This window comes from Watersipora subatra, chromosome 1, assembly GCF_963576615.1.
Source record: "Watersipora subatra chromosome 1, tzWatSuba1.1, whole genome shotgun sequence".
NCBI classification, from domain to species: domain Eukaryota; kingdom Metazoa; phylum Bryozoa; class Gymnolaemata; order Cheilostomatida; family Watersiporidae; genus Watersipora; species Watersipora subatra.
Window position 1 is genome coordinate 20462036 of NC_088708.1, and position 61856 is coordinate 20523891.

The following is a 61856-nucleotide window of genomic DNA, read 5'->3' on the forward strand; positions in this document are numbered from 1 at the left end:
ATCAATATTTACTTAATCAACTACAACATAGCCTAAGTGAAGCTGAGGAAAGAGAAATGCTCTGAATGGTTTATATAAGGCTGATCACCTGTTGAAGGTCAGGTTCATGAGAAGCGATTAGATAGTTCCTAATGAAATAATTCATTTCATATTAAATATAATGAATGCTTTTGTCAAAAACAACATTCTTCTTGGCAACAAGTATAATGTAGAATTTTACGTATAGTAGTAAATCCAGGTGCTCTTGTTGAAGACTTTGGAGTACTGTACTTCCTAAGGGTGACAGCTCGAGTATTGGTGAAAAGGTATGCATAGTTATGTTGGCTAACTGACAAAATACTCATCTATAGATTTTCAATTTTGTAACATTGCAGATAATATTGATGTTTTGTAATCAGCAGTTTGATATTATTGTACTTACAACTACAGAGTACAAATACACTATAAATATAATCGACTACCTCCTTCACCGATTTAAAAACAGAATCCTGCTAAATATTCTGTTTTAATGCTGTCATGAAGTTGAGTAATAAAAATCTGAGGCTACGTAGGTTCACAGAAGGACCATAGGCTAAGTTCCGACTCTAGGGCCTCAATAATAAGCTTTACATACACCCTTGAGATTTGGAGCTAAAATTAATCTCTATTCAACACCATGTTTGCACATATTAATTATTTTCACTTGAGAGAAAAGACAGCTCAATGACACGCGAGATCACATTATGCCTGAGAAACGGCCGCATACTGGAAGATAGCTGTTGTAGTCAACCCTCAAAGTGTGATCAGTTCAGCTTATGAATATCGTGAAAGGATATGTAAAATTTAGGCCAAGTACTTGCTGCAACATTTTTGGAAATTCGTAAAACAAGGCAAATTGTAAATCGGTACACGTGTATGCAGTTTTCCTTTACATTCCTTGGTTTGAAGAAGTTTAAACAGTGTCAAGCAGTGCTACATACCGTCCTTTGTCGGTTTTAACATTATGGTCACCGAGAAAGCTAGTATGAGCAGAAACAATAGTGAAAAAAAGCTGTGCTTCTAACACTTAAAGGAAATAATACAAAAAACATCTTCGGATCAATTCTTTGAAGACTCTCTGAAGTCTAGTACTGATCATAATGAAGAATACATAAAAGTGGTGCATAAAAGCGAAAGACTAAAGCTGGGAAAAATAAAAAGGTTGGCTGTAATATTTAAAGATATGCAAAAAATGTCTACATTCAAAACAACATAAAACAAAAATAAGTTTTTTCAGCTTAAAGCTCACCCAGTCTATATTAGACTAGGTGAGTGTCTCTATACCTCGACCTGCATAACATCCATCTCAAGTATTGTGAATACTGCATCTCAACTCAAGTGTCTTTAATTTTAAGGTAAAGTAAAAATAAAAACCTTTTTTTAATTTTTTACAAAATATAATTTAAGTTTTCACATTTAGTTTTTTTACAAAGTTATATAACATATTTGCTTTAATGCCACAAATAATTACTGGAAATAATTATGGTTAAATTTTGAGCTGTTAAATGATTTAAACACAATATAATGTAATAGATATCATATGAAAATTTGCTCTAACGTGTGAGAATTTTAACATCCGATTTTGAGTACCGGAATAGATCAACTTCAAATATCCAGTTTAGACTGTACTTGTCTCGAATGCATGTTTATTAAGATGTGTCCACTAAGAGTTTAGTATTCCATATTGCAGACAGCATCAAACTGCTTAGAAAGCATTCATTAAAAAATAAAATCAACTTTTTTACAGTAGGTCTGTAATTTTAATCTCATTGATTGCGTAAGCAATGAGCTGAACAGTATTTTTCAAATACAAATGACAAGGTGTTAAAATTGTTATCCGCATGCTTTGCGTACATAAGTTAAGCGGCAGCGAATTTCAAGTCTCTAAAGAGCAGCAGAACCTAAAGAAATGAGACTAGTAGGTACTGACAAGTAAGGTAAGAGTTACGAAACTGAATGATTCGTCGAGCTGAGTTATGCACAACGGGCTTGTTGATAAGATAGCTTGATGTATGCGCTTGATTCTGTCTCATCTTAGATTGGTTCTTATGCTATAAGGTTAAATATGTATGTAGCGACCTCTTGTTAACCTTGTATCCCTTTGGAGGCTACTGTATCTCACACCTACAGTTACTGTATCTCACACATACAGTTACTGTATCTCACACATACAGTTACTGTATCTCATACCTACAGTTACTGTATCTCACACCTATACAGCTACTGTATCTCCCACCTACAGTTACTGTATTCTACAGCCTCGCACTTACAGCAGCTGTATCTCACTCATACAGTTACTGTATCTCATACCTACAGTTACTGTATCTCATATCTACAGTTACTGTCTCTCACACATACAGTTACTGTATCTCACACATACAGTTACTGTATCTCACACCTACAGTTACTGTATCTCACACCTACAGTTACTGTATCTCACACATACAGTTACTGTATCTCACACCTACAGTTACTGTATCTCATACCTACAGTTACTGTATCTCATACCTACAGTTACTGTATTCTACGGCCTCGCACTTACAGCAGCTGTATTTCTCAAGTAAATTATTTTTACACTATGAGCATTTCTGCAGCTGTCCGCAGAGGACTGCATCAATTTCTTACAGTTTAAAATTCTAGAGATCAAAGGGGTAAAACGAGAAAGATTTGTATCTCTGTCACTATGGGATTTCTCAGAAAGGTCCGATTGGGTTGCGTTCAGCTAGGATGTTGATTGTTTGAATACTATGCAAACCCTATATTATGTTACTAATCTCTAAACAGGTTATACACTGTTACGCAGCCATTTATAGCCTCTGTCCTTCTTTTGTTTTATTTGATTTTGACAGCGTGCAGTGGCTTATCTCTATAGGACTGTGACTATGCAGCATTTTTACAATCTAATAATAAAAACAAATACAAACAAAAACCTGAATGATCAGCACAGTGTAGGGAATTCTGTACAAGTGCAAACAATTCTTTCAACACTAATTTTCTATCATTACATATAATATTTATTTTACATGAAATTTTATGCATTTATATTCCTCAAGCCTATGCAGCAGTAATTGACACCACTGACTAAGCGGTAGATATAATTGTTATTATTGCTACCTATTACTGTAAGTATTTAACTCTATGGTTGAATGTTCATTTAAACTTAAAAGAAAAAACTTTCAAGTGCTGAGCCAGAAGCATTAATATTGGTGTTGATTTTCATGCAGTTTAAATGTGCCTAACAATAGCATTTTATAATTCCTCACCTTTAACGCTTAGTATATTCCTATAAATAATTACGGCTATGAAACCCGAAATCTTCCTCACCTTCACCCAGTTGTCTTTCCTACCACATAGGGAATACAATTCCCAAGTGCTTAATTAATGCAAGCAAACGTTGCTTCGCCTTTTCATTGAATTTCTCTTTCCAGCCTTTTCTGTAACATATTTTCTTCCATGGAAATGTTCTAAAATGTTTCTACCTCCTTAATCTGTTCTAGAATAATCTACACCGCTATAACACAAAGCATACCGCTAACTTCTGTGAGTTTTCAGAGTTGATGTTTCACTAGACATCAAACTACCAATAGAGTTGGTAAACTTATTGCTGAGTAAAAATAGAGTTACTCACCGTCTATATTAGTATTAATGTATTGAACAGAAGTATTGCTGAGCAAAGAGCTAAGTTGACGAAACTGCAGGTCCTGGGAGCAGAGGCTCTTCAATCTTTGGCTCAAAACGTTGAAATCTGATGACGCTAACGACTCCGTGTGTTCAACACTGATGACAATCAGAAAGAATACACAGAGTGAGCGAGCATATTTTTGAAAACGCATTTTTCTTTTACGATGAAAAATCTTGTTCTCGCATCACTGTCAAGTGGTTATCGAATGCTTGGATCAGGTACTGCCAGTTAATATTTTGGGAGTGGATACATTATGGGTTTTTTTAGCTCAGCTGACGTAACCAGCGTCAAACAAACACTGCAATTAATTCGATAGTGGTTACACCACTGTCTTCGAACAAGCATTTGTTGGTTGTTAGAAGAGAAGATTGTAAAATATATGTGGCTGTTTGGCCTGAGATTAGCTGCTTAGTTAATGATTTGTTTGTCTCTACCAAGCACTGCGAGTCATTAAATGAACAAACAATTGAATTTATGTTCTATAATAGCAAAAACCTCTACTGATACTCACATCAGAACATTGATTTCTGTTTGTCCTTGGCATAATGGTTGCTTATTTGATTATGAGCTGCATACGTAATAGCCTGTTATAAGAGTCCAGTGCTCGGCATAGCTTGCCTTTTGATTCAAAGGTCTATTTACTCTTGTGTCGCTTAGATCAGCCGCTCAGCTATCCATTTTAAGTACTCGAGAAATAAACTTGGCACAACACTGATCGATTTGGAATTAGAATTGTACAGCGCAAGACAGAAAACATTGTCATAGTTTCAAACAAATTGATTTTTTTGACAGCGCTGGTTGTAAAGAAAATTAAACTACAGACAATAATTTAAAAAAATCATTGTTTCTACCTCTTATGGAACCTGTGTAGCACCTGTATAGCACTCGTATAGCACCTGTATAACACCTGCATAGCACCTGTGTAGCACCCGTATAGCACCTGTATAGCACCTGTATAGCACCTGTGTAGCACCTGTGTAGCACCTGTATAGCACCCGTATAGCACCTGTACCATTGGTCTGCTTGTATTAATAAACTGGGTTCCAACAAAGTACATAGAGGAAATCTCAGAGCTGAGTTTTTTAAGAGATTTGCAGAATTAATATCGGTCCAATTTCGTGACATTCAATTAAGGTCATCATTTTTTACCCTCGTTAAGCATTTGCTGCAGAATATTTCACTATGCCCACATTCCAACCGAACTCCATAGCCAATACCCTACGATGATAATCAAGTTTTTTGACATCCATTGATGAAAACTGGAGTGTTGGATCAGTAGAGGTCACTATCTTATTATGATGTTTATGTACAGGTATTTGAGTGCAATTGTGCAGAAAAGTTGAGCCTAATATAATTGCTAAAGAAACCTAGTCGGTCAGAGCACGAACTCTGGACGGGCAGTCACTGCCACATTTAGTTGCACTAAGTACCCATTCTTTTTGCTAGTTGATCTATATCAATGAGCTCTCTGTTAAGTTATGTCAATGAACAATCCACTTGTGTTGTAGACTGCTGACAATTTTGGCTGACTGCACAAAGGCCACTTCTAACAATGAAGTAAAACCTGCTGCTCCAAAAAAAACTTAAAACTCATGGTTAAAAGATTGTAAATTTCATATTATTCCGACATTTTACAAACGTTCATTCTGTGAATGGATAAATAAGATGAAGGTCAGCTAAACTGAAAACATAACTTGAATGTAAATCCATCAAGTCAGTTTGAGCTGATGAAGAGTGACATGATTTGCTCCATGCTAGATAACAGCTCTATGGAAATAGACAAGATTCATTCTGATGCAACGAGTATCTCTCTGAAAAAGAAAAGTGGAGAGGAATTTAATACTATTAGCTGCAAGCCCGATAGCAGCCATAGAGACAGGCCTGTCATTGACCCTTGTGGCAAAGTTGATGTGCTGCCTACCATTGTGATTATTGATGACACGGAATGCATAGTTACAGCAGCAGCTAATATTGAAGGCGGCAGCCACACTGACAGCCACAGGACTGTTGAGAGCTCAGTCAATAACCAGCTGATGATGAACAGAGACCAGACAGCGCCGCATGCGAACTGTTCTGCTTTTGTTGCTCATCAGAAGTCTCCGCCTAACAAGCTAGACCTCCCGTCACCTCCATATAAGATTCACACACTACCAGGCTCAGCTCTACAACCTTCAGAAACAGGAAGAGACGATCGGGTGAAAGTGTTTACAGCAAATAGGGAGGATATTGCTGATAACCATAGAAAAAGAAAACGATCAAGAGCTAAAAAGATGGACTACTTTCACCGAAGATCACATTCACACCCGGAGCAGTTGAATCTAATGTCGGAGGAAGAGGAAGTGAACTCCTGGAGAGATTTTGGAAACTGGGACACACCCAACCCGGCACTGCTTCGTAAACACAGCCTGCCGCATGACAACCTCCACTTTAGTAACGTAGGCAGTTCTTCAGAAGAGAAAACCAAGTTTTGTGCTGACGCTGATTTGAACAAAGATGATCCGACTGGGACAGACAGCGGATTTGCAGATCCGCTGAGTGACACAGAAAAGGATGAAGAAGAGAACCTATGGAATAGGCCGTCAGAGTTTAAACTTCGGGACCAGTTTTATTCTTTCTTCCAAGCATCGGACAATAAACTCGCTATGAAACTATTTGGTAGCAGAAATGCTTTGTTGAAAGAGAAGAAAAGGCAGATGGAGGCTCGAACGTGGATAATACATCCGTGTAGCAACTTCAGGTAAACAACATTCGACTTTCTCTCGTCTTGATATTTTCTCAAATTCAATGCTTTCTAAACAATATGGCTGAAAGATGACATCATATCCTGTTTAAAATGCAAAAGCAAACATTTCCACAGATTATATTTTTCCGTAAAACAGGAGTGGTCCACACGGCCCCAGTTACCCCTACACATTGTTTATCGAAATTTAAAAATTGGGAACAGTTGAACAATAGCATTTTCGCTATTCCTTACAATTCAAAATCGGGATAAAGTTGCTCAAATAATATAAATGAGTACAGGTGAAGAATTCATTAACATTAATAGCGCTAAGCCCATAGTCTACATTCTTTAGCTATGGCTCAGACTAAGTAATATTAAATAGTATTAAGAAAGAGAGTTTGCGAAGTCGAGGAGGAAAAAGCGGAGGAAAAATTGGAATGGTTAGATATGATAAAGGGATCAATGGTCTTTGGGAACAGGGTACAAAAATTTAAAAATGCGTAAAAAGAAGTAAAAAGAAAAGATATGAATATATAAAATAAAGACGGTAAAAGAGTTTTAAGAAATAGCATGAGTAATGATTCTACCTAGTACATGTACTGCATCAGTATGTGTAAATGCTCGTTAATTATTGATTCCCTGTAGATGCGCTTAGAAATTCAATGTAAGCTGGAACTCTGCTGAAGACGGACTAGAAAACTTAAGATGTACTTTTGTAACCAACAGAGCAATAAATCTCTTTACTCTCCGGGCTCATTTAAAGGGTTACGGTAAAACCTGCGCACAGATCAGACACGCTTCACTTTGGCAGGATGCAACCTTCCGGGAAATATTACCTTCTATTTGCTGTATTCAGATACAACTAACAATATCAGCTTTCATATACCACTCTCCAGTAATAATGGATAGATGTCATGGCTGCCGAATGTTCCAAATACCGGCAGCTTTCTGTTGGCCAGCCTCTGGTAAATACTAATTAACTTTGAAGCTATCATTTGAAATTCATTCTTGTTTAAAACTCTCTTTTGTCTAAAACTTTCTTGTTTAAATTCTCTTTAAAATCTCAACACACACTCTGGACCTTTGGACATATGATTTTACATATAACATTTCATTTAACATGGTCAGAATTGATGTGGAGTTTTTGTTAAAAAGTGATCATAGATTCCAGCTACTCGGGTTGTGCAGCATATAGAAGCATGGGCTTAACAGAGATCTGACATGACAATATCTATTTACAAGTAATGAGCATAGGTTAAGCAGACAGAAAACCAGACATAGACTCTATTTACAAGTGTCATATAGTCACAACCCATTAGGGGGAGGCTAATAGCGTTCCCAACATAAACTCTAGTAAGTAGTGACTGGTATATCCAAACTTCTAACAGCTATCCATGTTCAACAAGATGAATGTTGTAATGTGTTTATCTATGTTACATCTTAGCTAATGGAAAACAATTGTTTTATTCTTCCGTCTGGAAAAATCTAAGCGCTCTGTCAGTCAGTTGCTAGGCAGAGCGGGTCAAGTGCCACCTGACAAAGTGGTGAGTTCTTTTTGTAAAAAAAGATAGAACAAGTTTGTAGCATATGATATTATACAGCCAACTCTCCTTAGTCTCGACACTGTAGGGTTTTAGTAAAGGTAATATATATTATAATATATTATTATGTTAGAGCCTTTAATATAATAAGAGCAGTGTCTGTCTGTCTGTGCGTTTATTCAAAGTCATGCTAAAAGCGATAGGAAAAAACATTGCTCTGCTTGGGAATCGAACTCGGGTATCAAATTAAAAAGCAAGTGCACTACACCACTTCGCAGCCTTTCTGCTTCATGGGATGGTTTTTCATATATGTACTGTCTCATGATGATATCTCATGATGCACGGAACTGGCAAGTGTACCAGTTACTATACTAGTTATAATAATCTTTACTATAATAAGAGCCATGTCTGTTTGTCCAAAGTCCCGCTTGGAGTGTTAGAGAACAAAATGCTTCGCACGGGTATTTAATTCAAGTATCAGAGTTTTGCAGTCAAGTGCATTACCAACTGCGGATCTCTCACTGGTCGTTGGACTCCCATCGTACTAGTGTACTATTATAATATAATATACTATCATATTATCATATCAACAATTATAATAATAATTGTTATAACGTATTATAGAGGATGCTAAGACAACTAGTCTTAGCTCAGTGATCATATAGAAAGGCTGGAGTGGGTAAACTGTAAAACCTGCATATAAAGGTTTATTATCATTGCAGATTGTACTGGGACCTACTTATGCTTATATTTCTAATCACCAACCTCATCGTTCTGCCTGTATCTATTGCTTTTTTCTACGATGACGTTGGACTTCATTGGATCGTATTCAACATCACCTGCGATACCATGTTTATACTAGACATACTCATCAACTTTCGTACAGGTAGATTAATAAGTTTATATTGTAATTCATTCTTATCTTTCACTCCAACAACCTACATTTCTTAACCAATAGTATGTCGCAAAATACCCTGCAGGTAAAACACCCATCTCTTAGCCAATAGTATGCCACAAAATACTCTTCAGGTAAAACACATAGTTTAGTCAATAGTATGTCGCAAAACACTCCGCAGGTAAAACACATGTTTGTGTTATAGGTCTTATAGACCCGGAATCACATGGTCATGTCATCCTTGACCCTAAAGTCATTGCGCTTCGATATGTAAAGACATGGTTTGTGGTTGACTTTATTAGTAGTCTTCCACTGGACTATGTATTCCTTGGTTTGGATGACCAGCCGTACTCAGCTGGTAGAGCCCTCAGAATTCTTCGGCTTGCAAAGCTTCTACAGCTCCTTCGTCTGCTACGCATTTCGAGGCTTGTACGCTATGTGAGACTCTGGAAAGAGGTAAGAATTAAATAACATTCGAAACCTAGTGCCATAATGAGAATTTTATTCAAAAAAGAGTTTTCTTTTTACCTGCAACATATGTTATATTGAGGAGTATGTGTCGTCAATCACTTCACCATCTGTGGAATACAAGGAAGTCTATGGCCAGGTCTGTGAGGAAAGAAAACTCTGATGTTGCTGGTGGCATTTGTTCTATTAATTTCACAACTTTGTTACCACAAGGACATAAAAAAGTCTATTCAGCACGAGTAAAAATAAACCTTACAACATCAGTTTAATCTAATACAGGAGTAGAATTACAACATTTGTTGATAAGGCTGATGAACTTGGTGTTATGGATGAAGGGGTCTTTAATGATGCCAAGTCGACTTTTTCCAGTATTCCTTTCTCTCTGGTGAGTCAAGGAAATGTTGCCGGAAGATTAAGACAACTTTATAAATAAGGCATCGTGTGAAAGCTTTGCCCCTAGTCCAGCAGTATGTATGGAGAAAAGTACACATCGCGCCTAGACGTACCTGCACGTACCTACGCAGCCAATTTAATGTGTAGCAGCTTATATAACTGTGTCTATGTATATGCCAACAGCAGACATGTAAAACTTTGTCAAGTCTGTGACGCCTATAATAGATAATACATGCACCTAAGCATTTAAGCTTGTTTGTACAAGTTTAACTTTCAAATAAGTTTGTGTTGATTTATATGAGGCTTAGCACACTTACACACGTGTTCTGCATATATTTATAACGGGTTATAGTTGTACATTCAAGTCAAAGGTGTCCATATCTACTCCATGTGATTATATGTTTTACTCATCTGTTTCATTTTTTAGCAATCCAAGAATGGCATTTGGTTGGAATTTGGTGACAAGAACTTATAAGCAAACTTGTATATATTCTGTAGTTCTTCAGCCTGGCAAGTATCGTAGTGAAGTTGTTCAACTTGATATGCGTGATGGTACTGATGGGCCACTGGAGTGGGTGTATCCAGTTCTTTGTGCCTGTCATTCAAGGTCTCCCCGAAGACTCTTGGATTGTCTTAAATGGCCTTCAGGTATTTAAACACACTCCAAGATATATTTTACTTGTGTGGAACGCGGGTAAGCTGTTTGCCTACTGTTAATCATTGCATACATCAAAGATACATTTATGAATCAGTCTATGGAAAAGAATAAATGTCAGTTTTTAAAATGGACTAGCCAGAGTACAGAAACAGGGTAGCTCCATTACCTTCTATTACAATGAAAGCTCAATTACAATGCAAGCTCAGACTGAGCCAACGAGAGGATTCCTGGCTGAACAACTAGTTATGAACATCTTGTAAAAAGCAAGAGCAACTGATAAATTTTTAGTGAGCCGTGGGAAGGACAGAGTTATTCACGTTGTGAATATTAGACGCTGTGGGTAAATATAACTTAGCTTGTTTTTTTTCCCGAACAGAGTAGCGCCGACATTTTTCAATTTTATTTTCCTACTAATAATTTTTTTCTTCTGACCATGATGAGAAACAGTAAGGGCATACAGTCATTGACAAAACTGCCTGATGACTGCTTTTTTTCTACAAACAACAGCATATTAGCACTGTACCCGCTTGGCGATGAACCAGACGTGGCTCACTCCAGGAATACTTGGGAAAAATTGTTCGTCTGTTCCGACAGACTTGGTGGCTAGTAGGGAATGAGCTCGCTGCCGAGTGAGCCATGTGCCAATGGAATATCTTAGAGGTGCAACACTCGAGCTACTGTACAACGCATCGCTCTTACGATCAATCATCAGGTTGTAATAAAGTATCTATTCACTAGAAAATCGATCTATGTTGGGTTGGTCCTTGCATTTTCACTGCTTGACTCTGCAAAAGACTTTAGGTCAAAAGAAATCCAGTAATTTTACAGCAGAGATCCTCCGAGTCGATGGCATACAACAGTTAATGTTACCTATAATCATAAGGCAATTCATTGACTCTGTAACCAGCTTCCATATATGGCTTCATCAGCGAACGTAGGCGGACTTCCAAACTTGCTTTACCTTGAAGGGAGTTGTCACAGCAATCAGGAACAACAAGTGCTTAGCTAAGAAACAAATTATTCTATGATGAAAATAAACACTGCTACAAAGACAAGACCTTTTTTAAAGAATATTATAGTGAAAAAACGGTCATTTTCGGCACTGATATATACTTTCATGAAATCCCAATTCTAATGAAAAGTATAAATTTTTGAAATGATTTCCTGGAGCAAAAATAATCGTATGCAAACCATTTTTCATCTTTGAAGCATTCGCATGTTTAACGTATTCGATAATGCTTCAATACCCTCTTCCTTAATACTTGACTCGTTTCACGGCGTGAATGCTTGTCCAAGCTCTAACATATTGACTCGGCGTTTGTCAATAGAGTTTAATAATGGTTTTTCATGAGCACTGTATTCTATGAGTATTGATCAGCTTTAGAAACTGAAGCATGACAAGAAAAGCGCTGGAACTCTTGATGAACGGATGACCGCAAATTCATTTATATTTCTGTTAGCGCTAGAGACAAAGTTACATGTCATTCTCATCTCGGATATTGGCAAATCAAGCTTACATCATAAAGAGAACAGTGCGTGCTTATTGGACATACGTCCCTTGTGATGTCTAAAGCAATTTCTAACTGGTTTATTCTAAAAGGCACAATTCTCCTCTATCGTCTATCGTCCGAGTCATGTAGCATGTAGAGAGCAGTCATGGTCTAGTGGGTCAGGATTTCTGACCAGCAGACGACACCCTGGGGCTGAATTCCCAAAAAAGGCCTCTGGTGGTGACAGGAATGACATGCAACCTTTAAATTACTCTCTGCAACTGGGCATGTCTCCAGTTGTCAAACACACGGACATATGCAGCTAAGATCACAGAGCCATTGTTTGCATAAAAATACTCTTCAAAAACACTCACAGCCTCCATTTGCAGTCAGCTAAACAGACATCATACTCGATCGCTGCTGGATTGCTCACATACGCAGCGCAACCAGTATCCAGATCCTTGTCTACGTGCTTCACTAGGTAGTATTGTAAATTTTAAAATGCTGCCTTCATTAATTACTTGTCAACTTTTGGTCGTTTCAGACAGCCACATGGTGGGAGCAGTACAGCAAGGCATTGTTCAAGGCTCTTTCCCACATGTTGTGTATTGGCTATGGTGAATTTCCGCCTCGAAACATGACTGACACTTGGTTGACGATAGCGAGCATGTTGGCCGGTGCTACCTGCTACGCTCTTTTCATTGGACACGCCACAACTCTCATTCAGTCCTTTGATACGTCTAGCAGGCAGTTCAGAGACCATGTAAGTAAATGATCGGGTTCATATATTCCATAACTTGATATACTTACAAACAATGTCAAGTCCACATTAGATGTTCTGATAACATGCGCAAGTGGATCACATGACTTGTAAGTCACATGGGTGAGACTAGCTCAGACAACATGTAGGTGTGACAGCAGAATAAGATGACCAACTCAACTAGTGTTATGCATTCACAGCTGTAAATTCATGTATTTGAGATGTCAATAATAGAACGTGTCAAAGAGAGGGCTGATCACCTAAATCCTTAGCATCAGGATCCAATCACGCTTCGGCGAGTTGGCCAAATCAATGTTCTCTAGACAGTCACAGTATTATGAGAAAAATGTGTGAATCGTTTTGTTATGGTATGTTTAACTTTTAAATAATTTTCATGTGAGGGAATTACATCTTTTGTATTCTCTTTAGAATGAGCCACAAAATCCTGCAGATATTTAACAGCTCACTTCGCTTCTACGATAAAACTTTGTTTTGCATGATTTTTTATTTAGAACACCGTATTAATAAACACCGTATTAATATTAATAAACACCGTATTAATAAACACCGTATTAATATTAATAAACACCGTCTTAATAAACACCGTATTAATATTAATAAACACCGTATTAATATTAATAAACACTGTATTAATATTAATAAACACCGTATTAATAAACACCGTATTAATAAACACCGTATTAATAAACACCGTATTAATAAACACCGTGTTAATAAACACCGTATTAACAAACACCGTATTAATAAAAACAGCAAAACATGTTTAATAATTGTTGGTGAAAACTTCCAAACATTAAAAAATGGTTCCATGGCATGTGTTCATATACAAAAACCAAAATACATACCCTAGTACACAAACATAAAGCTTGCTATTTATCACGAGCCAGTTAAAAACTGTCTGTTATAAAACTCACATTTATCTACAAACGTGTACATGTTCAAGAACTTCAATGATATTTGACTTATTGAAGTACTGAATAACAAGTTTAAAATAGTATCTTGCAAGTCGGGCCAACTGAATAGATAAATGGACATTTCTGCACTGTGCTGCGTTTTGTACATGAGGGATAAAGTTAGTTACTACGTCACTAGACAGCTCTTGTCTGTTCCTTATAGGCTGTTAGACAAACCAACTTGCATTCTATTGTCAAAGTATTGCGTAAGTTGCTCTGTTCTGGTGCTGAGTATATATTGGCTTTTTCAGCCTTGAAGCTCCGACAACCTTGACAGCTCCCAGGAGTGCAGTTAGGATATTATTTGTCGAATCATTTTTATTACTTGCTCGTGATATTGGATGAGATTGTTCAATTTATTGAAAGCACTCGCCTACAACTAACTAGCCTGTGGGTGAAACACTCCAATTATAGTTCAAATAGTGCCTTTACTTCACTTACTCAAGGGAGCACAACTCCTAAACATAACACATTCGCGCTTGTAGTTGCAGCAAGTGAATGAGTATATGATATATAGAAAACTGCCAGGTGAGTTGAGACGAAGGATTACTGACTACTACGAGCATAGATTTGGTGGAAAACTCTTTAATGAGGCTGCAATTCTGTCAGAGATTTCTGACTGCCTCCGCAAGGTTGGTAGGCTTGTAGGCCCTTACATTTGACACTGAAATGAAAAACGGATTGAAACATAATATATTGATTTCTTTTGTTGAAAAATTATGAGGTATTGAATTTCATACATAAATAGACTCAGGTTGTTCTGGTTTGAGTTATGATTGCATGGGCTCAACTGCTGGTGAAATACTCTCTGTGGCTAGTTAGGTCATTATGTAGGGCATGCCATCTCTTTACATTCAGTAATTTTTTATTTGCTCATGCGTAGTTTATTCCTCCCTTTGAAACAGTTGTTAATTTTCATCGAGCCAAAGTTGCCAACTCTTTAACGTGGTAAATACATACTTTAAAAATAGGCTGAATATTCACAGCGCCAAATTGAGAGAAGAGCAATTTGGGAATGGCTATCACTGAACATACAAAAGGGCCTGAGATAATATTGATAAAACATTGAGCTGTGATGAGCAGGTTCAAACCCTGATGACTCCGCCCATTAAAAAACTCACTCTCACAAGCGACTCTTATTCACCCAGAAATTGTTGAAGTGAAAGTTTTATAAGTTACACGTACTATTAATGCAAGTAGTAGTTTTATCAGTTACACGTACTATTACATGCAAGTAGTAGTTTTATCAGTTACACATACTATTACATGCAAGTAGTAGGTTTATCAGTTACACGTACTATTACGTGCAAGTAGTAGTTTTATCAGTTACACGTACTATTATATGCAAGTAGTAGTTTTATCAGTTACATGCAAGTAGTACAAAAATTCCAAATCAGATAAAATTTATTTCAACTTTCAGGTTGGCAGGTTTCAGCTACAATATTTTAAGTTTTTGTATTAGCTTGGATTTGATAATATACCCAAAACTGCATGGTATTTCCTAAGACTTTTACATTCAGGAGCAATATATGATGGGTACAATGATATGACAACATGACAAAATGGTGGAGATAACTGAATTGTTGTAATGTTACATGAGATTAGACAGAAATTGCTTATTTAGTTTCCGACAATCACAAGTCATGATGGTGTCACATACCCATCTTCATGCAAGGTTCAACTGACCTACAAAGATGACTAAGGAAAATGTTCTTTTAACACCATGATAATCAAACATTTAAAATAAACACTGTCTAGTAGTAACACTAGTACAATACTAACTGTTGCTAACTACACGTCAACTACAAGTTTATTTGTTTTATCTGCAACTATTACTTCACCAATTGTATATTTGAATATAAATATATGTACATATATATATATATATATATATATATATATATATATATATATATATATATATATATATATATATATATATATATATATATTCAAATATTGTTGTATATATATTCAAATATATATATAAATATGTACAGTTTTGAATATATATTCAAGTATATATATAAATATATACAGATTTGAATATATATTTACTAAAAACAATTCAATATATTCAGTGAGAATATTTCAATGTATTCAGTGAAAATATTGAAATATATTCAGTGAATATATTGAAATATTCCCTGTACATGTATTTTACATGATACATGTATTTTAATATGAGTTTCGTGGATTATTTTTTACGATTTAATAACTAAGATGAGTAGTTGACTATGTTTACATCTATGTTTGATAACACAAAGACTGATCTCAGTTTGCAAAAGTTCAAGGTTGATTTTCTTTTAGCAATGTTATGCATTTCTTAACACCATTTGACTTTGTTGTCCAAATTCAGTGTTTCATATTTACTTCATCAGATCTGTTGCTTTATCATTCTAGAACAGCTGCACAGCATTTTGCTCTTGTGTTATGCGGAGGCAGCTGTACACATGCATAGACCTATATTATCAAACTGTGATAGCACAAAAACAAATAGGTTTTTTAACGGCACTGGTTGTAAAGGAAATTACATCTAGAAAATGATTTATAAAATTGTTGTTTTTACCTTTTATACCAACTGTATAGCACCTGTACCACTTGTCTGCTTATGTTGGTAGACTGGGTTCCAACAATGTACATGTAGGAAACATAAGAATTGAGTTTTCTTAAGAGATTTGCTGAACTAATTAATATCAGTATCGTTCCCCTCTGGTGGCATTCAATTGAGGTCATCGTTTTCTCAGTCTGCCAATTAACGGCAATCAATCGCCAATGTACTTGAGATGAGAAACTGAATATTTTACAGGATGTTATACAACACAACTGCAAGGAACTAGTGAGAAGCGTACCCTTTTTCCTCAAAGCCGACGAGAGCTTTGTTACCGACGTAATAACTAAACTGCAGTTTGAAATGTTTCAACCTTCTGATATCATAATCAAAGAAGGAACAAAAGGTGACCGAATGTTCTTCATACAAGAAGGTAAGACAACTGCCTTGTAAGAAGGTAAGAGCACCAGCTTGAACGTGCCTCCGTCAACTGGCTAACTATTTCACCTTGTCATACAGGACTAATCGAGATTCTGACCGATGAAGGCAAAATCGTGACGCGATTGGGAGATGGCTCGTACTTCGGAGGTAACTAGTTACTTGATTATAATAATTACCCATCTAAAAATAAACACTCAACTTTACAATACAACTATTTACAAGATCTAATCTGCAATATTTTTAAACTATGTCGTTCGTGTAACAAGGCAGGTGGGCTGGTAATCGCTATTCTTCATAGCTACAGCATAATTGAGCTAACCATGATTGGTTTTCATTGAAAGTTTTATCATAAGATTTACAGAATGATTGCAACCACTACACCATAACTGTACATCCAGGTCTAACATGCATATAGCACAACAAGAAACATCAATTATTTTGGTGAATTTTGGAGAGAGGCCCATGCAAGCTCACTTCACTACATTCTGGTAAATTCACAAACTTGCCATACACAAAGTACTAGATGTGGTATTCATATGTACATTATAATATTAATACAGAGATATGTTTGCTGACCAAGAAATGTAGAACGGCGACAGTAAGAGCTGCGAGCTATTGCAATCTCTTTTCCCTATCTAAAGAGCATTTTGATAAAATCTTGGAAAACTACCCACTGATGAGGCGGACATTGGAAACGATTGCAGCCAAGAGATTGCATAAGTTGGGAAAGGACCCAAATCTTGTGACATCACGAGAAAGTCTGCTTGATGACATTAACGGAATACAGAAAGTGTTTGAGGTGAGGCGTGTGTGCTCTATTTTAGAGTAAAGGTGATATCCTATGAATGTCCTATCATCTCTAATCAACCCACTCTGTTTATGCCAAAATAGTTTAATCTTTCAATCTTCGTGGAGTCAAAATGGCGTAAGCCTTTATTCGTTATAACACCAAATTGTTGTAACTTTGAAGAGTCACATGGCAATCTTTCAACAAAGCTTCCGACATCCCAAGCTTTAATCTGGTAGAAGCTGATATAGCTTAAAAACTTACAACGAAATGTTGAAATGTTCAATTATTTTGGCCAGGCACTTGGCAAAACTCGCGTTTGATTAGATAAAATTATTTCTTCACAAACAATCAATTTAATATTGATTTAGGGCATACCATATAGAACTGTGCAAACTGAAACAGAAAATAGCTGACATGACGTTAGTTCTTTTAGTTCGGCTCCGATCTGCGCGGCTGTCCTTTAACACTTTTCCTGCTTTGCCTGAGAAGCTTACTTAAGAAGCTTTGAAAAGATAGCTTTAGTGATTGTATGGCATAATAATACGCCTGACAACTACAACAAGTATGTGTTCTTTATCAATCAGGGCAGCGACGATGATTCATGTGATGACAGCGAGCAAGGATCGTCTCCAACTCTCTCCAGAGAATCTAACAGTCAGTTTCTCACGGTAGTTCGAAGCTTCTTCACAAAAGATTCTGAAGAGTTTTCGCCATCCAGTCGCGCACCATCTATGAAGAGTGGCATTTCTCCCAGCCAAGCCTTACCCCGCTGCAAGAGCGCCCTCAACAACACCCTCAACCACTTGATAATGGTCCCACAAAGCCAATCAAAGACGAAACTAGGCAGAGCCAAAAGTGCTGCTGATGTGGCTGACAATAGCACCTTCCTTTCACAACGGCTGTTTGCTCCGGGTGATGAAACACGTTCCTCTTGTTCTCCAGGTAAAAAAAGGCGAGCGAAGGATGAAAAACTAGGCACACACAACTCGAGTACCATAAGGAATAAAGTCAAGAAAGGACACAGTCAACCTGGCAGTCCTCGCGCAGTCATTAGTGAACGAGCAGGACTTACGGCGAGTGCAAACAATGTCTGCAAGTATCCAGTGATGACCCCTCAGCTGTTGCTGACTGCCCAGAGCAACTCTACAATCGCGATGCCAGAGGAAGAGTTCGAAGAGCGAGTAAAGTTTGTGTTGAGCGAAGAAGTGTGAGATGAGAAACTCAGAGTAAAGTGACAACAGCAGTTTCTAAATAAAGGGCGCTATACTAACTGCATAAATTGAAAATGTTGCTAAATGGGTCTACCACACGCATTTTGGGTAGGCAAACTTAAACAGAATCTCTGGATGGATAAATGAATCTCATTGTGATGCCAAAAGTTTTGTAATGCGCTTTATATTACAAATATTTACTGACAAGCTTCATCAATTTTATGTATTAAACTTGAAACTTTTAAAATCATGCCTTTTATAATATGAAAGACATTGTAATAAGGGTGTTTTACTATCGATGTTATATCAGGGAACACAGGCTTATCTACAGTTGCTCACAAGATCCCCTATTATAAATTTATTGTTCTGCGTAGCTCATGAAGCTACAAAATACATTGAGTGCCAAATCTAAGATTTTACTGGTTAACTAGTGATAACCAACCACTAGTTACTAATAGTAGTTAACTTACTTTAAAACTGTTAATTGCTAAATGCTAAAAGGATTGGCTTATCTTGCAACAAACACCTGCTGAAATTTGACATAATTGTCGTGCTGGTCAAATAAAGTAGGAAGGCAGAAGTTGAAGATGCAAAATAAAGATAGATAATTTATGTTCATGGCTAGAGAAACTTGATAGAGGTAAAAATTTACCTTGTGATAAGTAATACCTTGTGCTGGTCAAGCAGATTGGACTGAAGAGCTGCACAGAGAATAAGTGGTTGCTAATAACAAGAAATCTGATTTACCAACTATGAGCTGTATATTGTCTTTGAAATGCACCAGTTAACAGTAAAATTCCTGCATATCAGGTATTTTCTGTGAACACCATTTTAAGAAGCAGTCTTAAAGAGAGATTGGAGTCTAACACATCTTAGCAGCTATGAATAAAAGCTTGAGAGTTTCTTAAGGACAAAACAAGTAAATGTTCTCATAGCATCTGTTACACACCGTCAAAAGTGAAAACCTTCCGAAGCTTTCTCCGTTTGAAAGAGATGTGCTTAAAATCTCTGGAAGCACTAAACATTCAATTAAAAAATTTGGGGTGGTTTCAAGCCCATCCCCTACCAAAGTCTTGTCATGAGGCCTGGTTAAAGTTAGAACTAAAATATGGAGTAGCGTCGCTCTCTAGTATTGTGTGACACACATCGCACACTCGTGTCGGTCGAGCATTGGGTCCCGCATTGACAAGTTTGGAGGTGCATTCCTGGCAGTGTATCTTCCCGCAGTGCATGCAATGGTGCTACAATGAAATATCAACTGTCAATGATGCCAATTGCTCTTGTTACCCACAACACCTCTAAGCCTATAAGAAAAGCTGATTTACCTTATCTCTATTGGAAGAAAACTCTACATTGCAGCTGTTGCACTGCGACACGTCTGCTTCATATTCCCATCTCACTTCTGTCTCAGCCTGTCTAATCTTCTCAAGTTGAACCTATAGTTGTACAAAAACATCTTTATGCTTGAAAATCTGTCCAAGACGAGCTATAAATAACTAGTTTCAAGCTACACCATTTGTAAACAGAACAGGTCAGCTGATAACCACTAAAGATACAGTAAGATTGAGCCAACCATGAAAAGGTTTTCATTGGAACTTTTATCTTAAGATCTACCGAATAATTGCGGCCACTACACTATAACTGTACATCCAAGTCCAACACGCATATATAGTAAACCAAATAATGTCAATTATTTTGACGAGCAGCAGACGCAGGCAGTAAAAGAGGCCCACCTGAAGTTGTTGAGAAAGCTTTACGAAATCCTTTTGCACTGACTCACTATTGGTTAGTTCGGCTTGTAGAGTTCTCAACTTGTTAGCTAGCGCTTGATTTTCAGTCTTTGCACTATTCTAGAATATCAGCAATGAAGGTAAGGAGTAAGTGTCTATCGTAACAGATAACTCCAATAAACAGATAACACCAATAAACAGATAACTTCAATAAACAGATAACTCCAATAAACAGATAACTCCAATAAACAGATAACTCCAATAAACAGATAACTTCAATAAACAGATAACTCCAATAAACAGATAACTCCAATAAACAGATAACTCCAATAAACAGATAACTCCAATAAACAGATAACTCCAATAAACAGATAACTCCAATAAACAGATAACTCCAATAAACAGATAACTCCAATAAACAGATAACTCCAATAAACAAATAACTCCAATAAACAGATAACTCCAATAAACAGATAACTACAATAAACAGATAACTCCAATAAACAGATAACTCCAATAAACAGATAACTCCAATAAACAGATAACTCCAATAAACAGATAACTCCAATAAATTACTCATCAACATAATGAAAAGACGCAAGCTGTACAGTCAAACCTCAACTTGCGATCATCTCTACATATGAATTATTTAATATACAAAGTCAAGATTCATGTATTATATAATTTTGAACAAATGACATCCGCTCACTGCGTTTCCATGACGCGCATAATTCGCAAATTTGAGCCAATTCGCAAGTTATCCGCGTGATGGAAACAGCATAAATCCGCAAGCTAGGCGAGTTTTGCGATCCGCAAAACTTTACCAAATCCATCCTGCTTGCGAATCATGGAAACGGCACTTGCGAATCATGCAGATTAGATTATCGCGGCTATTCCATTATAAACATTTTCACACTTCAGTCATTTTTATTTCGATTTCAGTGGTTTCAATGCGCCAACATTCCGAATGATTGCTGCTAAGCTTAGCGTGACAAGACTGCATAGCTATTTATAGAGTCAATAATTAGGCTAATACATGACCTATGGGGTCAAGCGCTGGCTTTAAATCTGCATCAGCAGGTGTTCATTGAAACGCTTGATTGCAAAGTAACTCAACTTGCGAATCATTCGAATTATTCCAATCATGCGAATTATGTGAGTCATGGAAACATAGTGAATGTTTGTTAAAACCTTGCAGTTCTGCTAATCAGTACATAAGGATGCAGCTCTGGAGTAATCTTAAACATTATTTCATACCGTCTCTTTTAGTGTAAAATCGCTGATTCCGACATGACTAGTATGAGTGGTTGTTTTTGTGAAAGCAAAAGAAGAGTGTCTTTCTTAAAATGAAAACAAGAAATATTAGGAAAACATGATCAGACATCTTCAGATGAAGCTATCAAGAAATCTATCAAGTTGTCTAATAATTACTGAGGGACAGAATGTGAGAGTAAAGAAGGCAAAAAGTGTGCGATAATTAGAGATATACTTAAAAACTATCTAAGAATAAAAACACAACATATGTTAAAATTATGCTAATTTATGAAGGCAGCTCAAGTTAGACTAGCTTCATATATTCAATCATTTATTGTCACCTATACCTACAACTATACCTACACCTATACCTACACCTACAACTATACCTATACCTACAACTATACCTACACCAATACCTACAACTATACCTACACCTATACCTACACACTGTCCATTGTGTGTAATGTTAAATGATAAAAACCTCATTTTATTGGTTTGTACTTTATTACTAAACTTTGTATATATAATTTAGTTTTGCACAGCTCTGGTCTTTATATAGTTTTATGTTTTATATATGTTGCATGTGTTTTAATTCATCATCAGCCATTTTGAGTTGTTGAACAAACTAAACAAAATACAACAGTGTTCCTATGATAATCCTTGCTCTAAAACATGAGTCTCAAATTGCAAAGCAAACATCAGAGCAGAATTGTGACGAAGTTTGACTGTACATTAACCGGTTAAGTAAGAGTAATTACCAATTCAGATATTTGTAACCGAAGTTGAGACTCGAGTTTTTCTTCAGACTTTGATAAACCTTGATTGTTTATTTCCGCTTGTTGAAGCCTGTCCTCCAGAGCTTGCCGCTGTTTACTCTCTCTCTCCAGTTCAGATTGAACACTTTTCAGTCGTACTGCAAAAGTAGAGAAACCGCAAGAATTATTATTGTACAACCCTGTCTATTACTGTCTTCTAGTCACACCTATTTTACTGTGTGCCCTAGTAACACCTCTTTTACTACTGCACCCTAGCAATACCTCTTATACCAATGTAACCTAGCAACACCTAGTTTGCTAATGTAACCTAGCAACATATCTTATACTAATGTAACCCAGCAACACTCATTTCACTACTGCCCCTTAATAGCACCTCTTTTACTACTGTACCCTAACAACATCTCTTTCATAACTGTCCCCTAACAGCAACTCCTTTACTACTGTCCTTTACAGTAATAACTCATTCATAATCATTGTCCTTCATTCCAGTTTATAATATACAACACCTGCAGTGCTGTAAACCCTCACCATTGATTTCTGTGAGACGAGACAACTCCTGAGTAAGAGCTTCTTCTTTTCCTCTCCACTCAAGCTCCTCCGCTATCGCCTGATCTTTGAGCAGAGATACCTGCTGTGTCAGCTTGCCCTCTGTGTGCTGTTTAGCTGCCTTGCATGATATGAGCTTCTCTCTCAACTCTGTTAACAGCTTGTGAGCACTCTATAACATACCATAAGTGTTGCTTCTATATTCCTGTCACATAAAAGGCATTCCACTGACATGACCGCAAGCAGTTGAACGGACTTACAGAAAGATCAGCGGGCAGGACAAACTGCTGCTCCAACATTTCCTGTGATGTAGAAGAATGCATATCTAACAGCTTCTCATTCTCTGACTCCAGTTCGAGCAGCTGAAATATGTCAATATTCATTAGCAAAATAATAATATAGCAACTAGAAATTCCACTGTCATACAGCCCACGACCAAAGTGATAATTGAAAAAAAGAAAGGGTACTGTTGGTTGTTGAAAAAGTAGTTCTCAGCAGGAATTGACAGAGTATAGTGTAAATGAGACTTGTTTTAGTTGATATAAAATAAATTTGAGAGAGCACGACTCTAAAAAAGTGCAACTAATAATTTATTTTGGATGTAAAGTTGGTTTGAAACCAGATATACGAGTAATTGGTTAATTATTAATATTGTAATATCTATTATTATAAGTATACAGTATCTGTTAAAGGTCGTGCAGTCTAGTCTCCTCTCTTTTGCGTTGTAAGATTTGGTCATTGATAGCTAATCGAGTGATGCGCTCCCTAGCGAAGTTGTTAACAAGTAAGTCATTGATGTTTCGAACTCGAGAGAGAGCAACAAACGATATTCCAGCAGTCATTTCGTGATGGCCTATATCAATGACAGCTTTAGCCATGGTAAGACCTTGACTCTTGTGTATTGTCAAACCCCATGCTAGATCGAGAGGAATGCCTGTACGGCTAAGGGTGGCATGGCCAGCAGTCCAAGTACGCTTGATAGGAGTAACTGGAAAATTGTTGAGGTGTTCGAGAAGAAATGTTGGACCAGTATAATCTGGAAATATGCAGACAACGAAAGCAGGTAATGCAGGAGGGCCTTGATTTTCACAGTATATGATACGCAAAACAGTACCAATTGAACCATTGACTAATCCCTTCTCAACCCAAAGATTTGCTCTAAGCATAACTTGCGAACCGACTGATAGAAATACAGTGCGTTGAAGACCGCATGCAAGATTAGAAGATGCCAAGTGAGCATTGCGGCCAGCGTGTTTTGAGTTAATCTGTGCAATGGGATTGCCAAGTAATAGAAGTCTGTTTGAGTTGTAGTCGTGGACCAATTGACATGTTGGAAATAGACGAGTAGCAGTATCGAAGACGGGATCGTGATCAGCAATGCCAGGAAATCGCCGCGACAGGAGTTCATAGTCTTGCTCTGTCGACTCTCCATCACGGAGTCTTAGTAATAGATCGCGAAAGATTAGATCGTTTGCTTGGCGCATACATTGGGATAAGAAGAACGCAGTATCAAAGGTTTGGTAAGCTGAGTGGCCATGCAAACAAGCAGCACTCCTGACATTGGGCTGAAACATTCTGGCATCTAAAACAGGCGGTAGTTGACCAAAGTCGCCAAACATGATTATGGAGCAGCCACCAAAAAACTGGTCTGATTTTTCAGGGAAGGCTTGTCGCAAACATTTATCAATTGCATTAATCAGGCGGCAGCCAATCATTGAAAGTTCGTCAATTATAATGTATTTAATTTGCAGACACTTAGCTTGAAGAATTTGCAAAGCAGGGCCATTTAGCTGCCGAGTGTCAGTAGGTTTAGCAAAGTGTAGGAAAGAATGAATGGTCGAACCAGAAATGTTCAATGCTGCAACACCAGTAGGAGCCAAAATTTTGCAACATTGACCGAGTAGTTGATGCAATGCTTGAATTAGGAAGCTTTTACCTGTTCCAGCGGAACCAAGAACAAGTGCTCTGACTGGAAGAGGATTGGGAAGTTGGGAATGGTTCTCTATGCGGTCATAGACTTGCCTTTGCTCATTGTTTAGTTGGGCAATATCAACAAGAGGTATTTCAATGGGAGGTGGGTTGTAAATGTTTTGAGCATCAATTAGAAAAGTAGGAGCGTGTGGGACAAGATGTAGGAGATCTTGGCTATCGGCAACCCAGTCAAAATCCGGATTGGCTTGTAAAGCAGGTTGAGCGAAAGGCAAGTCGTCTTCTTGGTCAAGTAGGCCCATCCAGGGCTCACGTTCATGGGGAGGATTTTCAGGAATGTTTTCTGCATCTTGAGCAAGTTGGGCCGCCGCTTGTTCCACTGCATTTTCAAGTGGTTGCTCTTGGTCAACGAGTAGGGGGTTTTCATGAATGAATTGTGTGTAAGCATCGACTGGGTTCTCAAAGCCTGCGAGCAATTGGTTCCACTGGGTGAAAGGTTTATGCAGAGCTAAAAACTGCATGCAATACTTGGCAAATGTGTCACTTACTGGATCTGAGCTGTATTTGGGGAAGATTTGCATGATGGCATCACCACCAATACGGGCATGAGCTGTAAGGAAGTTTGCATTACGGTGTTGGATAAGTCTGAATGATTTTGTGAATGCAAAGAAAGACATGGCTTGGAAGGCAGGAGGACGGGCCATGTATTTTCGCATATCAGAGTTTCCTTGTCCAGGTAAGTTGTCCTGTATTGTTTGACCATCAACTTTAAGAGTGACAAAGCTGCGTGAAGAGTGATACAGAGGTAAGCTAGCAACGACATGAACTGCTTCTTGTGCGCAAACATCTCTAGCAATAGTGTTGAGTAGTAAAGCAGTTGCAGTGAGTTGTATGTTGGCTTCAGGAGGAAGCTGTTGTGTGATAATTTGGTGATAAACCTGCGTGTAGTCAGTACTTGCGGTTTCAGCTTTTGAAGTATATTTGGCAATGTATTTGGCTGCATCGGTTATGTCAAAAGTCAATGAAACGTCATGATTTGCAGTCCATGTAACCATGCATCTGCGATTATAGTTGTTCAAGAGAGGGTCATTAGTAGCAGATTTTATAGCCATAGATGTTCTACGACCTTGTTCATCTAGAACAAAATCAACAGATGTTCGTGCTTGGAGTTCTTTCGGAAAGCCAAATCGGCATTTTTGAGTGCCATCTGGCTGTGTTCGCAAACAGTATCCCGGATTGCAACGTGTATGTTTTTGACAAATGTTGACAAGGTCTTTCAAGTAGTTTTCTAAGTTATCTACATCTTGACCTCTTAATGAGCATAGGTGGTTTCGAACATCCCAATAGAAATTAGCTGGATTTTGGTTATGTTCAATGGCAGGATTCCAAGTGCATACATATTTATCCCAATACGATGTTAGTTCAAGTTGTGTACAAGTTTGTGTGTTTGGGGCATTTTGTAACCAAGCTAGGCCCTGCACATGCAAGCTGCCTCGATGTTGCCATTCAAATCTGTACCAATAGTCATCAATTAGAAAGTAAGGTGTAAGGAAATGTTTGAAGAATGTGTCAAATCTAACACCTAGGTATGAGTCAACAGTAAGAGGTGAGTGCGCAATTGCTTGAGCAATGGTTCTATCGTCAGTATCAAGGAAACGTGCAAGATCCGGCCACTGCATGTCAGCAACTGAAAATGTGAAGAAAGCAGTAGCATTTCCGAGTTGTTTGTTCATTGCCAGAAGTTCATTGCGTCGGCTATACCAGTATTGAGCAGTACCCCTGATTTGGGAACCGAACCTAAGAATTTTGTTGCTCAAGTTTCGTTGATTTTCATTGACAAGTTGGCGAATATCGGCAACAGACATTTCACGTTCATTTGGGTTGTTCTGTACGAAGACTTGACCTACTTGAATGGATTGCCAGCGGAGTGTACTATTATAAGGAAAACAAATCTAGGATCAGCTTGAAATCGACCATCTTTGTAGTAAAGATGTTTGAAGTAGTCACGCGCGGAAACAGGTTTAGCACGGGGTGCACGTAAATCCGCGGCACCTGTCGGGAACAAAACAGGAAATGCTCTTGCTATGTAGCCAACAGTGTTGAACTCGTTGATAGGTTCACCTTGTATTGCAGGCCAATCAATTACATCATTGCTATCAATTGCAGCCTGAATAGCTTGATTTTCATTTGGTGCGGGCCTTTGTGCAGGTGCAAATGTATTTGGAATGATATGGTCATTTGGAATATTTTGTTGACGTGCAAGTTAGGTTCATTGTTGTTGGCTTCATTTGGGTTGTTGGCGCCATTATCTGGATTAGGTGCTGGAGGTAGGTCAGCATCTAACTCTTGTATTATATGATGGTCAGGTAATTCCACAATGTCATCAAGTGGCAAAGCATCTATGTTTTCTTGGATAATGTTTATGTTACGATAAAATTCATTGTTAGCTTTAAGCCAAATGAGCGCGGCAAGAACTCTTTGACGACGAACTGTAAAGAGATTGGCTGGCAAGGCAACTTGGTCAACGCGTCGACGAAGGACAATAATGTCAATTTGTTGTAATTGGCGAGGTAAATTTATTACAAAGTCATTTACGTTCTGAGGGAAATTGATGACATGACCTCTGAACCCAAATTGGCCACCACGTGGAAGACGGAATATAGACATTGTAGGATTAACCTGAGCAATGAGTAACTGTTCTATAAGTGTAAGAGAAGATAACAATTCAACAGATGGACCTGGGTCCATATTGTTGGCTGCACTGAATTTATTAACAACGTCAGGTCTAACTTGTTGACACGTATGACATAGTTGTATTTGAGCATTGTATGTAATAAAATGTTTTTCATTACATTCAGTACATGTGAGCTGTGATATGTTGTTCTCAAGTCTGCCTAAAAAGTTGTTACGCAGTTCTTGAAAAGCAGGACAATCTAAAGATTGAAAATGAGGAATGTGATGAAGGGGGGCATTATTGGGAGGAGCAATATTGTTTTGTGCAATATTTTCATTGTCAACGATGTCCATAAAATCATGATCATCATCTGGAAACAAAGGGGCTGTCAAGTCGATGTCATTTACATCGCCTACAACATCTACTAAAGAATTATCTGAATCAGATGAGTTGTTATTATTAATTTGAGTAGCGTGTTGTTGAACATTAGCATTTGATGTAGATGGTTGCTGTGAGGACCTATTTATCCTCCTATTTATCCTAGTTATCCTCCTATTGCGCTGTAATAATTGAGAGACACGTGGACGGCCACTGCGTCGGCCGCGACGTGGTGTTATGGGAAGTTGTATGTCCATGGCAGTTGTCAAGTTGTTTTGAAATTAAATTCAAAGTCAATTATGCAAAACAAAAGGTTGTAAAAAAATCACACCTAATCCACTACTATCCCAAAGATATGCTCTACAACCCGATTTTACTGAAAATCGCCACAAAACGTTTAAAAAACTTGATTTAATACAACAATAAATCACACCTAATCTACTACTATCTCAAACCTGTTTCACAACACTAAAAAATATTAGTTAAAGCTGTAGGCCTAACCTACTGTAATGTAACTGTAATTTAACAATAAGTAACTTAACAATAACGTAATTTAATAATTAATTTAATAATGTTAATGGAATTTCTAGTTTAATAATGTAACTTAACAACAATTAGCAATAAGGAAATATGTTTATTATAACTCTGAAATGCAAAATTAGAAGTAAAATGGCAAGCTACTGTGTACTATACACAGTTTGAAAGTTGGTTGTGTTGAATGTAGAATGGTACTGATAGCGATCTTTAACAGAAAGTAAATATGAGCTTTGACGCGTCTGCAAGTTTTCTGCAAACTGCAGAAAATAAAAGCTGTTATAAAAGTGTTATAAAGCTGTAGGCCTAATCTACTGTATTGTATGTAATTTAACAACAATAATAAGGAAATATGTTTATTATAACTCTGAAATGCAAAATTAAAAGTGAAATGACAAGCTACTGTGTACTATACACAGTTTGAAAGTTGGTTGCGTTGAATGTAGAATGGTTTTGATAGCGATCTTTAACAGAAAGCAAGTATGAGCGTTCACACTTCTGAAAGTTTTCTGCAAACTGCAGCAAAATAAAAAAAATGTTATCGTCATAAACGGGCGTTGTAGTTCGGCCCTAGCTGGTACGTAAGTTGTAAAGAATTTCGGCTAACGTTTTAAATAATGAAACCTTCGGTGATTGGACAAAAAACATAGGCTGATAAACGGTGTACCACAATTTCGTACCTGTAAATCGGTCTACGCCTCAAACGGTCTACGTTTATTACAAAAACCTTCGAATAAATTCGATTACAAGTAAACAGCACCATAGACTGGTGAAATGAACACGGTTTTCTCGTGAAATACGCACTACTAAATAGTTCTACAATCGGTCGCACGGCTTTATTGGCGTTTCAATTTTCGGTCTTAACTTTTATTAAACCAAGCTTTTCAGGCTTTTTGTGGCAATTTTCGTTCAAATAAATCTGTCTATTTGTGTATAATCCGATCAGATGGGTAAGTTTAAAGATAATACCGACGGTTTACAAAGACTTGGTAACATATTTAAATAGGTTTAAATGTGTTTTGTATCGTTATTATACTTTAACGACTTTACATTCCGATGCTTAAATTTCTTGATGAAATTTCTAGCCAAGGGTTCGTCTCATTGTTGATGAATAATTTTCGTAAGTTGTGTGCACATGCATTTATCATAAAAACTCCCACACATCGCTCCGCTCGTTTGCTCGTGGGATAAGTTAGGTCGATGGCGCATACCTTTCCTGCAAATGAGAATTATAATATTTTCTACAAGAATACTTTTATTCAGTAAGGCTAGCAAATCTGTTAAAGGTTCAATAAAGGTTCAATGAAAACTGCCAAACTCATTCAATGAATAAGCAGCGAATTTATATGCAGTCCACTAAAAACTTTTATTAGGAGTCCTGGCTTCTAGCCCTACAGCGGTGTCAGCGGTGGCATCGTACAATAGTGTGAAGAACTAGCCTGTGTTGGTGCCACTGGGGTGCTGGTCTTTTAAGTCAAAGGTTCATCTAAACATACAAGCTATATAGAAAATCATCATATTCATTCAGTAGAGACATAAGGTAGTAAACTGTGAGTGCTTCCGCTAATAAAACAAACACGTGCTATAGAAGTGCACACAGCTCGCTAGTTTGTTCCTCGTTTTATGGTTTGTTTTTGTTTGCATTCATAAACATTAGCAAATGCTGGTTTATCTTTCCATGATGCAAGGGTTTGTGTGCAAATATTATGCATTATTAAAACATTTTGATAAAAATGTATAACGCAAATAATTCTTAGGACACTAAAAGAAACCGGAGAGCTTTGTGCTTTGAGCAATCACAGAAACGCGCATATTCTGACTTGTAGGTAATAAAACCCCTAAACTACTCGTGTAAGGATTATACAAGCCATAGGTTGAGTCTGTCACTTGGTCTTCAGCTAAAGCCTGGTTCCCATATCGATTGCGATACATCGGCGGTAACTTGCGCAGCAAAACGTTTGCGACGTTAGGCTCGGCGGCATATGTTCACATATAGGCTGCATCGCTAAACATAACCGCGTAATCAAAGAAATGCTCGTTAGCCACGCCGTTTCCATAATGGTGACCTTCACCCGTACAGTGCATTTCGGGAAGGTTTTGCTTGCGGTCTTTTGTGAAATTTGAGCAGCGCGGAACTATTGCGATGCCGCCGGCAACTATCGGCGGTGCCCGGCGCGTAGGTTCTCATTTCACCGCTAATTTCATTTCAGCCTGCGGTGCTGTCGCCGGTGTTACGCGACGTATATGGGAACCGGGCTTTAGCCTTAACAAATATGGACACAATGACAAAACCTATCAGTGTATACACCACAAGACAATCCCGTAACTGCCCAACTCTAGTACTGCGAGGTAACATCAAGTATCTAATAGCAGACACTCTGTGTGAATGCTGGTTCACGGCTGTTTATTAGCATAATGAAAGAGTTCATTCCAATTCAGTCATAGATAATTTAACAGCTGAAGGGGGCGGGGTTAAGCAGTATGATACTCGTAAATCATGGCTGATCCCAATGAATAAGCAAGCAAAATAAATATAGAAATTTGACATACATTTTCACAGACCACTAAGAGTAGAGTGTAAGTGACATACCTGCTTCTGAACATCTTCTCTCTCCTTAACCAGGGAAAGCTACAAATGGACAGCAGTTAGCAACCACACGGTAGATAGAGGAATCCAAAACTCCATATTGATGCGAAAAAAGCTAGCAAATAATGGAGATATATAAAGTCATACCTTACAGCCAGTATAGGTATATAGAGTCATACCTTACAGCTAGTAGAGATATATAGGGACATACCTTACAGCTAGTAGAGATATATAGAGTCATACCTTACAGCTAGTAGACATATATAGAGTCATACCTTCCAGCTACTGTAGAGATATATAGGGACATACCTTACAGCTAGTATAGATATAGTGTCATGCCTTACAGCTAGTAGAGATATAGTGTCATACCTTACAGCTAGTAGAGATATATAGAGTCATACCTCACAGCTAGTAGAGATATATAGAGTCATACCTTACAGCTAGTAGAGATATATAGTGTCATACCTAACAGCTAGTAGAGATATATAGTGTCATACCTCACAGCTAGTAGAGATATATAGAGTCATACCTTACAGCTAGTAGAGATATATAGTGTCATACCTTACAGCTAGTAGAGATATAGTGTCATACCTTACAGCTAGTAGAGATATATAGGGACATACCTTACAGCTAGTAGAGATATATAGAGTCATACCTTACAGCTAGTAGAGATATATAGTGTCATACCTTACAGCTAGCAGAGATATATAGTGTCATACCTTACAGCTAGTAGAGATATATAGGGACATACCTTACAGCTAGTAGAGATATATAGAGTCATACCTTACAGCTAGTAGACATATATAGAGTCATACCTTCCAGCTACTGTAGAGATATATAGGAACATACCTTACAGCTAGTATAGATATAGTGTCATGCCTTACAGCTAGTAGAGATATATAGAGATGTACCTTACAGCTAGTAGAGATATATATAGTCATACCTTACAGTTAGTAGAGATATAGAGATGTACCTTACAGCTAGTAGAGATATATATAGTCATACCTTACAGCTAGTAGAGATATATAGTCATACCATGCAGCTAGTAGAGATATATAGAGATGTACCTTACAGCTAGTAGAGATATAGAGATGTACCTTACAGCTAGTAGAGATATATATAGTCATACCTTACAGCTAGTAGAGATATATAGTCATACCATGCAGCTAGTAGAGATATATAGAGATGTACCATACAGCTAGTAGATATATAGAGATGTACCTTACAGCTAGTAGAGATATATATAGTCATACCTTACAGTTAGTAGAGATATATAGTCATACCATGCAGCTAGTAGAGATATATAGAGTCATACCTTACAGCTAGTAGAGATATATAGTCATACCATACAGCTAGTAGAGATATATAGAGTCATACCTTACAGCTAGTAGAGATATATAGTCATACCATACAGCTAGTAGATATATAGAGATGTACCTTACAGCATCCCTTCGCAGAACTGAAGCAACAATAAATTTTGAAGAAACACTCTAGGCTAGAAGACAAACATTGTAAAGCTCACCACGCGAGCACGAAACTCTTGAGAAGTCTCATCCAGGGTTGCTGTGAGTACATACACTTTTTCCTCTAACTCTTCCACCATTTTATTCAATCTTGTTAACTAAATGTACAAAAAAGTGTACAATAGTCCACATGTGTTTAAAGCTAAAAAGCAAGGGTGGCTTCCAGCCTCATACACCAAAGATTATATTTATAAATTAATAAGTGCAGATACATAATTGTGACTGAGATGCTTCGCAAAAGCTTGTAAACAAGTAATCTCACTTTAGTGTAATCACCAGAGCAACCTGTGGCACTGCGCAGCAGTTGTGCCAGAAGCACACGACTTCTTTTATCCAATAATATGAATTTCCGAGAGGAGAATTTCTGTACTAACACACAACTCATTCACTTGAAGTCAGTTGGGAATAGTGAGTAAGTTGGCACCTCATCTCAACCTACTGCGCTGTTGTTTGTATGGCTAGAAATTTTCCCTAGTTGCTTAAAATTTAATGATGAATTTGGAGATGAAAGAAAGGTGCATTAACAAAATCATTTCAATGTTAGTGATTTCAGAGTGTAAAAAGTGTCATTTATAAAGAAAAAGCTTCAAAGGCAAACTACAGCACTCTGATTAGGGTACATGGAGAACTGTGACTGAGTTCTTTCGAACCAACAAAGAGCTAGTAGATTGCCTTATAAATTGCCTTGAAATAAGTCATAATATACGTTGGAAAGTAAGGTATCCAAATACAAGCAACAATGAATGGCCCGCATGTGTCAGAGTATGGCGCCTTACAGTGCCTCGCCTTGCGTGTTCACAACTCGAGTTGTACAACTCGAGTTGCCGTGTTGTACAACTCGGCCTGGGTTTTTGATGAACTCGAGTTGTGTTACGCAAAACTAACACGGGTTCGTAAAGAAAGCAAAGTGAGTAATTGGGGTGTCTCATTTACAGAAATTTAATAATAATAATTTAAATATGTATACATATTTAAACTATATATATCGGCGAGATTTGCGCATATTCATTTCTATAAATTTAAAGAGACAAAAACAATTGTAGAATGTAAAAAGCAAACTAAAAAACAATCTATATGAGAGCCGAGCAGCGAAATTTTTTTCCCAAACAGGTTTACATACGGCAGTAAAATTTTGGCTCATGATTGGCTTTAGTAATTGAGTTTTAGTAATCAAAACCTACATCATTACATTGAAAGTCAATAGTTATAATTAGAAAGGAACACAAAATTCCAAAATTTTATTCAAAATGGCTTAAATTAATGAGTTTTAAGTGAGCTGAGCGCCTCTTACGTTTTAACAGCACTTTTTGAATGATAACATCAGTTTTGCTACGTTATTTAAAATTTTGTGTTCCTTTCTAATTAAAACTATTGATTTCTAATGTGATGATGTAAGTTTTGGTTACTAAAACTCAATTACTAAAGCCAATCATGAGCCAAAATTTTACTGCCGTATGTAAACCTGTTTGGGAAAAAGAAATTCGCAGCCAGCCGGGCAACTTCTTTTTCAAATAAAAAAAGAGTCATCTCTCTAGAATCTGACAAGAAACTGAATGAACACCGAAAATGAACATAGAAATTATTTCAACGGCGTTTAATGATGCACCAAAATAAATTCCATATATAGAAAATATTGCTAGAGAAAATAAAATGATGAGATGTTCTCAAGCCGAGTTGTTGAATTCGAGTTGCTGTTGAAAGAACTCGGCTTGGGTTTTGATGAACTCGAGTTGTGCAACTCGAGTTATATTTACAAACTCGAGTTGTACAACTCGAGTTGTGCAACTCGAGTTGTACAACTCGAGTTGCAAACTCGGCACAGTATAATTCTAATAATTCGCTATTAGCTCTAGTTTTACAGTACATACATAGTTTAATTTCTATTAGCTAACGGGTGCCTATTGATATACCATTGTTAATATAACCAGATCTACGGTTATTCTACCGTAATACCAATATATCGCACCTTACTTTTGAAAAGTCGTGTTGCGCGTTCACAACTCGAGTTGTGCAACTCGAGTTGATCAACTCGAGTTGCAAACACGCAACGCGAGGCACTGTAAGGCGCCATAGTCAGAGAGATAACATTTAGAGAGTCAGAGAAACAATCATCTTGCAAAAACAATCAACTTTCTAAAACGAAATTTTCAAAAATTGTTTAAAAATCAAGTTAATTCTGTTCCAAAGGAGAAAATATTACGAAACATTGTTTAAAATAAAATAATGATCATCGGTTTTTGACTGAACAAAACCACAAAGTTTACAATTATAGCAAGCTTATTCAGAACATATGCTAATATACCTAGCTGTTTAACACAGACCGACTTCCAATTAAGGAACATGATGGCCGATAGTTAGTCCAATAAGTGCGGTGTCCCAGAACTGCAGAAGTTTACTAGAATACAAGTGGTTACTTTATTGTTAAACCAACTAGAGAAGATCATTGTCACCTTGACCTTATCGTGAGACAGGGAGCTGTTCATATAAGCTGACAGCATGCGTACAATGGTACACACAACGCACTCACACGATTATGTTATAATAAATACTAATAACAATCACCTGTGATGTAGACTCCAACCCCAAAGATTTCATGTTTTCTTCGAGCTCACTAATAACTTTCTTCTGTTCTTTGACATTCTGTCGTGATTGGTTTAATTGCCCCTCGAGAGACTTTATCTGTTCCTGCTCTTTCTGTAGCTCCGCCTCGTAGTTTTTACACATATCACAAGGCCTCCCGAGCTTAGCTCGTGACTGCTGCAACTGTAAGACAACTGTAAGGTATATCCATGTATTGTTTTATACATTTATATAAGTATGCTCATCCTAGCCTTTCATCAACCCAAATATACAAATACTTTATTCTCAACAAGTGCCAACATCTACCGTAACTAGTAAGTTGCCCTCTTCTTTAGTTTCATAACTTGTAATAGGATGAAAGAAAACAGGAGTTATGGATAGCCAGTCTCGCTATTGCATAGCTATTTCTAGCAAACGATTATGTGGAGAGGATAAACACTTTCCTGCCATTGAAGAGAATAAACACTGTCCTGCCATTAATGTCTGTGCTCCAAAGTAATGACAGGTTAATTTAATTTTGTGTAAGTTGATAAGTCTGGCATCGTGTCACGTACAACAAGTACTCTTTATAGGGCTAGAGAGGTGGAGTAATCTTAACAGGGGTACAAAGATGAGTAATCAGTGTAAAAGTAAGTTTCACCAGTTCAAACTCAAAGCACGTCTGCGAAATTGTTGATCAAATCACAAAATAGATTTATGGAACAATCTACATCAAATATGAATGTTCAGATGCCAATTGCAAAACATTGTTTTAGTTTGCCTTTTCGAGTAGTGTTGTCACAATTTTGAGCGATGAAATGGAGTGACTGCTTCGTTTATATAAAGAATTTCAAAAATGTTAGTTTAGCCATTGAATGAACAATGCTCAGGTGCAGCTGTCTCTTTGGAACCCAGGCAGGCTACTAGTAGCAGTGATAAACCTTAGCATAAAGTACACCTGCATCATCAATGAAAGGTTAAAAGTGGCTGTATGACAGGCACTTCATAAAAGAGCAATACAATGTTTAGCTTTGACTTGAAACATCGTTGAATGGTTGAAACCAAACAAGGATAGCTCAAAATTGAACTATGGAGCTTCCTAATAAATCAAGATTTTGATATGTTAAATTTAAAACACCATCCTTAAGAAATTTTTGCAAGAACCGAAAACTAATGCAAAATTAATGGCTTAGTATGACAACTCCACAAATAACATAGACAAAACAGTTAAACAACCAGAAGACATGTGTTTTTCTAAACAGAGTTACCCCATGAATTATTTGATCCCAAAACAAACTAATTAAAATTTCTTAAAAGATAAATCGAAGCAAGCAAATGCAGCAAAGTGAAAAGTTTATTGTTGTGCGAATGTTAATGGTTCTCCAGAAACCCTGTCAGAGAAGAGCTAAATATTGTGAGTAAAACTTGTCTCCATTGTGTATCATAGCATAAAGTTAACAGACAAGAAGCTGCCCCTCTTACCTCCTCCTGCAGCTTCGCCCACTGCTTTTCTGACACGACCCTTGAGCCAGCAGCCGTCGTAGATGATATTCTGTCCGGAGTCTGCTGCCTGAACTGTCCTAAAACTCTGCTGTTCTCCATATCCTCCGCTTGTGGTGCTATAATATCAGTTCTAGTCACATAAAGTGAGGTTATATGGTGTCAAAACGAGAGGTTAAAAAGTAAGTAAAGAGATTACATAAGATGATTATGAAAATGTTACTGGGAAACCAAAGAATTTGAAAAAAATTTAGATAGAAAGGTTGGAGTGAGAAAGACCGGAGAGAGACGTAGTGTAAAGAAGACGAGTAGAGCAGGAAAGATTCAAGAGAAAGAATGGAGATAAACAGATTGAACAAATAAAGATTGGAAAAAGAAAAACTGAAGAAAGAAGTGGTGAAGAGAAGTTGGAAGAAAGAAAATCTGTTACGAAGAGAAGTTGACAAAGCACATAGAATTAAAGCATTGACGATGACCAATAAAACGAGACAAAACGAGTGGATAAAGACCCACCTACTAAGGCAGAGGTCATATCATCAGTGAGAATAACCCGACTAATGTTGAGACTAGAGGGAAGAGACATCGAGTCTGGTGTATCGCGGTGCATGAGGTCCGCCTGTTCTCCAGAAGATTCCTTATTGCTAGTTTCCAAATGCAAAGGTTCGGCATTCTCAAATTCTCGGTAAACCTCTGCAGAGCTCAGACTTGTATGGGATGAACTATTTTTGAGGGAACCGGGTAAGTTGAGCAGCGAGTCACCCTAAAAATAAAATGGAGTAAAGCAAGAGGTGAGTAAAAACTTGTATTGTAAATAGCAGCAACCTCAACTGCCCTAAAAAACATGCACTGCTTGATTTTCTTTCCAGTCATATACATGTACATGTACTAGCTGTGCTACCCGGCATTGCCCGGGTAATAAAAAAGTCTGGACAGAAAATTGATTTATATTTAACATAAAACAACATTTATTATTCTAACTTTCAAACTACATATCATGAGAGATGTGTTTTGCGTAGTTTAAATAAATTAAGAGAAAAGTGAAAACAACTGTAAAGGTTTTAAAACTTAGTCAAACAACTGTAACTTTCAAGCTGTTAGCCTGGCACAATGCCAATGGAAAATTGCAGTAAGCTGCTAGGCTTCTAATGACGGTACTCCATGACATTGCGTCAGCATTGTTGTCCAGCTGCAATTATTCTAATAATAGCTATAGCCGGAATGCAGACAGACATATGACATACACACGGACATACTTTGAGAGATATATATACATGTAGAAGTAATAATGGTAAAATTTATTTTGCAAAAAAATGCAAAGTTAGCAAAAAAATGGCGCACCTCAGCTTCTATCAGATCGATCTGTTCCTGCTTGTGTTTTTCTAACTCTTCCATTTCCTGCTGATGGGCTTCCTTTTCAGCGTCCTGGCGTTGCAGTTCTGTTTAAAAAGACACATAAATATTTATACTATTGGAAAATTCATATAAACTGAAGTCATAATCAGCCAATCAATTGTATTACACACAAGTTCACACTATGCAACAAATGTGTGTAGCAGTAATGCCGACCTTCGACCTTACGCTGCTGCTCCTCCGTCAGAACAGACTCCATCCTTTTCATGTCTATCATCAGCAGACGTTGCGACTCTAAAAACTGGTCATTAGCCATCTGCCATGTTAGTTTTAGATTTTCGTGTTCTTTTCCCTCCTTTTCCAACAAATCCAAAGCTAAAGCACAAGCAAGACTATCAAAGTAAAGATTATAAAACATGAACAACGAAAGAAGCAAAGCACACCAGTAAACATGCAAAGAGTCGAAAAGTACCCACACTCCCTGAGCTCTCTCCTCAGTTCTTCTACATCCGTTTGAAAAACATCCTTCTGTTTGGCGAGGACAGCGACATACATCTCAAGGTCTCGACGACTCGCCTTCTCCGCCTTCAGCTCGTTCTCTAGTTCTTTGAGCTGGACATATATTAGGACTTACGGATAGCCAGTTTTTACTATTACATAGCTATTTCTAGCAAACGATTACGTGGAGAGGATAAACACTGTCCAACCACCAACATTTGTGCTCCAAAGTACTGACAGGTTAATTTAATTTTGTATAAGTTACAAAGTCTGGCATCGTGTTACGTACAATCGTGTTACGTACTCTTTAAAGGGCTAGAGAAGTGGTGTTATCTTGATAGAGATACAAGATGAGCAATCGGTGTAAAAGTAAGTTTCACCAGTTCAAACTCCAAGCTTTGTGGATTGCATAGATTTGTGGAACAGCCTGCATCAAATATGACTGCTCAAATGTCAATTGTTTACTTTTTTATCTTAATCCTTTTTTTGAGATGCTATGCAAACTTTAATTGATAAAAATGTGAATGCTTCATTTTGATTTTTTCCAGTTAATATACTGCAGAATTAGAAAAACTGGCTTTGAAATCCATAACTAAGAAAATAATATTGTTTTTTTAAAATACAATTGCAGTTAATCAATGTAGAGCGATGCATTAGGAACGTCTTAGCAATAAACCTCCACTTACCATCACCACCTCTACATACAAATTTCTTAACTTACAACATAAAATGTCAGCAGATGTTCCTCTTGAGTACATGAAGTCACTCCCAACATGCCCAAACTTTTTGAAAACACTAGTTTTGCAAGGTAAAGCAAAATACTGGTAGAAAGTATAAATGTAAATAATAGAATTATATAAATTAAGATGATTCAAGCTATATCTAGTTTCAATTGAAGTTAGATATGCCGTGTATTTTATCACTCATTCTACCGCTGAACTTGAACATTGCTGAGACTACCCTTTTCTTCATGTTCTTCAATATAAAGTAATAAAAAACCTCCTTTTACTCATAATTTATTTATTTAGTTTTTACACGTAAGTTAAGTTTTGACTAATAACTTTTGTATAATTATAATGAATTTGTTTTAAAGCTATATGTAATTACTTGAAATATTTATCATTGCTATTGGAGTACTAAAGTGAATTAAACAAAATATGTTTTGTGATAAGAATATTTCAACACCCAACAGCTTGACATACAAAGCAAATATTATAATAGATTAATTTCATATGCCAAGTTTATAGTAACTGAGAAGCATAATGACTAACAATGCCAAGAACTCTGCCAAGACATGAAAGCACACATGACTGATTCTTGCCTTGAATAAAATCTTCTATCACTAGAGCACTCACTCTCTGCGCACCGATAGAAAAGCTGTGTCAATAAATTTGAGAGAGGGAGCCAGTACAGGCGCTGCCACAGAAACACAAGAAAAACTAGTGATTAACTAAAGCGCCTAAAATAGGCCCAAAGTCTATTTGCAGCCAGAGGAATAATTTAAAATGGAATGTCTGTCCTGGCACCACTGAAGGGTCTTTTCAGGGATCAAAGAACAGCCCGAGACTCTAGACCACTAAGTAGTTTGTAACAGTTTGTAAATTATAAAGAACATGTGATGCGTATGAGAAAGAACCATTGCATGCACATAGTTTTGCTAATGATAACACAGTTTCACAGAATGCCATAAAATGCTGCCTCGAGTGTGGCAGGTGTCAGCAGTGGAATACTACTGAAGCATCTAGGTAGGAGTAAACATACAAGTTGTATACTGATGTAGTCTAAAGCGGGGCTAATTATAAACAAACCTTTTCTTCGTGGTCCACCACTTCAAAAAGATCCTTAGATTTTTTCTCCCCAGCAGCGTCTAGTGAATCCGCCTGCAGAGTCACGCATACAGATTGTTATATACTACCCGTGCAAGAGAAAACATTGATAAATTGTGCAAAGCATGTATATTGCTTGTGCAACCACAAAAACCGCTGTTATTTAATAGATTAATAAGAACTTTAAAAAATGTAACGGACCAATCATTAGATGATCAGGCAGAAGACATGCTCACAGTATGCACTGCATCCAGACACTGTCATGCTTGTCCTGTGTTCACTAGCCTATCGATAAGAATGCAAAGATATAACACACCCAGCACTCAACATGCTTTGAACATAGGTTATACGCAAGCAATATCGTGATATACATGTAGATATATTCATGCCCGGACTGACTCATTCCAAAAGCATGGCCAACACTCTCACATACACTACAGAAACGCAAAGCTTGCAGAGCTGAGCGCGGTACCTCCTCATCAGCATCATCAAGTGTCTAAAACATTAGCTTGTTGGGGAAGAGGTAAGAAACATGAAGGGAGGCTGCCCTGCCTACCCTTAGTAAGCAATCATTGCATGACAAGCGAGTGAAACTCGCCCCGGCCTCATCGATGTTCAAATCCCAGGGCTGATACTCCTCCCTAAAAGGCCCATTAGGTTCGGCCCAAAATCACGTTTTAGGGGGGGTTTTCAGACCATGAGGCACTGTCAGTGAATTTGCTACTTTAGGGGTGGTTTCCACAGCCAAGCCAGTAAAAGGGCCCGTGCTCATCAAGGTTTTATTCAACCAAAGTAATACCAAAAAATTGCACCGAAATTCCAGTCTTCATTTTAATACAAATCGCATTAGAATCTGCATGCTTGCTGATGGGAAACAAATGGAAAAGAGACAGTCAACATTGAATCATCTTAGCAACTATTTAGCCATATACTCAGAACGAATGATATGCTATTTCTTTCATTGATATTTACTATGTTTTCCTTTGTAAATTAAAATGATGATCTGATGGTTGATGTTTGGAATCAGTTTTATTAACCCTTTTTGCAGGCTTAGTGACATTTTGTCGTTTTGCGATACTGACGCTAGTCGGCAGAGCAACTGTTATGTCGCCACACGAACGGTTTTTATAAATTGATTTATGGTTAGCTAATTGCCTGTTTTTGTTTAATTTTTTACTAATAGTAAACTACAATATATCAGTCTCTGTTAGCAACAAAAATAAGCCGTTTGCAGAAAAAAAAACGATCGTTTTTGCAATACTAAACAAACAAAAAATTCGAAATAAAAACGTATCTAAATAAAATTGTGAATTTTGTTTGTAGGTTTTTTCTGCTTTATTAATGCATGAATCATATTGGATGTTTAGCAGGGCTTAGAACCTGGGCGCCCTTTAGAAAACTCCCAGTGTTTAGGGGGTGTATTCCCAGGGCTGATACTCTGAAAGAAACACCCACCTGGATAGGCCCAGACTTGGATATTGTACCCCCAATCACCTGGTAGGTCAATTTGAATTTGGATATTGTACCCCCAATCACCTGGTTGGTCAATTTGAAATACACCCCCTAAACACTGGGAGTTTTCTAAAGGGCGCCCAGGTTCTAAGCCCTGCTAAACATCCAATATGATTCATGCATTAATAAAGCAGAAAAAACCTACAAACAAAATTCACAATTTTATTTAGATACGTTTTTATTTCGAATTTTTTGTTTGTTCAGTATTGCAAAAACGATCGTTTTTTTTTCTGCAAACGGCTTATTTTTGTTGCTAACAGAGACTGATATATTGTAGTTTACTATTAGTAAAAAATTAAACAAAAACAGGCAATTAGCTAACCATAAATCAATTTATAAAAACCGTTCGTGTGGCGACATAATAGTTGCTCTGCCGACTAGCGTCAGTATCGCAAAACGACAAAATGTCACTAAGCCTGCAAAAAGGGTTAATAAAACTGATTCCAAACATCAACCATCAGATCATCATTTTAATTTACAAAGGAAAACATAGTAAATATCAATGAAAGAAATAGCATATCATTCGTTCTGAGTATATGGCTAAATAGTTGCTAAGATGATTCAGTGTTGACTGTCTCTTTTCCATTTGTTTCCCGTCAGCAAGCATGCAGATTCTAATGCGATTTGTATTAAAATGAAGACTGGAATTTCGGTGCAATTTTTTGGTATTACTTTGGTTGAATAAAACCTTAATGAGCACGAGCCCTTTTACTGGCTTGGCTGTGGAAACCACCCCTAAAGTAGCAAATTCACTGACAGTGCCTCATGGTCTGAAAACCCCCCCTAAAACGTGATTTTGGGCCGAACCTAATGGGCCTTTTAGGGAGGAGTATCAGCCCTGGGGGTGTATTTCAAATTGACCAACCAGGTGATTGGGGGTACAATATCCAAATTCAAATTGACCAACCAGGTGATTGGGGGTACAATATCCAAGTCTGGGCCTATCCAGGTGGGTGTTTCTTTCAGAGTATCAGCCCTGGGGTTCAAATGTATTTTTAGCATGTTTTGCTACATCAGGTTGTTGTTGGATTAATAATGACAAAGTTACTATCACACAAGTAACTAGTACAAAATGGACTGGCAATCTGTATAGGATCTGGCAGGCCAATAAACGTTCAATTTGAAAGTATGGCATTGGCTCCCCAAGAGAAGAAATGGCTCCTCTTTATTTCCAACTTGCAATGAATATCTTAGAATCCAAAAGCATAAACAGCATGTATGAAATTTTGCTGACAAAGATAGCAAATTGAGGTCTCAGCAATAAACAAAAACATATACGTATACCTGTATATAAATAACAAAGGTACAAGCTTCTAGCTGCTTTGCAACTCTTAAAGGTTTCTGTGGTTTCGCAGAAGTTACACAAGCAAGCTACTGATATAAAGTATAATGCTATCATATACATCAGTGCAATCAGATAGTAGCTCTAGTCCCACACTCTTTGTTATGCCATCTCACAGTACACTATCCTTCACAGAGCCATCAAGACATGGCACCAATATGCTTTTATTACCGTCACTTGCACTACCGTCCCCTGTACTACAGTCCATTGTACTACCTACTACCATCACTTATACTACCGTCACTTGTACTATCGTCACTTGTACTACCGCCACTTGTACTACCATCACTTTTACTCCCGTCACTTTTACTACCGTCACTTTTACTACCGTCACTTGTACTACCGTCACCTGTACTACTGTCACTTGTACTACCGTACCTTGTACTATCGTCACTTGTACTACCGCTACTTGTACTACCATCACTTTTACTACCGTCACTTGTACTACCATCCCCTGTACTACCGTCACTTGTACTACCGTCACTTGTACTACCGTCACTTGTACTACCGTCACTTGTACTACCGTCACATGTACTACCATCGCTCACCTGCTGGTCAGCATATTTCTGAAGTATCTGATGGGCTGCATCAAGCTGGGTTCGCAAGTCATCAACTTGTGTTCGAAGTTCATTCTTCTCTGCTATGCATGATGCTGGGCATGACGACGGAGTCCCCCTAGAGGAGTCCAGTGTACTTTTCTGGGCACTTGTACTTAGTCCCCGTCTACAATAGATAAGTTCTATGAAACTTAGGCTACTGCTATTTTCAAACCAGTGACTATTACTTTCTTCAAACGAGTGATTATCCTTCCTACGCAGGTGAACATTAAAGAAGTCTAAAGACCAAAGTAAACCACCTCATATTCTCCTCCATCTGCAGACGACCTTGCAAAGAGGTCTTTACTATCTTGAGTTCTTCATTGAGATTTTTATTAACTGTGACTAATTTTCCCACTTTTTCCTCCAACTCATGTTTCTTAGAGTTTTCTGCAAGCAATACAAGTGATTGACAATCAAACAAAAAGCAAACAATGTATTGAGTCATCTTTTTGCACTGAACTCAAGACAAAGAGCATATCAGAACTGACCATTGAGTAGCTCCTGAAGTGACATGTTGAGGGAAGACAGGTCCTCTTGGTGCACCTCCTTTAGTCTGTCCATCTCCTCGTCCTTGCTCAGACAGGTGATCATATGCTCTGTCTTCATATCAGCCACTTGCTCTCGAATGCCTTTCAGTTCAGACTCTAGACGTGACTTACAATGCTTCAGGTTTTCTAATTCCTCTGTGAGCTTATTTGTTTCCTCTGTGAATAAGAAGTTGGAATATATGTACGAGTGATAAGTCGATTAAAAATAGAACAACTATCCTTGCGTAGTATACTAGCTGCCATGCTAAGGCTTGCCAAATTAGGTCAGCCTAATTACTGCCTGCAAAAGCTAGGTATTTTGAGCTTGATGCTTCTTGCTTATTGTATGAAGAAGCGGTATGACGAAAGATTCATATGAAACTCTTATGTCATAGAAACTCGTGTCGCTGAGCTCAATAGCAAGAGTACCTTGCTAGCGGAAGAAACACTCTACCGCTGCTGAGAGCCAGACTATGATTACTTATTAATTGGGAGTCATTTGGTTTGCCCCACCAACTGCTTGAATAATATCTAAATGTTTTAACGGATACAGAAGAACTAGACTAAAACTGAAATCAAGTAAGCATAACCATATCTTAGTATGAAAACTTGGAACATTTAGTACCTTCCTTTTTCTTATAAATGTCCATAAAATATGCTCGCTTCTGACCAAAAGACTTGACTTCTATCTCCAACTCAGCCAAACGGTTTTCATTTGGTGAGGTGACTCCATTACTAGCCTCCATCCTGCATGCAGTACTCCTACAACGTGAAGGCAATATTAGTGATGACCAAATGAATGGTATGATTTATGTGAACAAAGTGGAAGTTGACTGTTAGATCTTGGCATTTGACTAGAAAATTCAACTAAACCTTGGCGGTCTTCATTTTTCAAAAAAAATCCAACATTCATATGTTATTAATGCACTAGGTTTTAAAACCTTCCTAAAACAAAAATAGCTGTGAATATCATGTTTTGTCTATCGAGCAAACGCAGGCTTTCGTACAAAACTTCTATCAATTCTAGAAAATAGCTCAAGTTTATGGGTGCAAAGATTATAAAAAGGTTTAATTTAAAGTATGAACACGTAAGACTATAAGAGTAGGAAAAATGTTGCTTTGTACCAAATCATTTCTGGTATGTTGAAGCTGTTGTATGACCTCCATCGTGCACTCATTGTTAGGGTATCGGAAAAAGATTTACAAGTTACACCAACAAACCAGGACATGATTACTCATGAAGTAAATGATAAGCAATAATTATCTTTAGAGAACTAAACTGATGTCTATAGAACGTTCTGAGAAGATAAAATGGTTGTAAACAAACAGTTATTAAAAATACAAAATATGCAAACATTGATTACATCAGTGCTCATTTGTTTTCCTGCTTGAAACCATTTAAAAACCAAAACAATTATTTAATTAAGAATGTGTTTCTTATAATGAATAAGGTAGTCTGTAAGTATAGTTTGACAGTAATGGTGCGTTTACACTGGCCGATTTTGTCACCGATTTTGTCGTGCACAGACAAATTTGATGAGTCGGTGTCGGTAGGTGTGAACAGAAAAATCGGTGTCGGCACCGATCTGAAAGTCGGTGTCGGAGCTACCCAGCAGTGCCCGGTTGCACCGACAAGTCGGACGCTCATCAGCCAATCAGAAGCTAGGAGCCTCTGGTTAAATGAGCCTAGGCTTTAATGACAGTGCTAAGTTTATGAAACGAAAGGGCTAGGTTTAATGAGAGGCTAGAAGACTGTCATTAAACTTTCCCTCGTTCTCTTTTTAATAGTGAACCAGCATGGCTAGCAACGATGTGAACGCGAGAGTACCAAAAAATCAAGTTTTTTCTTTAATTTAAATTAATTAAAAGTGAATAGCCAGTTGTACGACTACTACTAGTTCTACTACTAGTACGACTGTAAATACAACTGTCAAGAAATTTGCCGGCTCTTACTTGGCACGATTTAGATTATGTCATACAGAAATAAATTGCGTGTGATTTCATTCAATGTTTTATTAGCGAAGGAAATTCACTAGCTGAGGAGCGTACGGACATTTGCTCTGTCCACTAAGTGAGCGTTGCTCCCTTATATACAATAAAATTGCCCGTTCCGGCTAACGGGACCGAGTGAGAACACCGGCTAGCAATGTTTAAATGGCCAATTATTAGGCCCGCTAGTGCGTTGATATGACAACATAAACGACGACAATTGATAGCATAACGAGTAACAAGGCCAACAATAAAAAGGCAATAAAGAGAGAATAAAAAGGACAACTCATATAATAAAATATTTACAGACATATAAAATATATACAAACAAATAATTACAAGAAGTGTAAAGTGTTGGCCCGGCGTCCATCGCACTACTACTACCACAAATATACATTCACTATTCAATCTTCTTCATTATTCATTTTATTTATTGTAATTACTCGGACGAAAGAACTGCACGTACAGTTCTTTGCTCGGATTTTCATTGCCTCATCATTCATTCATTGCTTGGCATTCAGTAGTTGCTTCTAGCAGTAGTAGTAGTAGGAGCAGTAGTAGTAGTGTAGTACTAGTATATAATTTTCCACATCAAGCGCGTTGATTTTTATGTGTAATCGTCTTCGCGTGGTCGGGTGAAGGTCAGAACGGCGAAACGCTGTGATTGGCTGTTGGTACCGACAAAAATCGTTTGATCGTTGCAATGTAAAGTGGGAGTCGGTGTCGGCACCCATACGTGAAATGTCGGAGGTACCTGTCTGAGTCGGGGTATTGGCACCTAATCGGAGTCGGTGTCGGCCAGTGTAAACGCACCATAAAGCTTGTAGTGTTAAGATATGCGAGGCAAAAATGACTATCTTTGTTGCAGTCATGAACTATCTCTATAAACATATAAGTAGTTGGCCTATTTCCAATCTTCTTCAAGGCAGTCGAAAACCTTTCTAGTTTATCCAAAAAATCGGTATTCAGGAATGAAAATTGTTTAAATTGTAGCAAAACATGATTCTGTTTTCTCTGTTTCTTATTTAAGTCAACAATACCGGACGGAACAGCTGCACCTTGACAAGATAGACTTGTTTTGTTAGTCCTGAGCCCTATGGTCAGTGTGCCATGTTTGCAACTATATCAATAAGGGTTTTTGCTCGTGTTGTGTAACCACAATCTTTGAGTTTAACCCTTTCACTGCCGTAGTTCATGCCAAGCCATGTTTATTCGAATTCTATGATCAACTGCCAAAGATGCATTTTTGCGAAATGCATTGGATGCAGTATGGACTATGGAGTCAGTTTAGCGATAATGTAAGCTCTTCTTAGCAACATTCATAAAATAGATAGAGTGTTAATATCAATCAACATCCTTATAGCCATTCATATGATGAAAATTTGTACTCCCTTTCTGCCTTACGAGTGCTCCTAGTGTTCAAGGTAGCAAAAAGATAATTTCAATGAAGACAAAAAACTTGATAAATATGATGCAAATTTAATGCTCCAATAACAATTTTTGATGATGATAAAAATTTCTCATAATCAACTAGTGGCAATCGAACTTGCAGAAATTCTGTCAACTGCATTAGTTTAACAAGAAAACTATTCATTTTTGTAGAAACAATAGAATCAAAAATAAGGTGGCTCAATCGTGAAGACAAATAAATAACATAGAGCTCATCTAAGCATCTATCATAAAATGTTTCTCAAGATAACAATTGTACACCCTTACCCAAATTTGCTTTCTGTGAATCATTTTGAGTAGTTTCTATGGTTTTGTGTTGCTTTCAGCAGAATAATGACAAAAACACGAAACTGATGAACTTGAATTTTTTTTTAAATAAAATGAATATTTACAAAAAAAAATAGAGATTATTTTATTAGATTAACAACAAAAGCACATAACATCTCTAAAAGTTAAGTGTTTTTTTGAGATTACTGATTAACTTGTTACAAAAACACCACACTAATATTAAAATGTTTATCAAAAACAATCCAACAACAGATAAAACAACTATTTCAAAATATTTAATCATATACTTCCAACATTTTTATAAATGGCAAAAGCCTTCAAATATATTTTAGTAGCAAACTTAATGTTTCCTGTTAGGTTTTCCCACAACATGGAGTATCAGAGAGCAAATTCAAATGTTTAATTTGCAATTGCGCAGATTCATATGTGAGACTAGTGCGACACAAAACTACAGGCTTTTGGCACTGCACAACAAAAATTGCTTTAAAAATAGGGCGTCTTTATAACTTGAAACTTACGTAAAAAATAAACGTTTGTATAACATATTTACAAGTTTAAAAACAGTAGACATGACAGTAAAACAAAGTGATGTGATGATAGAGCTTTCTTTGTTCAGATCTACATCAAAGTTTAGGAATTAGAATTAGCATAAAGGTTTTTTAAATTACACAGCAATAAAAACTGCTCTTTAAAGCAAATTCAAAAGCAAAACAAAATAGAATAGCGTTTTCTGTGCAAATGGGTATCTTGTTTTACATTGACGCATGTAAACATTACTCAAAAACTTATTGCAGGTTTCTTATGATTTTTGACTTCCTTCGAGGGACATTGATTTTGTTGGTATAGGTTATTACGTTATTGAATATTTTGAAGGTCAGAGGCGTAAAGTAATCATACCACAAATCTCACTCTCATATATGCAATTATTCTTCTATAAAAAAGTGGTAAACTCGCCAGAAACTCTGTTCATCGCACGATTTGGAAAAAAAATTCTGCCATTGTAAACTTATAGAGCACTATAAAATACAGGAAGATGTGCAGACACCTTTTATGCTTCCTACCATTAGTTCTTCATAGCATGACAGTAGAATACCTGCAGAGAGTACTACGATTTTATCGATCGATATTGCGAAGCGTGCACACCCATTTTTGTGATAAACCTTGCTCTATTGTTAATGTTGGTAAGTTTAGACATTGGGGTTATCCTCTTGATATCGATAACTGTTGTGTTATCTTATAATGCGTATATGTGCGCACTGATGTCAAGGACAAGTACTTTGGCTGGTAGATTGTTCAGCCTTTTTGTGTTTGAATGGGAGCATGACAAGTTGTGTTTTGTATCACCAGAGCTGAAATAAAAGACGTTATTCCACATCATCATCTTATAGAATATAACATTGGCGACGAGTGGATAAACATAGAGATAATTATTAAATATACGCTGAAAGGATTCGAACACTAGTATGCTCGAGTGGCAATTGAAAGTTGTTGCGTACATGATCGATGATGAGTGTTGTCAATGACACACACATACACACGAGGTTGAGAATTTCTCATCTAAAGCTGTGAAGAGTCATTGAAAAGGCAAGTACATATAATTATATACTATTATAATATATCTACTATTAGTTGTAAAAATACTGTATCACGGGTAAGTTTGGTGTTGAAAAAAAATCAACATTTCCTTCCAAGAAAAAAATCCACACTACGGAATCTAGCCAATGGCTGGTGCTTATAACATGTCTGATTTGAGAGGCCCGGTAAGGTTTAATCCTGATGGTTCTGCTAGTGAAATTAGTGTTGCATGGAAAAATTGGTTGGAAGAGTTTGAGGCTTTTGCTGATTGTAAAGGATTATTTACCACCAAACCTGCTGACACAGTCCAGGACGATTGGGTTAATCAGAGAAGCCAACGTAGAGCATTACTACTGTATTGTGCTGGGCCTCAGGTGAGAGAGACATTTCGGTCTTTTACTGATGCTGGGGGGCCCTGATGCATATGATAAGGCCGTTGCTAAGTTGAATGCCCATTACATAGTCACTCCTCATGTAACTTTTCAAAGGCATCTGTTTCGCAAAGCAAATCAACTACCATCTGATTCAGTTGCTCATTTTGTTTCTAGACTATTAGGGATGTGATTTTATTTATGTAAACAGAGATAAAAGACCAAGTGATTTCTGGGTGCCAGTCAGACAGACTGCGATCAAAATTACTTGAGCACGGGACGGACTTGAGCTTAGCTAAAACATTGTCCTTTGCCGCCACTTCTGAAGCAGTTGAGCTGCAAATCAAAGAAATGAACCTCAGTGCTCAAGTTAATAGGGTTCAATCCCGCGAATCTAAAACAACGTTGACCATGAGCCCAACTTACAATCAAAATCCAAGGAGGGGGGATTTTTCAAATGTTGAATGTTACCATTGTGGCCTCAAGGGTCACGTTGGGAAAAGCCCATCTTGTCCTGCAAAAGGAAAAACGTGCAATGTATGTGGAGAAAGAGACCATTTCGGTGTAACGTGCCGCAGTAGAAAAAAAAATGGACAGTAAAGTACACCAGTTAATTGCTGATGATGAACATGATGAAAATAATGCACCGAGGTATGTGATTCTTTGTAAATCAGGCGATTCACTTACCAGGGTCAGTGTCAGCCTTGGAGGGGTAAAAGACATTGATTTCATTATTGATTCTGGTAGCAACTGCAACATAGTAAACAAAACTTTGCGGGAAAACCTGAAAGAAGTTTATGTGCAAGAGCAGAAAAAAACTCGAGGGAAATCTTTCCATACAGTGCTGACAAGCCAATCAGAACCCTGGGTTCTTTTCATACTGACGTGTCTGTTAATGGTCAAAGTATAAATGCTGATTTCACAGTCATTGACCATGAGGCAGAGGCTATAATGGATTCTGAAACCGCTCAGGCTTTGAGGATTTTGACAATGGGGGCTTGGTATCAATACATGTCTTTCCTCTGAATACTCCGAGTTGTGGGACAGATACAAGGAAGTTTTCAATGGTGTAGGGTTGCTAAAAAATAAAAGCATTATGTTGACCATAGATCCTCAAGTGAAACCAGTGGTACAACCATACCGCAGGGTCCCCTTTGGTTTAAGAAAAAAGGTAGAAAGTAAGATAGATGAATTACTTGATTTGGGCTTTGAGTCTGTGGATGGTCCATCCAGTTGGGTGTCACCCGCTGTTGTGGCTCCAAAGCCAAATGGAGAGATTAGACTTTGCATTGATATGAGACTAGCCAACAAAGCAGTTTTAAGGGAACGACATCTCATACCTACTATGGATAAGATGTTGTTAGACATGAATGGCTCAAAAGTATTCAGCAAATTAGACTTGAAATGGGGCTTCCACCAGTTGCTGCTGCACCCAGAATGTCGGTATATCACCACATTTGGCACGCATACTGGCACGTAGCAGTACAAGAGACTGATGTTTGGGATAAACACAGCTCCAGAGATATATCAGTATGAGATATACAAGGTAATACAAGGTATACCAGGTGTTGCAACTATGTCAGACGACTTAGTCGTACACGCATCAACACGAGAGGAGCAAAATGCCAGGCTTGAACAAGTGTTTCAACGCATTAAACAGCACGGGCTCACTCTAAACAAAGAAAAGTGTGTACTGGGGGTAGTAGCAATAGAGTTTTTAAGTCATAAAGTGTCTGACAAAGGCATAGACCCTGGTAAAGGTAAAGTGGAAGCCATCCAAAATGCTAGCCAACCCAAAGATGCAACTGAGGTTCGCAGTTTTTTTGGTCTCGTTACATATTGTGCGAAATTTATTCCTAATCTCTCAGAGCTGGCGGAGCCTCTGCGTCGTCTGACCAAGAGGGGTGTGCCTTACAGGTTCGGTCCTGAACAAGTCAAGTCTTTCAAAGACCTAAAATCTGCAATGACCAACTGTGACACTCTAGGGTTTTTTGATGCGAAAGCTGAAGGTACAAAGGTCATTGCTGATGCAGGCCCGATTAGTTTGGGTGCTGTCCTTGCACAAGTTCAAAGAGGGGTATCTAGGGTCATCATGTATGCTAATCGCACGTTGTCAGACGTGGAGAAAAGATACAGCCAAACTGAAAAGGAAGCTTTGGCAATAATGTGGGCCTGTGAGCGTTTTCAAAGCTATTTAATTGGTATTAAATGTGATTTGATCACAGACCACCAACTCCTTTTGGTTATATACTCGCCTAAGTACAAACCTAGTGCTAGAATTGAGCTGTGACTACGAAACATATTGAGTGTGACAGTGAACTGTCGAGTGTCAGAGGGTGTTTGTCATATGGAAATTGGAAATATTTCACTGGGGAAAAAGGCTGCTTAGCTGTCCAAAGTGAATTGTGCTCTTTAGGTCAACTGGTCATGAGGGGTAACAGAATAGTCGCCCTAAAATCTTCAAGACCTAAGGTTTTGGCTTTGAAGCATGAAGGTCACCTAGACAAACAAAACAAAGCAGAATCTCAGGTCTAAAGTCTGGTGGCCAGGGGTAGATAGTGAAGCTGAAAAGCTGTGCCGGTCTTGTCATGGGTGCCAAATAAGTAGCTCTAGTCCTGGTCCAGAGCCAATGTGCTCAACCAAATTACCTTGCGGGCCGTGGGAAGACCTGGCTGATTTTTTGGGCCCTCTCCCTACTGGAGAATACGTGTTGGTCCTTATAGACTACTATAGCAGGTATTACGAGCTGGAATTTATGAAATCAATCACAGCATTCAAGACAATTCAGGTGCTTGAGAAAATGTTTTATACTCACGGTTTGCCTCTTTCTCTAAGGACTGACAATGGTCCTCAATTTGTTTCTTCAGAATTTAAGAATTTTTGTGAACACTTTGGGATCCAACATGTTAAAACCACACCACTATGGCCCCAGGCTAATGGCCAGGTTGAGAGACAAAACCAGTCGCTTTTAAAGCGAATCAGAACTGCATTCAGTGAAGGGTTAGATTGGAAATCCAAGTTAAGAAAGTATGTTACAGCTTACCGGTCAGTTGCCCACCCTAGCACTGGGCAGTCGCCAGCAGAGCTGCTGTTTGGGCGTAAGGTTAGGACGGAATTGCCCCAACTTATAGAATCATTTAAGGATTTAGCTGTGTCTGACAGGGATATCATGGTTAAAAGACTTAGTAGGTTATCTACTGATCAAACTAGAGTTGCCAAGCCATCACAGTTTGTTTTGGGGGATCAAGTACTGTTGAAAAATGAAAGAAAATCCAAGGTTGACACGCCATTTTGTAAAGATCATGGGGAGGTGGTTGAAAAAATGTGGTAGCATGGTCACTGTTAGACTGAAAAATGGTCGTAGTTACTCCAAAAATAGTACTTTTGTTAAACCATATTTGCTGCCGGAGTCTGGTGTTGTTTCTAGGCCTGATGAGGAAGGTAATATGGTGGCTGACATACCGGTGTTCCCTAATGACATTGCTACACATGGAGAAGATATTACAAGTGAACCAGCACCAAGGAGAAGTAGCAGAACCTCTAATCCACCCGCTAGATACAAAGACTATATCACATAACAATGGATTCCCATTTCAATATTACTAGTGCTAATTATTTAGGCGTTTGAGTTTGTGACCATATCTAGTTCTAGAAACATTCAGGAGAGTTGAATTACTTGCAATCTATTATTTTACATTGGCATTATTTTGCATTTGCGCTTGTACAATCTAGCAGCTCACAGAGTGTAACATGACTGTTAGAGAAGAGGAGGGATGTTAAGTTTAGACATTGGAGTTATCCTCTTGATATCGATAACTGCTGTGTTATTTTATAGTGCGAATATGTGCGCACTGATGTCAAGGACAAGTACTTTGGCTTCTAGATTTTTTGGCCTTTTTGTGTTTGAATGCGAGCATGACAAGTTGTGTTTTGTATCACCAGAGCTGAAATAAAAGACATTATTCCAAATCATCATCTTATAGAACATAACAAATGTCATTCAATATATAAACTACTGGAGATGCAGCCATAGGGCAAAAGAAGATGGAAATCTCTCTAGCTTGCCTTGCAAAGTGTGCACATATAAATTTTGCATTGTTCTTCTATTAACAAAGTCGGGTTTCAGGTCTACTTACAAGGTGCTGAAGTCCTGCATAGCTAGTATAGCCTGGCAGCAGTTATGGCTTGCTAGCCTATGCTTAATCACAAGCAGAACACAAACAAGACTCCAGTTGGTAGTCAGTCACTTGAGCACAAACTTCCATAAAAAATTTCTGTTTTCGCCACAATTCGCCAAAGAACAACCTTTGTGTTAGTTCCATTGAGCAAATAGCAATTAGACTGATACCTGATATGTTGAACATACGTATGTATCCACAATTGGTCTCATGCTTTGGCTGAACCACATTTTTGGAAAGCTCAAGTAAACATGAGAAGGATTGCATACTTAGTCCGTAAAACACCAACATGTAAAGAGAATCAACTACATTAGGCATATTATTATCATGTCCAAAAGGCAAAATATAAATTTATGTTGCCTATTTACAAACTTCGTAATTAGTCGGCCATGATAGTTTTTGAGTGGTACTGTAATTTGCTAGCGTTTTATTTAATAATACATTATCAATGATGACAAACGGCATTTGTTATTGACTTGCTACTACTGTATAGCCACACATGACTGGCTACATATGACATTCTATAGCAGTTCTACTATAGAAAGATATTCCAGAACAGCTTGGGTCCAACAAATAAAAAACATGCTTAAAGTTAATACATTTCACATAAAAAGAACAGTACTATCATTTGACAACAGCTTTAAAAATCGATTCATGTTGTACAGCATCAGCTTGTAAACGTACTTGTACAGTGAGCACCTGATGCCCTTAGATATAAAAGAAAAAATGTAAACGAGATCTCCTTACGAGGTTTTAAACGAAATGATAACTTGAATTAGAATGTTTTCGTGCTTGGTTAGTAAATAGCTAGTGGCCTAAAATTTGGCTAGTCTAAAAGTGCAGGAATTGTTAAGATCTTACCAACTTACTATAGTACGTGATCCTAAGTAAATCGATTTCCGGTTATCAATAGACTATCGTAAATTGACTTCGGGTTTAGGTAATGAATGATCGTCAGTCTAAGTCTGTAACAAACCAGTTGTGATCTGTTTTGCAACAAATAAATTAAGTAGTAGTGCGATTAGTACATGTAATTACAAATTATTTAATATACAGCAAACTAGGCTTTCCAACTAATATACTTTTATACATTTCAATTAAAAAATGTTTTACATCAGATGCTTATAAACCAGTCATGCAAGACGCCTTCCTTATACAAAATGAACTGAAACATGTATTCTTTTGATTACAAAATCATCTAACATTGGCACACGGATAGTTTTGATTAAGTCAATGCTATACAGCTTCTCTGTGGGGGGCTGTATATCATCGATTAAGTCAGTTTCCAAGCTGTGTCACTTTTTGCTTCTGATCGTTTTATGCTTTGCTGGGGTGCTGGTAAAAAAAGTAAGAATTACTTTACCTTGTCCCTACTTGAATAATATAAAAGTATAAGGCTGTTGTCCATCAGTCCTTCAAGAAAATTTATTGTCAAGGTAATAAATCATACATTGCTTGTAACGATGTGAGAAATTTTAGTCGATTGTATTGCTCAAGTTATAAAATACATATAATTAAAATTAGCCTTGGCCATGCTTAAGCTTTGTATGTGAAGAGATTGTGATTCAGACACATAAGTTGCCAATATTGAGCTAACGTGGCTGCTGTTTTTAAAGTTGTAGGCTTATCAATAACAACCTCTCGAAGGCTAGCTCCAGCAACAAAAGCAAGTATCTGATATTGCTTACTGTTAAGTGTCTATGAAAAAAAAATTTGTTCAAGCAGTTCTTTTGTTTCAGTAAATTAAATCAAGTGATGTATATTATAAATATAGTACTTTATTGGCAATAATTTCATTTCACAAATAGAAATGTTTTTTTTCAAATTAGGCGATACAACAATAGTAAAACAGAAAAGGGAAAAAAAGCAACAGTTAGCCATTAAAATTGAATCAATAGTCTGACAAATTGTGTTTAAAATACCTTTCTCAGCTAAGAGAACAGGTATTAGGTGGAAGATTTTTAAGCAGTTGGCAACGATATTTTCAAAATGATTGTTAGTGATTGTATGCAATTTGTTCATATCACGTAAGTTGAAATGAGTTGAGAACCTGTAACTGTCATGTAAAAAACGAGGACACAAACCATGAAAAATCTTGAAACATTGAATTGAAGTAAAATAAACATTTAGCATAGGCAGAGTAAGAAGACACAAAGATTTGGAAAGATCATTCGTTGGAATAAAATATGCAGGAATATAATGTAGATGTGCAATGAGTCGAAATGCTTTTTTGCAACAAAAATAAATCCTTAGTGACATATCTTGGAGCTAGATTATAATAAATGTAGATACCATAAAAAACATGGCAAAATATAGGCCTAAACTGATAATAAAATGCAATAGCAGATTTTTAGTTCATGTATGGGCTGCATATGTGTATGTATAAAAAATGTAAAGTATAAAAAGTAATACCATACAAACAACACTGTCACTCAGATGTAGCTGCACAGGGCTCGACATAATAATTGGGATGCAAATGTTATCTCAACATATTTGATGTCTCTCATCCACATACTAGCGATTGAATCTAACTAATATAGTTTCAAAGGTGAATTTTAGTCTCCATTTAATGAGCAATGTTCATTGGAACTCAAACTATAAAAGGATTGCCAAAAGTCATTTGCTGGAAGATGAGCTCACCAAATACTAAGACTAATATCCTTACCTCTATGGCTTTTTTCAATGCAGCTGTAACAAAAAAGTGGACAATAAATACGACACTGAGTTTGCACCATTATCGTTGCAGAATGAAACTATTGAAACGGAAATGGTGGCCCTGAAAAGGGCCGAGGCGGGTAATGGGGCTACTGGCACTCAGAAGTCAATTTTACTGGTGAGTCCAATAGCCCGAGAGGGTCACTATCATCTCCGATAGTCTATCGGCAGACAAACTATTTTGGATTCTACTTCATGCTGTGGAGTAGGGCAAGCGTTACGGGCTAGTCTTCATTACGATCGTCGGTCTTGTCGTGACCTTGTGTAATGTTGCCCTCGGTGATGGTATGGGTGATGGGCTGAACATGCTTTCAGATCCTGAGGTTCGGCCTGAGTAGACTGCGTTCTCTGGTGCTCATCTAAGATGTGTGCTTGCAGGAGAAGCTGGGTCGTGAAGACTTCGTCACAGGAGAAGCATCGATGTCTGTGAACACGAGCATGCCTCTGCAGGTCACGCTCCTTGTTAGAAGAAAAGTCGCAAAAATGCAAAGCTTGTTGAGCGAATGAAATGATATTCAGTTTTTATTGGTATTTATAGGCTGCCAGCATGCGTAATAGAGTTGGTGACCTGTTCTCTAAGTCTATAACTTGGCAGCTTCAAATTGCTGACTCAATGCATCTATATTACGTTTTATGTGATTTATTGCGGTTCAGTAGAATTTGAATATTCATTTACAAGGTGCACATTCGACACCTATCCTATGTAGTGTATATGTGTGTTTTATACTAGCAATTTTTTATGTTAACCATTTATTACCATATTGTTCTAAGATTTGCATGTTACTATATAAACACTCAGAAAATTATTAATACTTGTATTGTGTGATTAGTTTGTGACAAATATTATTGTTTTTTGTATTCCAAATATTTTATTGTGGCAACAGTTGACCTAATTATTGTGCAGCCAATCACTTTTGGATTCCCCCCTTGGTTTGCTATACAACCTTTCAGTTTTATCATTGCTGGTGTGTTACTGCCTGGTGCTGTGAGATATAACGCTATTAAAGATACAGCGTTCTTTAACTATAGCTCTGCTTGATTTTCCAAGGCAAGTAGCGTATAAAATTATTGTCACTGTTTCTGACTTTAGCATTGTGATATCAGCCCGCGTATCATAGCTGCATTCACTATATGTGCTATTGGCCGAAAACCAAGAATTATTGCGCTTGACTTACTAGGGTGTAAAATTTGGGAGAAGGCACCCACGAGTCTGTTTATCGGCTCGCCTTTGACTCTGGTTATTGGCTAGCCATCGATTCTGGTTATTGGCTCACCATCGAGTCCGTTTATTGGACCATCGAGTCTGCTTATCAGCTCACCATCGAGTTTGTTTATCGGCTCACCGTCGAAACTGTGTGGGCTTGCTTTTGGGTTGGGGGTTGTCTACCCTTGCCTAGTAGGGTTTACTTCTCCACCATATTACAAAGAGTTATTCGAACCGCTGGAATAAAGAATCTTAAGGAGTTCAGATCAGAGAATTTTTTTTTATTAAAAGTGCAACAATCAGTGATAATTGTAGATATACTATTTTTAAGGGTGTCTAACTTGACCAAAAAGTGATAAAATAAAACTCATTAGATTACTAACAGTAAAAAGAATCAGAATATATATATATATATAGTTTTGGGAATCTATCTGTAAATACGTTAAAGTTATTCAAGTTCAAAGCTGACACACTGGATTGCTGATTATTTGTCCCGACTATTTACTTCGGCACTGTACAAGCAACAGTGTTGACTAATCGTAAGAAGAAGCTCACAATACAAACCTTGGTCAATGAGAGATTTAAGACCATTTCTAGCACATGATTATTATGAGCAAAAAATAGCAAAGATTTAATGTTACTGTTATGAAGCCTTCATAATCTATCAACTGGGCAGATTTTGTACTAGATTAGTAATGAAAGATTATCAGTAATGTTTAGGCTATCTTCAAGACTGCTCTTTTCCGCACCTGAAGCCAAGAATAGCGTACACCAAAGTTTTTATGAGAATATGTCAAAACATTAAGTTGTTGTACGAGTAGAGGTTTTCATATTTATATACAAAATGTGCAAACTATTTCATTTGCTTGCTGTAATAAAATGCGCTGTTCACAGTTTTTATAATAACTAAAGTGCACGGCATATTCCACCAAGCCTGCAGCTGCATCCAGCATAGTCAAATCTGGCTCCTCTTCTGCAAGAGCGCACTGCTGTCGCACCACTCAGAAATCTCTGTACGTACTTCTCACAATTACTAAAAGGTATTGCAGCATATCTGTAAAAGAATTAATTTGTTCCAAACAGAAATGAAAGAGAAGAAATGAGTTTCAAAATATTCAATCAACAACTTGCTATGATGCCTCACCAAGACTTCTTTTACCTGATTGAATCGAATTTATTTATTTGTTATAGCGCAAATGGTTAGAAATCATGTCTGTCCTATTAAATGATCGAGTGTTTTGTTTACCTCACCTTACATTCGAGCTGCCTCTGCACCATGTCATGCCAGGGTAATGATTCACAAAATCTAGCAGCTTCTCTATCTCATTGTAGCCACTGAAGGGTGTTTCATAGTTGTCCCAAAACACTGCCAGACTTTGCACTATTGTGGTCCTTTAGAGAGCCAAACCAGAAGAATTAATGTGGTGGTCGTTATTGGTGACCAGAATTTTCCAAAATCCATATATTAGTTCTTAAATAATAAAAATCTGTTGTTATGCATAGATAGCAATATTAGTAGCCAATCTGCAGAAACATATTTTTATGGTAGGAAGAGAGCTTGTCAATTATATACCCTAGGACACTTATATTTCGCTAGTATTTAGTTTCGTGAGTAGCATACAGGGTTAAATTTCGCTGCAACTTAATTTCACAGCTCTGATGAGTGCAAAAATATAGTGATGGAAAAATAAAGGCAGTGGAACAAACATAATTAGATTCCTCAGGTTCGGTTCACCGGTAAGAAAAAATTTTTCAATTTGGGACTAGTTTGTAATTGTGAACCGCAGGTAGAATTGTGTGGCTGAGATCTATAATGCAATTTGATCGCTTGCTGCCATTTGTTTCTTGGACAATCAATAAACAAAGCTATTTAATTCTGCGTTTTCGCTCATTCGTTATGACAGTTTAGTTTCGCTCATGAAATTTTTGTGAGAAGATGACTCCGCGAAAACGCGAAAGTTAGATGAGGCGAATACATAAGTGTCCTAGGGTATCACTGGCCAGACGAGTTTGCTAGGCTAGCTGTTAAGGCTAGCTGCATAAGCATTTATATATATAGAGGGAAGAAGTATCTTACCTAGGAATAATGGTACGAAATGCTAGCATTGTGAGACAAATATAAGTATAATATACTTATAATCAGAATCCACAAATAGTTTGATGTTCGTGGCTTTGGCTTGAAAAATTATGTAGGTATTAAGTGTTGAACTACCTGAGATAAAACTGTGTACTATTGCTCATGCTTGAGGGCGCTCTCCACACTCCTCTTACTTCAAGCTTAGTCTGAGAATCTGTGTGTGTCACGGCTAGCCATGAATGTCTACTGCTACATCCTGCCTGAACTCCAAATGGTTGATCATCATTAAATTCTCCTGTTGTCTGATGGAATTCATCTTCTACTGTCATTAAGAAACCTTTGAAGTATGCGTTGCTGATAGCTCTTATCTCAACTGTAAATGTAAAAATAACATCGCCTGCTGTTCTTAACGCCTTTGTTACCAAATGCATAAATTCAGTTGGTATATATGTATGCATATTTTTTTTACATGTACATGTAAACGTAAAATCTTTTTACTTGTATATGTACGTATTTTTTTTACATTTACGTATACATGTATACGTAAATGTGAAAAATGTACATTTAAAGGCCTGTTCAACTGAAAAATATCATTTATATTGATGTTTCCTCAACACAGAGCAAAAATGACGTTTGTGTGTCAAGCAGCTCCTAACCTGAGTCTTCTAATACTACTAAGCATGACACAGTCATCTGCAAATGGATATATGCTATTATAGAATGAAGTGCAAAAAAATGAGTTAATCTCATTTAGGACTGAAAGAATTCAAAGTTCAGCCTGCAATGACACCGGCAACCATTAATCTGTTGAAAACAAAGTCGGCTATCAAGTAGAATATTTGCCATGCACAATATGTCCTTGGCGAAAATATAGTACCTAAATAGATATATTTTTGCCTTGCTCAGGGCTATTGCTAACAATTTATGATAAGTGTTTGGATCTTCCTGAGGTTGGAAAAACCTTATGAAAGTAATGTACTTGATAAAGAAGAATCAAGTCCAGAAACCTGCAAACGATCGTAGAGACTCTGCCTGAGGGCTCTAGACAAACGTCTGTCTGTTGCCAACTGGTAAGCATGCATGACAATCTATCAAGAGGTTAATCAGTTCTACAAATTTCAGGCATATTCCAATCACATAGCCTCAGCTCTAAAAAGCTGTTTTAGCCTCTCAAATATAATTATCAAACTCATTTTTAATTTTGACCAAATTAGGGCACAAGTGTAAAGTTTACTGTGCGTTTGTTCACAAGAGCTTTTTTATAAATCGTTCTATATTACTCACAGTAATTTGGTTCCAGATATAGTTTATACATAACAACCAATAGCATTATTTCGATTACACAAAGGTAACCCAAATCAAAAGGTAACTGGAAGATCACGGTGGGAGCTGTTAGCTAAGCAAGAGCAATAGTAACGAGAATGATAAAATAAAACAATTGGTACTCACAAATAAATCTGCCATTTCTCGCAGGCTTCACAGTGATGGTAACTGGCAATGTGGCCACAGGCTGTGCTAGTGATGCGTGGAACCGCTTCGATGGCATGAGAGTGGCACAGGCTACTTGTGGAGCACCTGTGCTGTAGGCATCAACAGCAGCCAGCAGAATATATACTGGGAAAGATTTTCTGGCAAACATGACACTTGTGTCAGAGTTACACACAATTTCTGTAATAATGGTATCTAAAACTATGCAAGCCACTCTAGAAAATACCTTTCAATTCCCTATCATCTTCCAAGCATCTTTCTCAAAAGGGTATGCATGCTGT

The 61856-nt window shown here is 37.4% G+C and overlaps 2 protein-coding genes and 1 long non-coding RNA gene across 3 annotated transcripts; 2 read left to right on the plus strand and 1 right to left on the minus strand.

Moving 5' to 3' along the window:
• Positions 1–6327: 6327 nt before the first annotated feature.
• On the plus strand, positions 6328–18594 carry LOC137410130 (potassium/sodium hyperpolarization-activated cyclic nucleotide-gated channel 1-like). The gene is made up of 10 exons (XM_068095743.1): positions 6328–6437; positions 8686–8849; positions 9064–9314; positions 10218–10367; positions 12412–12630; positions 14087–14233; positions 16411–16585; positions 16672–16740; positions 17154–17392; positions 17968–18594. Exons 1-10 carry the CDS (start codon positions 6343–6345, stop codon positions 18592–18594), a joined length of 2136 nt encoding a protein of 711 aa, XP_067951844.1. The 5' UTR covers positions 6328–6342.
• A 742-nt stretch (positions 18595–19336) lies between these two features.
• On the minus strand, positions 19337–44998 carry LOC137399216 (rab GTPase-binding effector protein 1-like). The gene is made up of 20 exons (XM_068085229.1): positions 44867–44998; positions 44203–44418; positions 43972–44101; positions 43664–43838; positions 40734–40757; positions 40244–40315; positions 38414–38549; positions 38154–38312; positions 37926–38023; positions 37101–37347; positions 36570–36706; positions 35091–35291; positions 32528–32626; positions 31009–31047; positions 23164–23265; positions 22886–23075; positions 22340–22494; positions 20328–20444; positions 19920–20030; positions 19337–19835 (listed from the first exon to the last, which is right to left on the minus strand). The coding sequence occupies exons 1-20, from the start codon at positions 44985–44987 to the stop codon at positions 19671–19673; spliced, it is 2694 nt and encodes an 897-aa protein (XP_067941330.1). The 5' UTR covers positions 44988–44998; the 3' UTR covers positions 19337–19670.
• An 11023-nt stretch (positions 44999–56021) lies between these two features.
• Positions 56022–57885, plus strand: LOC137407364 (uncharacterized). The gene is made up of 2 exons (XR_010979951.1): positions 56022–56924; positions 57185–57885. It is a non-coding gene; the product is annotated as an uncharacterized lncRNA (long non-coding RNA).
• The last annotated feature ends 3971 nt before the right edge of the window (positions 57886–61856 follow it).

Excerpts from the sequence above, each read along its gene's own strand:
- LOC137399216 (XM_068085229.1), bottom strand. The coding sequence starts at position 44,987 with ATGGAGGCTAGTAATGGAGTCACCTCACCAAATGAAAACCGTTTGGCT. Across the intron at positions 44,419-44,866 it reads CATTTATAAGAAAAAGGAAG|AGGAAACAAATAAGCTCACA; the intron begins GTACTAAATGTT and ends TCTTATTCACAG. Across the intron at positions 31,048-32,527 it reads AAGAGTTTCGTGCTCGCGTG|CTTTCCCTGGTTAAGGAGAG; the intron begins GTGAGCTTTACA and ends GTCCATTTGTAG.
- LOC137410130 (XM_068095743.1), top strand. The coding sequence starts at position 6,343 with ATGAAACTATTTGGTAGCAGAAATGCTTTGTTGAAAGAGAAGAAAAGG. Across the intron at positions 10,368-12,411 it reads TTGTCTTAAATGGCCTTCAG|ACAGCCACATGGTGGGAGCA; the intron begins GTATTTAAACAC and ends TGGTCGTTTCAG. Across the intron at positions 17,393-17,967 it reads GAATACAGAAAGTGTTTGAG|GGCAGCGACGATGATTCATG; the intron begins GTGAGGCGTGTG and ends TTTATCAATCAG.